This window comes from Mytilus californianus, unplaced genomic scaffold (genome assembly GCF_021869535.1).
Source record: "Mytilus californianus isolate M0D057914Y unplaced genomic scaffold, xbMytCali1.0.p SCAF_9, whole genome shotgun sequence".
In the NCBI taxonomy this organism is placed as follows: domain Eukaryota; kingdom Metazoa; phylum Mollusca; class Bivalvia; order Mytilida; family Mytilidae; genus Mytilus; species Mytilus californianus.
This window is the reverse complement of record NW_026262745.1, coordinates 86008507-86080595: the sequence shown is the minus strand read 5'-3', so window position 1 is coordinate 86080595 and position 72089 is coordinate 86008507. Positions and strand designations below refer to the sequence as shown.

Below are 72089 nucleotides of genomic sequence, written 5' to 3'. Positions count from 1 at the left end.
CGTGATAAAACTGGTTATATCTATATACACTGCATGAAATGGTACATATAATTTGATATTAAATCCATATTAAAGCTTATATAATTTTCAAATTTCAAAATTTTATATTAGTTTAAACAATTTGAAATATCTAATTTACACTACATGTACTTTAGATTTAATTACACCAATACATTCCTGAATTTAAACCCAATTTAAATTAGACTTTAGATTTGTTTGAAGTCACATGAAACGAGTGACTGGTGAAAAATAATGTTTATCCAATTATTGAACCAATGCATGTACATGTATATATCATAAACTTAGTGTTATGTGCACGATTTATCATTTTTTACGCATCCATATCGTATAATCGTCAACAAAAATTCTCTCGGTTTGTTATGATGTGCATATATTGCAGCAGCTAATTAATTGAAGCCGTAGTGTACCGATTGATGCCTTAGTAAACAATCAACAAAGAAGCATTGATATTTAGAACGTGTTTAACATGTACAATACGATTATACTAGTTTATTTCAATAACAGATCCATGCGTATTGCGATCACCGGATTTTTACGAGAAAGGTCACGCTGAGTTCACTGCATACGGAAAACATATAGGCGAATTGTTAACTGGAAGCAAGCAATTAAAAAAAGTAAACTTCTTCTAATTTTCTAAATTTGAACAAAGTATAGAATTTTCTCGAGAAAAAAGTATATGTACATAAGTTTTATAATTCAAAGTAGCCATTAAGTTATAAAAAGCATATGCATATTTTTTTTTAAATTTGATGTTTCACATGTTCTGTTTTGTCGGACATTTTATTGTGGAGTTTACTGAAATATCTAAATCTAGGAAAGGACAGTTATTACTGTTTATATTTGATTTATTTAAAGTAAGTTCCTTTGTGTAAATTTTAAAATTTTTAGATTATTGATTACTAGTATTAAATGAAAAAGTATCATCAAGATAACGATAAGTCATCTATGTGAGTCCATCATAAACCTTTCATAACAACCATGCTTGAAAATAGTATCCTTTTAACAGAAGTCATTTTTTACTCATTCAGCCGAATGTTTATTTAAAGAGGAACTTCTCACCTACTCGCATTTAAATTACCAGGTGATTTCACATAAATTGGATATAATAATCAGGAATATTTCATAATAAATTCATCTTGTATACCAGCTATTCGTCTTAAGAAAACTCGTCGCGCCTCTTGTTCAATTGTTGTCGTTTGTTGGTGTGGTTCATAGGTGTTTCTCGCTTTCGTTTTTTATATAGATTTGATTGTTGGTTTTCCTATTGGAATTGTTTTACACGAGTAATTTTTGGCTCATTATAGATTGCTGTTCGGTGTGAGCCAAGACTCCGTATTGAAAGCCGTACATTGACCTATGCTTGCTACCATGTTAACATTTTATACATTGTGTTTTGGATGGAGAGTTGTCTCATTGGCACTCATACCACGTCTTCCTATTTGTGTCATCAGTTACGCAAAAATACATAAGTTATAAAAGCCAACTTAAGTACGAAGTTGGACAGCATTGACCAGAAATTCCGAAAAAAATAAGCAAATACAGCTAAGGATTTTACATTTCAAAACAATTTAAAAGAGAAAAACCAGAAAATAAATTGTCCTATGAATTAAAATGAACGAAAAAAAAAATAAGGTAGACACAAAAGCGCAACCAATTGATAACAGGTTTTCAATAGTCACGTACGAAATGTGTCTTGGTTTATGAGTGTTCAATCCTTCCCTAACGACGATGAGTGTTGTAACGATACTCGTTAGGAAATGATAAAAACCAAGGACTTGACTCATCTGATATAAAGGTAGGAATAAAACTTTACTGTTTCTTTGATAGCCTTTCTAAGACCAAAAAAGTATTATGAATGTCGCAAGCTTTCTGTTTTGATTAAGCATTTTATTGACAAATCGCCCTTAAATTATTAATATAGAAAGATGAATAAAAGGGAAATATTTGCTTCCGTGGTTAAGAGGCAAACTTTCCGGAACGGACTCCTTTTGTATGTTTCCCTGTATCATCTACTTGATTTGTGTTTAAAAGAGTTGTTGAAGAGCTTTGTTTTGTCTAAACGTATTTGTCCTTCTCCGAAATTAATTTTTCATATCTGTGGTACTGACTTTTCTGCTACATCTGATGTCTTTTAGAGCCGGGTGTAAAACAGAGAGAAAGTTCTAGTAAATAAAAATGTGTTTATTTGTTGAAATCAGTAATCAAAGTGCATACAAATATTACACAATAAAATAGCAATCTCAATTGATACTATATTTTAAACTTCAAAAATGAACTAAATCAAGGGACATAACTCTATGCAAATTTTAACTCAGTAAATAAAACTTGCCCAAACTCTTTTGTATGAAGTGAAACAGCTTTACAAAACTTTACGTGCAGGTTAATGCGTAATATAATATGTAAAAAAAACTGAATCATTTAAACTAAAAGAAAACTTAATTTCAAATGTTTTACATAACAACGTATTGCTATGGAAACAATAAACTTTAGAAAGTAACAAAAGCTTTGCCATACTATCTCAATTTTTAATAACATAAAATGTGGTGCCAAATACAATTTATTTCTGAATAAATTAGTATGTAAATAACTTTGCATAACACTTAAACAGTATTTACTCTAAGCGGGAAAATAATAAAGAATATACCAATGTTGTTAAGTAACAAGCCTTTACTTCTGTCACTGGTTCTGTGTATGTGTGTAATACAACTAAATTAACAAAGTTCAATTTCAATATAAGTTCTAAAGTCAATTCAAAATGTTCAAACAATTTTGTAAACAAACTGAAATCCTGCGGAAAAGTGTTGCTTTCCAAAACCTAGATTATGAACTAAATATGCAATCTATATTCAAAAATAGAAACACAACTTACAGAAAAATAACGTAGAATATAATGTTTCATGTCTTTATTATGTAGCTTTCGATATAACTCTAAAATCATTGCCTTATCAACAAAAGACATCCCGGCAAATAAAAATGACAAATAGTCTCCCTTGGACATTATAACACCTAAAGTTACTTCGGATATAACATGAAATATTTCCAGACTTTCAATAAACTTTTGAAAATGACTATTTTAAAATCAACTAGTCTATATTTCTAAACATAGAATTTCTAAACATAGAACAGATTTATATAAAATAAAGTCTTCAAATGTTTATCAATTGCTTATAAAAATAAAAAGCGTCGCGTCCTAAGAGTAACAAACACAAAAATAATCAATTACAGTTTAAACCAAAGAAAATCTATAAAAAATATACATATTTATTTTAAGTGAATTTCATAAAATGAATTTTAACTTTATTTAGCTTTACCCAAAAATATAAATTCATTAAAACTCTTTAATTCAAATAAAACAAAATACAAAACATATACTTCAACTTACCTGGTGTAAAACAGTGAGAAAGTTCTGATAAATAAAAATGTTTATTCATTAAATCAGTAACCAAAGTGACCGTTCAAAACCTAAACTTTCCCAAAATGTTGTACCTCCGGGGCAAAAATCGTAATTGTTCATACTTTTAATAATATATAAAACAACAACAAATACAACACGCCTAATATGCCGATGATGCATATTATAGCTAGCTGAATTTGCACAGTATCCATAATACGTGTTATTTGATGACTTTTGTGTTCCCCTGCTGCACAGATACTTTCAAGGCATTCGCAAGTATTCTTTATTAGTTGTACGATTTATGTAGTAATCTAATCATATTTGATGATTGCCTTCCATCTCTGTATATACTTTGTGTTGGATCAACTTGAGCCTGCTGATTATATCTATTTGAATTTCCGCTCCCTCTTTCATTGACGACATGATCTTCAGATTCTGATTGCAATATTTCTTCAACTGATATTTTTGTGTCTTCGTCCTGTACATTAATTAAAGAAAGCAAAGATAAATAAGTTTTTTTTTTCTTTAACAACTTCTACTACTGCTAATAATAATGATAATACTTGTTTCTTTTACTACTACTTAAGCTGATTTTACTTCAACTACTACTATAACTGTTTTTAATACTTTCACTATACTATTACTAGTACTATAACGACTACTTAATTTGTACCAAAACCGCAACTACTACAACTATAACTACCACTTCTATTGCTACTTCTTCTCCAACATTTCCTTTTACCTATTTGTATAGTTATTTACATTATCCTTACTGCTTCTACTGTTACAATGACTACTAGAGATTTGAGGCGACTGTTATACAATTACGATTAGGATTACAGTAATACTTACAAATATCATCTAAACCATTGCTCCTCTCAAAATGTAAATATAAACCGTACGACTCCTCTTTAGTATTTTTATAGTTGAACTACGGGGTTTTCAAGCAATATATGTAAATATATTTTTACAATATCGAATGTTTATGTTAAGACATACATTTTCCTTTTTATTAAAGTGGGAGGGTCATTAAGAACAATTTGCCCCTCATGACATCTCACTTGCCGTTTGATATATTTTTCTAATCTTGTACTAATCTGGTTAAACACTTTTGTCTTCATTTTTGAGTATTAACAGTAAAATGACAAAAAAAATATACGAAAATTAAACACTGTTATCAATGAACATCTTGATGTCGAAAACATAATTTATAATGAAATGAAGAATGTGTGTAGTAAAATAGCTGGAGTTGTGGTATCTATCTTTTCACATCATAGAAAATGATAACCGTGTTCTAAGTTGTGTGTTCTTGGGAAAACTTTATAGACATCTTTGGAATTCTTTGAATATGGATTATTTTTTTAACAATGCCGATAAATCACTGGTTCGTCTGAATAGTTCGAAGCATGAATCATTCCCTTGATTAAAAGGGGGAAATGATGCAATTTAAAAAATCACACACTTTTTCCGTCGGTTATAACCGGTTGTAGATACTAAAGTGTAATCATGTGAAAGAAGCATAACACCCGACATTATATTTTAAAAGCACTGCACTGCGACGGGTTCATTGATTATGTTGTGTAATTTTGTGTAATTATCTAATTTTCATTTGAATTTCAAGCGATTTTGTAGAGTTTCTCTTTAACATCGTTTTTAACTTAATAATTTGCTAAGCAACCGTACCATAAAACTAAATACTCTATTCCCCGGGGAAAACGTATGGATATCTGCTGATTTTGTGGTAGGCGAAAATATTTATCAGAACAGACATCCAGTATTGACATTATTTATAAGACAACAGACTGTTTTAAAACCCTGAAATAAGTAGACGAAGTGTTGAACATCAAATAAACTTATTACACACTTTAAAGTGGAGGTTGAACACGCCATCTGACACTAAAAAATACAATGTTATAGTGGCTTTATTACGATCCAAAACATAAGTTAATTAGTGTGTCATCAGAAAAGATTTATGTTAATAATATAAATAGAATCAGTTGGTTGTGCTGCGTATCACATAACTTTTTATATTTTGAGATGACCCCCTGTTTTTCGTCAACTGCAAACGTAAGTCTTATAGTGCAATCCTAGAAACATGTATAAACCTATTTTTCGCTAATGTCTACTACTCGTACTCTACTTAATGTTATTATTATGACTACAACTGTATATATTAATTATTTCAGATATTATAATTATTTTCATTCCAATGATTATTCTGGTTTTAGGTGCAATATATGTTCTGCTTATTTCTTATTCTTATTCAATAAAAGTCTTATCCTCTACATATTGAATATCACAGACTAGAGTTATTAAGATAGTTCAATCTTTCACCTTATTAGACATATTGCAAAATCGAAGGTACTTTATTCATTTGATTTACACCACGTGACTTTGGCTCTTTTGATTAAATTACTTCCCTTAGTTTTAGATTGAAAATATAAATTATATCAAATTTTAGGATAATTCAGTCCTTTTCCGTTATGGATCTCAAACTATTGTATCTTTGAAAACAATCTTTGGTGGATATTAACAATGCTTTAAATTTGACATTTTACGGAATGGGAAGGTTGAAATCGTCATGTTTTTAAAGAATTTGGCAGAAACTTAAGAAAGCAGGTAAGTTAAAAGATATTTAACTTTAAAATTCAAGCTACAAGGTATTTCCCTAAATACGAACAAATCATGAACAATATCTTCTTGTATTTTTAATTCTATTTTGAATCTGGCTTATTTACGATTTTCCGTTATTTTATATAGCAATTATACTACGGTTACGCTTCCGATTTTCAAACTTAAAAGGCCGAAAGTTTTCAAAGTAGACAATAAAAGAGATGATTTTTCATTTCCTATCGTTAATTATCCATTTTTAGATGGTGACGTTCCCTTGTCACCATCTTACGGTGTTTATATATCTCAACTTGTACGATTCGCTCGTGTATGTAACAATGTTTTAGATTTTAACGAGAGAAATTTATGTATTACTGAAAAATTATTACACCAGGGTTTTCGATATCACAAACTAGTCAAAACATTTACTAAATTTTATCATCGGTATAAGGACATCATTCGTAAATATAGCTCAACATGCAGACTTCTTACACGTTCAGGTATTTCACATCCAACTTTTTATGGAAATATTCTTTATAAAGCACAAAAATGTCAGTATTCACCTCTGAAGCTAACAAAACCTTTCAATAGACTTATTAAGAAGGGATATAGTTACGATACTGTTGTCAGGTCATTAAAGATTGCATATTTTAGCGTTAATATTGATTCACTTATAGGGTCTTTGCATCGGCACTAAACACATTTATTCAAAAACCAGTTGTTGGCATGACACGGGTTATGTTCTTCTCATATATGTTATGATGGTATGATACTAAACCCCTAACGGGAAGGATTGTGCCTGATATTCATATGATGAAGACATAATCTTTCAATCAGTTTAATTGAAGTCTGGAGCTGGCATGTCAGTTAACAGCTAGTAGTCTGTTGTTATTTATGTATTATTGTCATTTTGTTTATTTTCTTTGGTTGCATCTTCTGACATCAGACTCGGACTTCTTTTGAACTGAATTTTAATGTGCGTATTGTTATGCGTTTACTTTTCTACATTGGCTAGAGGTATAGGTGGAGGGTTGAGATCTCATAAACATGTTTAACCCCGCCACATTTTTGCGCCTGTCCCAAGTCAGGAGCCTCTAGCCTTTGTTAGTCTTGTATTATTTTTAATTTTAGTTTCTTGTGTACAATTTGGAGTTTAGTATGGCGTTCATTATCACTGAACTAGTATATATATTTGTTAAGGGGCCCGCTGAAGGACGCCTCCGGGTGCGGGAATTTCTCGCTGCATTGAAGACCTGTTGGTGACCTTCTGCTGTTGTCTGTTCTATGGTCGGGTTGTTGTCTCTTTGACACATTCCCCATTTCGATTCTCAATTTTAATGTTCATTTAGAAACAGACAGAAGCCAAAAAACATGTACAGTGCTCCTGTATGTGGACAAATTGTTGATTCGACATAAGAATTGGCATGTTGGCATTTTTATCAAAGGGCATATATAATCCTATTGCAATGGCTGTAGTCATGATAAGGCGAAATGGCCGCTTTGCGAATCAACAAAGTACCCAAAATTTTGCTAAATTACATTTGCGGAAACTGTCATACACCTACGATTTGATTACAATTACACTTTAAGGTAGCATTTAAATCATGGGTCGTCTCACAGCGTAAATATACAACCCCGTTCGGAATAAATTCTAACTCTTATGAAGTTTTCCATAGTCAAACAACAGGTTTGTTTTAGAAAATATATGAAGTAATTTGTATATATTATATTGTACATGGTGTTATCCAGGCTCAACACGCTGATAATGTTTTAAGTATAATAGAATGGACGAACCTTATTAACTAAACTTTACATGAGACAAAAGTAAAAATCGGATTGTCGTTGGCTAGGTTGGGACAATTAGAAATTGATTTCAACAAGACCTATTGTAAACAAAGGACGATCAACTAAGGAGCATGTTGATAATATTTAAGGTTTCTGCTAAGACATATTGTTTCCATATTTTTTAAAGAAAATTTTGAAATAAAAATTATTCTTCATACTATAATTCTTGCCGCATTATTTTAACTATCTTTTATTTTTTTCTGAATTTGTCAAACACTTTTGATTACGTTTTTGTTAAAAAAAAAATCAAAAATATACGAAAGAAATTTTAACAATGCCGATAAATCTCTCCCATTGTCACTGGTTCGTCTGAATAGTTCGAAGCATGAATCATTCCCTTGATTAAAAGGGGGAAATGATGCAATTTGAAAAATCACACACTTTTTTCGTCGGTTATAACCGGTTGTAGATACTAAAGTGTAATCATGTGAAAGAAGCATAACACCCGACATTATATTTTAAAAGTACTGCACTGCGACGGGTTCATTGATTATGTTGTGTAATTTTGTGTAATCATCTAATTTTCATTTGAATTTCAAGCGATTTTGTAGAGTTTCTCTTTAACATCGTTTTTAACTTAATAATTCGCTTAGCCACCGTACCATAAAAATAAATACTCTATTCCCCGGGGAAAGCGTATGGATATCTGCTGATTTTGTGGTAGGCGAAAATATTTATCAGAACAGACATTCAGTATTGATATTATTTATAAGACAACAGACTGTTTTAAAACCCTGAAATAAGTAGAAGAAGTGTAGAACATCAAATAAACTTATTACACACTTTAAAGTGGAGGTTGAACACGTCATCTGACACTAAAAAATACAATGTTATAGTGGCTTTATTACGATCCAAAACATTAGTTCATTAGTGTGTCATCGGAAAAGATTTATGTTAATAATATAAATAGAATCAGTTTTGGTTGTGCTGCGTATCACATAACTTTTTATATTTTGAGATGACCCCCTGTTTTTCGTCAACTGCAAACGTAAGTCTTATAGTGCAATCCTAGAAACATGTATAAACCTATTTTTCGCTAATGTCTACTACTCGTACTCTACTTAATGTTATTATTATGACTACAACTGTATATATTAATTATTTCAGATATTATAATTATTTTCATTCCAATGATTATTCTGGTTTTAGGTGCAATATATGTTCTGCTTATTTCTTATTCTTATTCAATAAAAGTCTTATCATCTACATATTGAATATCACAGACTAGAGTTATTAAGATAGTTCAATCTTTCACCTTATTAGACATATTGCAAAATCGAAGGTACTTTATTCATTTGATTTACACCACGTGACTTTGGCTCTTTTGATTAAATTACTTCCCTTAGTTTTAGATTGAAAATATAAATTATATCAAATTTAAGAATAATTCAGTCCTTTTCCGTTATGGATCTCAAACTATTGTATCTTTGAAAACAATCTTTGGTGGATATTAACAATGCTTAAAATTTGACATTTTACGGAATGGGAAGGTTGAAATCGTCATGTTTTTAAAGAATTTGGCAGAAAACTTAAGAAAGCAGGTAAGTTAAAAAATATTTAACTTTAAAATTCAAGCTACAAGGTATTTCCCTAAATACGAACAAATCATGAACAATATCTTCTTGTATTTTAAATTCTATTTTGAATCTGGCTTATTTACGATTTTCCGTTATTTTATATAGCAATTATACTACGGTTACGCTTCCGATTTTAAAACTTAAAAGACCGAAAGTTTTCAAAGTAGACAATGTTCATTTAGAAACAGACAGAAGCCAAAAAACATGTACAGTGCTCCTGTATGTGGACAAATTGTTGATTCGACATAAGAATTGGCATGTTGGCATTTTTATCAAAGGGCATATATAATCCTATTGCAATGGCTGCAGTCATGATAAGGCGAAATGGCCGCTTTGCGAATCAACAAAGTACCCAAAATTTTGCTAAATTACATTTGCGGAAACTGTCATACACCTACGATTTGATTACAATTACACTTTAAGATAGCATTTAAATCATGGGTCGTCTCACAGCGTAAATATACACCCACGTTCGAAACAAATTCTAACTCTTATGAAGTTTTCCATAGTCAAACAACAGGTTTGTTTTTAGAAAATATATGAAGTAATGAGTATATATTATATTGTACATGGTGTTAACCAGGCTCAACACGATGATAATGTTTCAAGTATAATAGAATGGACGAACATTATTCACTAAACTTTACATGAGACAAAAGTAAAAATCGGATTGTCGTTGGCTAGGTTGGGACAATTAGAAATTGATTTCAACAAGACCTATTGTGAACAAATGACGATCAACTAAGGAGCATGTTGATAATATTTAAGGTTTCTGCTAAGACATATTGTTTCCATAATTTTTAAAGAAAATTTTGGAATAAAAATTATTCTTCATACTATAATTCTTGCCGCATTATTTTAACTATCTTTTATTTTTTTCTGAATTTGTCAAACACTTTTGATCACGTTTTTGTTAAAAAAAAAAAAAATATATACGAAAGAAACCAAGAACGTTCTCAATGAGCATCTGTATCGAATATATAATTTAAACTATTCGTCAGACTCAAAATAAGTTTACTCAAATAGCTTGAATATTACTATCTATTTTCTCAAAATAAACAAAACTAATACAGTCCCGGGGTCGTGACCTGCGTCGAACTTTGACGATATTTTTACTGTGAAATGAGATTTATAAAATTTTGAACTATCGACAACAGTAAGTGGTTGCATAGAAGATATACAAATAGCATACACGCTGCAACTCACTTATTATTAAACTGTAGACCAAATATAAAATCATCCCTTTCTGAAGTTGCAATGAAACCTTTGAGGAAAGTTTTTTACGCAAGGTCTTTCGAACGGAGGGACGGACTGACTGAGCCGAGCTATTACTAGACGTGCTTTCGCCTGCAGCGACGCAGTTAAAAATGACTATCAGGTTTTGATTTGGGTTTTTTTGTGCAATTTTTTATATAGATCTTTAAAATCATTTGAGTACAGGCAGGTTAATTCACGGTACGTGTCGGTAATTATTTCTATCCCATACACATGGATGGGTCTGGTATGGTCGAAGCAAGAACTATTGATCTAAGACCGGTACAATTGTACTTCAGAGTGCACTTATGACGATCACACAAAGTCTATCCGCAGAATTATTCCATTGATTCAAAGGGATAAAAGGTGCAAAGGTAAATAGTTACCAAAGGTACCAGGCTTATAATTTGATACACCAGACACGCGTTTCGTCTACAAAAGACTCATCAGTGACGCTCAGATCAAAATAGTTGGAAAGCCAAACAAATATAAAGTTGAAGAACATTGAGGACCCAAAATTCCCAAAAATTGTGCCAAAAACGGCTAAGGTAATCTTTGCCTTGGATAAGAAAATCCTTAGTATTTCAAATAATCTATACTTTTGCAAACAGTTAATTTATAAAAAGGACCATATAATTGATATTCATGTCAACACCGAAGTGCTGACTATTGGGCTGGTGATACCCTCGGGGACGAAACGTCCACCAGCAGTGGCATCGACCCAGTGGTGTAAATAATTATCAAAGGTACCAGGCTTATAATTTGATACGCCAGACACGCGTTTTGTCTACAAAAGACTCATCAGTGACGCTCAGATCAAAATAGTTACAAAGCCAAACAAATATAAAGTTGAAGAGCATTGAGGACCCAAAATTCAAAAAGTTGTGCCAAAAACGGCTAAGGTAATCTTTGCCTGGGATAAGAAAATCCTTAGTATTTCAAATAATTTTTACTTTTGCAAACAGTTAATTAATAAAAAGGACCATATAATTGATATTCATGTCAACACCGAAGTGCTGACTACTGGGCTGGTGATACCCTCGGGGACGAAAATCATGCGAGAAGAAATTGTTAAAAAAAATCGTAAACTATTTGTGTCGGTTAGAGCGCCGTTTTAAATACAAAATGTAATGGTGAAAACGAAGGACTTTGATATTTCAAAAGCATTGCACAACGGTTATACTTGCAAATCGCATATTCAAGTGCACCTTTTGTAGAGAAACCTCTGACTGAACTTTTGCTGATTTTTCTATACTAAAATAAACAATTTTTGAATTATAACAAAACTTATACAAGACAACCGATTGTTCGAAAACCCGATGATATCTAGAGGAAGTCTAGAAAAACTAATAGACGTATTACACATTATTCGATATTTTAAAAGCTTGAACATGTTGAATACGCCATCGGAGAATTAAAAAAAAACAAAGTAATGGGGATTGTTTGGTAACACATCTTATACCGCGGTTAAAATCTGTTGAAAAGTTTAATTTACATAACAATAACAAACAAAAAACCTTTGGCTTTACTCGATATCATTATTCTTGTTGTTTTTTTTTTTTTTATTTTGAGATGACCACTTGTTTTTCGTCAACTGTAATCGTTAGTCTAAGTGTAATCCTAAGTATAGGCGTAGTTTTCGCAAATGTCTATTCTCCTTGATTAATTTTGAGTAAAAAGTGTCTAATTTATTTTTTAAAGGTAAAACATTTGTCAATCAGTTGTATTCCAGTGTATAAGTAATATTTATACACTGAGGTATAGGTGTATCTGGATAAGAAACCCCGACGACCGGTGGCTGAAGGGGTCTCTTATCGTTGCGTTGTCAGTTTATTTTCGATCTATGAGTTTAACTGTTCCTCTCGTATCTTTCGCCCCTCTTTTATCCAGACACACCATGTCCGGAAGTGTATAACAAACGTACAGCCGATGCTTACCCCTAAGTGAGTAGATTTTACAAATATCAGAGTTACCATTTTGCTTATTCCATTTAAATTTATGTGCTAATATAGATCAGTATGTCAAGGTTGCCCGTATCGTGCATTCTTATTCTTAAAAAAAAACATTATGATCCTTGTATGCAGTTGTCAATATGGACGGGTTAAAGACGGACGTCAATTTGAGTCAGGCGTTGGAATTGGCAGAAATGACTGAAGATAACGCAATATGTATAAGCCCAAAGTACTAACATGTATCAGTAAAAGAACGTAATCATAAATGTATTTGACATATAAGTTTTAGAAAAAATAGCTTCCCCTTTCTTCTCGACATTAAATAAACATTCATATTCGAACAAACTGATGGAAAGGTGTGTCTGATTAGAAACCCGACGACCGGATACGCTTAACATAAAAAAAAACAGATGGCATATGTAGGAAACCCCCGTATTGGGGGTGGGGGATCTAGGCGGTTTCTGGGCATTGGAAATCCCTTTTTACAATCAATGCGTTTGAATGGGGACATATGGCTGCCCCCTTTTATACTGGGTAGGCAACTACTTTTTAAAATAGCTAGGGTGTAATGATTGTTCATTATTACTTCAATAAGGGGAAAACTGCTTGATCGCTTTGTATATGTATAACATGTAGCAACTACCGGTCGAAATAGGACGTGAAATCATTTGGTCTTAATAGAGTTTGTGATATAAATATTGATCTGTTAATTGTCATAAAACAGCTGGATTTATTTGAACGATTGGTTGTGGACTGCATTAGGTATACCCTTATGCATTATATTCCTACCCGTCCAACGGCACCAAGAAAACGTAATTCCTTGCAATGTGTAGGTAGTACTTTGATGATTGTATATCCGCCACACGTATCATACATGACGTCTTTGTAGAATGTTTCGAACCATTGCCAAGTAAAGAAACGAGAAAGCTTCTATTTTTCTGGTCTTTAAATGTACAGGATATAATAGAAGTATTAAATATAATGATGAAATGAAATAAAAATCTGATCGCATTGTTCTTTTTTTTTATATCGAACGGTAGAAGTCGAAATGAAATGTTACAAAAGGTTAACTTCATTTGGCATAAGAAGAAAATCTTGCCGACAATCTTAAACTTAAATCAGGACATGCCTTAAAAAATAAGAAACATATTTTAACTTACAATTTATCTACTGGATGTCTCTATATACTCACAATTTCCCGGTTTGCCAATTGTTCGCCAACTAGGAAACAAATAGAAAAAAAAGGAAAAATTTGAACCTTCCGTGTTTAATACAAAATCAATGATAATTAAGAAGTGTTATACTGATAATTTACTGTGACGAAAAATGCGTTCGTTCATCATGCAATTCACAACAAAAACGTATGAGAAAAGTTTGGTAGCTATCATAAAAATAGACAGATTAAAAGAAGAAACAGTGACCAATAAACTAAATAATTATATTTAATTTTTAGAAAATTGTTCTAAACAAATAGAATACAAGATAACAAATATTTAAAAAAAATTAGTTAATATTCTTTTATGACGATTTCTGTTTGATGTTTATCATAATTATAGAGTTTGAATAATAAAAAAATGCTCAAACGTATAATCATGATAATAGTATTGCATATTATCGTGAAACTGAGAAAATAATGTTTTTTAAACATGATGGTTTATTAATTAATTTATTTATTTATCTTATTTTTGTTTTCTAACTTTATTAATTTATTTAATCATTTATTCATTTGTTTATTCATCTATTCTTTTTAAAATAAATTTATTTATTTTATTGTGTATTTATTTATTTATTTATTTTCTTTATTTTTATCATTGATTAATTCTATTTTGTTTATCTAATTTTATTCATTTATTTATTTATTTATTCATTTTATTTATTTGTTTATTTGTTTATTTGTTATTTATTTATATGTTTATTTTTTTTTTATTATTTATTTATTTATTTATTTATTTATTTATTTATTTATTTATTTATTTACTTATTTATCAACATGCAAGTAATCAATATCATCCTTTCTTGAAGTTGTTGTGTTTAATACATTTTTCTATGAATATTGTTGTTCTTTGTATGATTTTTTTCATCAAGAGATTATAAGATAAAGAGACAAGAATAAGTAAAATAAATAATATCTTCAGGTTTTTAAGAGAACCCATATACAAGTTTATCATAACATAAAACTTACCATGAAAGTTGCTTTGTGTCTTCAATCTATTTTAACGTTTAAAACGCTTGTCCCCTAGACTTATAATTTTCTGATTGTCACATATCAAAGTTTCTGTTTGCTTGCATTATTTTGAGGTTAACAAAAATAAATAAACATTATAAGGGGTTTCTTGTTTTGCCATATTTAATCAGAATGTATTACTGAAAGAGCAAAGTAGTAATGCAATATAAGATATTAAATATGTAAAAATTATTAGTTGAATCATCGGTAAAAAATAAAAATGCTCTTTTGAAAATGAATAAAATACATTTTGTGTAGATACCTACAGTATAATAAACTTTATATAGCTGATTATGCGGTATGGGCTTTGCCCATTGTTGAAGGCAGTACGGTGATCTATAGTTGTTAATTTCTGTGGCATTTGGTCTCTTGTGGGGAGTTGTCTCATTGGCAATCATAACACATCTTCTTTTTTATAATTTAAAATAACATTGAGAATGCAAATGGGAACTGTGTCAAAGAGACAACAACCCGACCAAAGATCAGAGAACAGCAAAAGGTCACCAATGGGTCTTTTACACAATATAATTTGCCTGATTGTGTACTATGGTTAATTCAAATATTTGTTTGTGTTTATTTAGACTTAAAAACCCTATCTGTAATTTTCAAACAGCTGATAAATTTATACCACGGCTACCAAAATTCTACTATACAATGATCTACGGTAAAACTGGACCAAGGCAACTGAAGATGAAAATGCCTTCCACTTAATACGATAAATATGACAGAAAAACTCGTTTTTTGACATAAACAACACCTTCTTCTGCAACCACGACAAAAAAAACCCAATATATGTATACGGAATTTCTCGAGGGGATCAACAATAAAGTTTTAATAATACTCTAGACCGCATTTTTCAAGCGACATTTGATACATAAATGCGTTTAGAACTCTGCCAGGGCTTCCTTACCCGGAAACGTCAGACACAGAATAAGTATGGTTTCATGCATTTGAAGATCTTGTAAATTCCCACTATAAAATATATTACCACCTAAAATATAGCTCGGTCATAACGAAACAAAATGCTGATTAGTTAGACTTAAGGTTGATTGACGACTACCAAAAAAAAAACGAAATAGACTTGGTTATTTTGTTTTGAAACAAAAATTCTATGCATTGTATTAAATGTAAAATAAAACCCATACCTTTTGTAAAATCCGATTTGTCATGTGTACCCGAGACACATTTAATACCTGGATAAAACTCAGGTAATTACTAAATGTTACCTTTGCAAGGAATTACAATTTTGATTCTAAAACATGAATTTGATATACATATAATGGTAAAAATAACTCTTCCTTATAAATGGAACGTTCTTACACTCGAATAGTATAAGAATAAGGAGATGTGGTATGAATGCCAATGAGACAACTATCCACCAAAGTTCAAATGAAGTGACTGTACATGTAAGCATTTATATGCAACCGTACGGCCTTCAACAATGAAAACAACAAATACCGTATAGTCAGATACAGATGACCCGAAATAAAAAAATATGAACCAATTGAACAAATGTTGAATTGATTAAGCTTACGTCCAATTTATGACGAAACAATTTACGAAAAAAAATATGACAGCCATGCACTGAACTACATGTTCTTTACTTGGGACAGACACATACAGAATGTTGCGGGATTAAATATATTTTTAAGCGCCCAACCCTGCCCTTATTTGGGACAAACAGTATTGAATATGCACAACATAAGAACAAACCATAAATGTCGGTTGAAAAAGGCTTAACCTTTCAGATCTTTACAAAACAGGAAAACATCAAACAAAAACACAGACCGGACGTGGCATGCTATTTATCCATCCTTCATCCCTAACAACAAAAAGACAAAAAAGTACAGATCTGATAGTACTCGCAGCTACTGACAGCTAGCGCATGCCAAAATTTTGATATGTACAGGTCTTTACAAAAAGGAGCAATAAAACAAGTAACATCAGGCAATTTTTCACTTATCCACCGGGTTAAGTAAATTCAGTACAAAACGACTTCAAAATCTCAATCTATTGGTAACCGAAATGCTGCCTTGATGATATGAAATTATTAACAGGTTAAAGGGAAAGTTTTTGGGTGTGAGTTTAGCGTGTAGAAAATAGTCACGGACGAAAAGTATTTCAAAAGTTGAAACGATTTTTAATTTGTTTATGAACAATATGAAATCCGCACAATGCCGTATACGACGATAAAGCTCAACTAAAGTACGCATTCACAATTGCATTCATACGGTTATCAAAAACTAAATACTCAATTCTACTATGACTGACAAGGTGTATAAAATATTTTAAAACATTTGTTTAATTAATAGAAAATAAAATATGAGCATTATATTTAGCTACACTTATACGTTTGTGATTAAATTTGAAGAATACTCGTATACGATGCTGTTGGTATTTTCCATCGTTAATCACGTTTTATAAACGTTATTTTAACATTATAAACGTAACAACTTTGTAGATAAATGCTTACTAAATTAAAATCTTTAGACTGCTTGGCATCGCATGGGTACAAAATACCAAAAGGAATACTAGATAATTATTTACAAACTATGTATAACTTTTAAGATAAAATTTATCATATGTTAACGATAAAAAAATGTGAGCTAAAATTTATCAGTAAAAGCTTGAATTCTTACATAAGAAAACAACAAACAAGCGATTTATAATGCAGTTGAAATCGTGAGGTATGGATTATACCCCGTTTATCAGAAAGAAACCTTTATTGAGGAGTGGAATATCATTACAAATGTATCATACTGATTAATTGATATATTGTTGTTTTATGCTATTGCAGTACTATTGTGCTATTTCATGGCGGTGAGTTTTTTAATTGCCGAGAGGAAACTGGAGTGCCCGGAGAGATTAGTAGACCTTCGGTTTAAAACTGACAATCCTAGTCAATTAAGATTGAATTCGAGCGCACCTGTCACACAAGGGATTCGAACTCACAAACTCAGTGTTGACAGGATAGTGATACAAATGTTTCATATGATTTCGAGATATGTCCGATACCTAAGTAATGTAATGTTATGTCCCTTATGTTTTCCACTTAAAAAGATAAAGCAGACTTTGAAGTTGATTATTACAGAAGAGAAGAGAAGACAATTTTGCTTTGCATAATTCTGCTTTTTTGAAAATGGCTTAAAAACAATACTGAAAACGTGAAAAGTAAACTGTGTATAAGGAGTCTAGCTCATAGTCCGATGAACGATAATCTAATTCATGTGACAAGTACAGAGGTATCTCGTAAATATTTTTTTGTTTTGTTATTATTCGTATTGCTCAACTCATATTTTTGATCAGATGAAAGAATTCATATCATTTCTAAAAAGAAAAATGCAAAAAGAATGTTTCTAAAATATCCGAATACTTAATAAAATTTAACATGTTTTATCAAACTACATTATTACCTCTTACTGCTTGATCTATATCAGTGGTACTGTTTAGCAAATACATCGTCAACTGGTGATTTGCAAAGGTAGTAAGTCCAACAGCCCCATCGACACTTGCAAATTGTAGCAGTCTATTCCAATCTATTCTTTCCTTATTCCGATCCCAAAAGCTGTCAAGATATCCATATCGACTTGAACTCAAAATACTAATAAAAACATCAGCAGATAACCCTCCAACTATACCACCGCAAACGGATCCTACTGGACCTACTTTACCTGCGAGTATTCCTCCAACAACTCCAAATAATGCTACAACTGTATTGTGAGTTGCGCATTTGAATGATTCGGCAGCCAATTCTTTCTTCCCTTCACAATAATATATTAGTGATTTCAAGTGACCCACAAAAGGAATTCTATCTAGCCAAGTAACTTGAGCAGCTACAGGATTCATGTTGTAATCTGCAATATAATTGAATGTTATCGCTTTTTTTACACATTTGGTTGGTTGTCACATAATTACGCGTGAACCAGAAATATAAGACGATTACCAAACCTAAATTGACAAAAAATCATTGTTTTCGGTGGTTTTTATCTCTTTTGATCGATAGGTGTGAAAACTTGATTCAAATTCTTTAAAAAAATTGAAGGAGCGCGACTATTATGGTATATTATACATTGATAGTACAGGTGCATTGTTAATACTAATTTAATTTTTTTTAAAGTCTTTCGTATCTTAAGATATATAGAATCGAACGCATGTTAAAGTGAAGATGTAAATTTCCTCTGACCACTACAAGCATCGCCATACATCATTTCATCCGGTAGAGTGTATGAATTCCCGGTGTTTCACTTTCATCTATGTCTAATTCATTTTTCTCACAAACTACAAAAACGTTTAATATGAGTACCATTCACAAACCTTCATCGATACTTTGCAAAACCCAAATGCTATTTCCAATAATTTGGAGAACCTTAACATCAAAACGTTCCGCACTAAAACAGCTATTGCCGTTTATGGTCGACGAAACTTTGGAAAAATGTTCAAATAGATGAAAATAAATGTTAAAAGATGTAACATAATCGGAATGTTCGCCATCTTATTATTTTAACACGAGACCCAAATACATCAGTTTTTAGACAGCACTAAATAGTTATCTAACAGCAGGTTCAAAAAATTTACCACATGAAATAAAAATTTCAAAAGTTAAATCGTGCGTAAATTAAGCTCTCGAAAAAAACTTGTTTATTCAGCCGATACTGAGTCTATTTTTTTTATAGTAAGTTCCCTAAAAACATAATGGAAAATAACATGCTTGTTGAACTGAATGCAAAATCAAAAAGAAGAAATTTTTTTTATTTGCATTGCTTTATAAAACAAAACTTAGCGAAATGTTACAATTTCTGCAATAACATGTAGAGATCCAGATGGTACGTTAAAAAGAAATAAAGTTGTATGAAATATTCATACTATTCAGGCATTTCCTGAATCAGTCAGAATTGATGAATACAGCAATTGTTCTATGCTCCCAGACCATTTACCATATTTGTATGATAAAGTCACTCCTAAAATGGCTGAAAGTAAAACACTTAATCTCAGAAAACTTGAGATTAAATATCAAAATATTTATTGTTGTCTAGATGGGAAATTTGACTTACCGATTCACCACAAAATATCATTGATACTGGGAGTACAAAACTTGCTAAGATACCTCCTAGAAGGGTACCACTCAACCAAAGATAAAATATTTGAGCAACAGTTAGAAATAAATATTACGTTATGATGTAATTGAACTCAGTAGTATACAATTCTCTTTAAAAATAGACTTAACATGGCGTTTCTTGCGTTTCTTTGTTGATTTTAAAACTACATACTTTAAGGGATTCCTACCCTTTGCTAAGAATTATTTCTACCCTTGAAACCTAGGGGATGACAAGTGGTTTAGCACAATTGATTTTGCTTTGGGATATTGGCAAGACCTAGATGAAAAGGTTAGACATTAAACTAACGTTTCATGTTATAAAGTACAGGAGTGTAATAGTATATGTCAAATCATGCCCTTCTGATTGTGCTATTTGCTTAGTTGTTTGGAACGATTGAAGGATGTTTATAAAGAATTATCTAGTAAGAAATATGTATAAGTGTTACCGTGATGATTTTGTCATTAATGGACCATCTTTTGAAACGGCTTTAGAAAATTGATGCATAATAATCGATCGATTTAGAAAGGTATTGAACACAAATACAAGTAATGCTTTTTTATGCAGCATCGGGTGTTAAAATAAGGACATTTAGTAAGCGATAAAAGGAACGCTTGTGTCTCAGCGAAATATGAAACAGTTCGTGATTAGCATTACCCTAAAAATGTCAATGAAACCCGTTAGTTCAAAGACTAAGCTAAATAATATAAGAGGTGTTCTTCTCGATTTTTCGAAAGTAGCATCCCCGCTGACAAAATTGACTAAATGGGTTTGAAATTCAAATGGGATAGAGTATATCAGAATAAATTTGAAATATTGAGAGAAAAGCTCATTTCTGCACCCATTCTAAATTACCCGATATTTAAATGAAGGTCGATATATGATAGACAGTGGTCATGCAATTGGCGCAGTACTTTCTCAAGTTTAGGAGGGTGATAAAAATGTGATTGTTTATGCTATTCGGATGCAAAGTGAAACCGAATAGAATCATTCTACAACATGTAGATAACATTTGTCAGTTATTACTTTTGTCAAATATGTTCGCCATAATCTGTTCGGTCAGATATTCAAAATTCGCATATATCATTCTTTTCTTATTTGACTGAAGAGGTTGCAACACACGAGGGTAGGGTTTTTTGATGGGTTTCTGTATCGGACATTTATAATTACTAATTTGAATATAGGAAAGGTACCTAGTATAAAAATCCTTAATTATCTTGTATTTTGGTAATTTCTGTGCCAGTCTGCCTTGGAATCAGACAATGTTGAAAACATGACAAACACAGTTTACATTTATCAAAGTTCAAAATTAATAATGTGCACAAGTATAACAATGGTTTTCTTTGCCTGTTCTGGTATTTCAATATATATTTGGTTGAAATGCACTAGAAATAAACAATAAAGGAGAGTCATCTCCGTAAAATACTTCCAATCCAACATTCATCAGGAGATTTTTCGAAATTGCCAGACACGTACGAACAATCCTTTTAAAGATAGAATGAGATTTACGTTGAGATGTTTTTAAAATCTTCTAAATGTCATGATTCTAACAAAGACTGACACTTAATCACTTATATTTCCCAACTGAATAGTTAAATTGCATTTGGTAATATTTTGGTATATAGAGACTTTCGAGATGCACTTCTCTCGATTTTTCAATCTGGTTTCTTCAGAGATCCGACCAATTATAATTTCTAAATCGAGGAATTATTGCCTCCATGCAAGTTTTGTTTTGTTCAACTGGACATTTGACTTTTATAAGGTGAATCTTTGGATATTTCGTGATATTTGATGGATCAACACATTTAATTCTTCCTTACCTACATTTCACAATGTTACCTAATATATTTTATATTTATAATGTATCTTTTGTCCCTCTCTTATATTGTATATAAGTACTTAAATACTTTTCATTTTTTACAAATAAGAAGTAAAACATTTTCCTTAGGCATGAAATAAAATAGAACATATAGTTTTGCGTCATATTCATTATTTTGTGATTCTTAGTTTTCTTGCTATTTTATATGAAGAATCAAATTGTGTTTGATATGACCATTTGTTCATATTTAAATATTTAAAATTGCTTGACTTTTGTTGAATTTTTGTACCAACAAGAGTAAAATACTCAGAATCAAAACAACAAGAGCTAATCTACACCCTGTTTATATGGTTAAGTTTATGAATATGTTATCCTTTAGTCTTTTGTCAATCTTCTAGGTGTTGTCTGACAGTAATTTTTAGCTGCTTTTGTGATGATTTGATGTTCTACAATTTTAGGTCTTAAATAGCTAGATTCGCTGTCCTTTTAACAAACACTTTGAATTAGATGAGAATCTGACGGCCGCTGAAAAATGAAAAATAGTTTCTGATACCAACAAAATAAAACCGATCCAATTTTTATAATAAAAAGAAACAGGAAGCTAGCTCCGGTTAAACACACTTGCAATCGAAAGTAAAGACATATCCAATTAAAGAGCCATAGCAAGTTTAAGAATTGATTAATTATCATTACAGCGTCTATATGAAATGTATCTAATTCATATAAACATGGCATTGCTGAGAAGTAAATATAATTAATGATAATATTCTCAACCTTTGTTTTGTTATTATTCAATCCTGCCAAGGGGCAAATAACATAGAAGAAACAGACTGTCCTTCCTTATGTATATTTCGTCACAAATATAGTTAATACGACAATATTATATTGCACTAAATCAATCTTTGACAACTTTAGATACACATAAACCTGGAGTTACAAATGAATTTAATCAGAAATATTGGACTGGATATGTTGATTTAATTATGTTTTCCAAGAAATCAATATAAATAGGGTCAATATTAAAACCAAAACAAAAACTTTATTTTTGTATTTTCACGTGTGATGTTATCTAAAAAATATAACTTAATATACGCCCTTCAAGTCAGTATTTTACAGAAGTCTGTTCAATATCCATTATTTATCTAAATCTGTTAACAAGAAAAATGCAAATAAAGTAATAAATATTTTAAAAGATTTTTTTCTCATACATATATATAACTTCTATTCGTATATACCCTAAGTATGCCTGCTTAGATTGTGTATCTCGGCCCCTATAGTCCCATGAGCATTGAAATAAGCATTATACGTTGTCCATATAGAATGGTTGGGAGAACTAAGTACATGTACGGAGAAAATCGAGCGTTTTTTTTTATTTCAACTACATTCTCGGAGAGTTCGTATTAAAAACAAAGTTAACAATTGGGTTTTGTGTGAACACAAATCTGGCAGGGTTTCTCTCATCAAGTAGTAAGGCCAATAATAAGATACTAGTATACTGTTTTACTTTGAGTAAATGTGAATATGAAATCGTCTCCTAGTAAAAATATGGACTGGAAATCCAAAACCCGGGGTAAAGAAAGGAGTGGCAAGTGAAAATAACACTAATACATTTTCTGCGTCCGATGTGCTTTTTGTTTTTACATGATAAACGATATAAATATTTCATATTTACGTCAACCAAAAGCTACAGCTAGCATATAAAATAAAACAACGAGGCAATACATCATTTGTTCTTTCTAGATTCTCCATTACACATTGCCTGCAAATTAGGAAACCAAGAGGCTTTGTCCTTCCTTCTTCTTTACGGCTTCCTCGTTAATATTGTCAACCAGTCGAACCAGACGCCATTATGGGTAGCCCTATTAAAGGAACATCACTCTTTATCTGAAATATTTCTAGCAAATATTGAAATTGGTGTAAATACTTACGTGAAGAAATCAGTAAAGGGAACAAGGTAAGTTCATCATTGTATCATTTTCGAAACGCCAATTCTCTTGCAACAATATTGGGAGATTTTTAGTTTCAGTTGTCGTTTTGCTGCATTTCTGGTTCAAAACATCTTTTTGCATCATATTTCCATAAAGTTGGATGCAACTAACCATTTACCTCGCTACGAGGTTATTGCAGGTTTAGCGAGGATGGCCGAGTAGTCACGGTTACAATTCTAGGTACTGACATTGTTAATCATCTTAATAACGTGCTATAGTGTTCTTTTTATTAGCCTTTGGATATTTTTAAATTTTTGTGTTAAGTTCTTTTTTGGTAATATACTTTTGACGTGGCTCGGTAGTTATACATCACACCCTTGTGTTATTATGCTATGGACTTTTTTGTATTATTGTCTTTAAATTTTGCTTGTGTACTTTGTCTTTAGGGAGTCTTTGTGCCATTTTTTTTCTTAATTGTTGAAATAGTTATTTGTTTTTATAGTGATTTGGATTAAAACACAATGTTGACTGCTGTACCACAATTTTTGACATTTTTACCTATTATGTCTAATAGTATGCTCACACATTGTTGTCAATATAAAGGAATTCTATATAATGTCATACAAGTGAGAGGTTTAACTGTCATATCAACACAAAAAACGGACTTCAACAATAGACAAGACTTTAAACCATAAATTTTCCTAAACAAAATCGCCCCGAATCTTATAAAGAATAAAGATGACACATAACTTAACAAAGACTATCAAAGATTTTACATCAAATACCAAACCTTTCGAGGGACACATAACCATTTAGATGTAAAAGCTACATCTACTTGTAATGTTCTTGACTTTGTGAAAACATAGGAAAATGTGGATGAGGTTTTTTATTTTTTAGCATTCAACCTTCTCTTTGTTTTCACCGGTCGTAGCAAATGCGTTTTTTGTCACCTTTTAAATGACTAGGATTGCCAGTTATTTCTTTGGACAATCAATTAGTGCAAATCCTCGTGTTTCTTTCCCAATCTTTATGAGTTTGCAGATTTTTATTTTGTCACAACAAAACTTTTCTCAAACAACCAATCGGATGAGGAGAAACACTTGCTCTTAATATCATTATCGTTCTAAACATGCATAAAATATTTGCCACTGGAAGTTAAGCAATCAACAATCAATCAATATCAGAACTTGCATTAAAATTAATTTCACACCAGGTCATGTTAAAAATGTGAAAATGAGTATAACTTTATCACTCGAGAGTACCCGAAGAACATAACTTCATTATTTCTACAGGGAAACCCAGAATATAACTATTTTACTTCAGGCAGCCATACTTGACGACATGAAATCGGTTATTGCAATTTACCATCACAATCCAGATACAAATGTACGAACGTTGAAGATGCTATAGGGTATGTTGCAAAGTGTTAACGGTTAAAATGAATCATTATTTACACAGGCGACAATGGTAGCCTTTTGGGGTTCTGCATTTCCACTATAAACGATCCGTTGACAAAAACCGTCAAATTCTGAATTTTCAACCCCTTTGGGTGTGAACATTACTGCAAAACACATATGGTGCCGCAGCTTTTTTATAGAAAAATGGATTTTTAAGAGATCTCTATGGTACCGGAATTTTCGAAATATCATCACAGAGAGTTTCCTCCAAATTTCTCGTTATTTCTTCCCCAAAAGCCAACACTCATTTCTCAATATTTCATTTTTTTTTTCTTATTAACAGGGCAGCAGAATATTCATGTACTTCTACCTATTATCTTGGATACAAAAACTAGGTGGCATCAGTCATCTTTAATTAATTCCTTTAATGTAATAGAACTGAACATGCAGGTGGTCTACATCTTATTATTTGTTTATTATTATTTTTTATAATGTGTGCTTTTGAAGTTTTTGATTCGCTTTTTAAGAAATCGCGCGGTCTTACCATCTTCTTACCATCTTCTTACCTTTTGATATTAAAATGGTACTTATGTTTCCTTTCGTTTTGGAGTTGGTTTTATATTATGAACCATCAAAACAGAAACGACGGTATTATTTAGCTTAATTGCGTTTTACTTTGTTAAAGTTATTCACAGTTTTTAGCTCACCTGGCCTAAAAGTCCAAGTGAGCTTTTCTTATCACTTGGCGTCCGTCGTCGTCATTGTCTGTCGTCGTTAACTTTTACAAAAATCTTCTCCTCTGAAACTACTGGCCCAAATTGAACCAAACTTGACCACAATCATCATTGGGGTATCTATTTTAAAAATTTGCCCGATGACTCCGCCTGCCAACCAAGATGGCTGACATGGCTAAAAATAGAACATAGGGGTAAAATGCAAGTTTTGTCTATTATTTATAAAAAGAGAAAATCTGACAGGGGCAAAAATGTTCAGAATGATGAGCCCTTCTAATTGTCCATATACGTCAAAACTATCAGACGACTTCTTATAGGAGTTATTTCCCTTAAATGACAAATTTTACCATTTTTGTTCATGTTTGCCTATAATCTTGAAAACTATAATAGATAGAGTGAAACTTTAAATTGCAAAAATGAACAGCATGTCAAGTTCTTCAAATAATACAATTGAGAATGGAAATGGGGAATATGTCAAAGAGACAACAACCCGACCAAAGAGCAGATAACAGCCGAAGGCCACCAATGGGTCTTCAACGCAGCGAGAAAATCTCGCACCTGGAGTTGGTCCTGAGCTGGCCCCTAAATAAAATTGTGTACTTGTACAGTGAAAATGGACGTCACACTAAACTCCAAAACATATAAAGGAACTAAAATTAAAAAAACATACAAGACTAACAAAGGCCAGAGGCTCCTGACTTGGGATAGGCGCAAAAATGCGGCGGGGTTAAACATGTTTTGTATGATCTCAATCCTCCCCCTATACCTCTAGCCAATGTAGAATAAAGAAACACATAGCAATACGCACAGTAAAACTCAGTTTAAAAGAAGTCTGCACTGTTAAAATCGTCAGTTGACTTTTCATTAGATTTATAGCCCTTTGATGACGATTTTTACCAATTTTTTTACATTCTGCCTTATATTTAAAAAATTATTATAGATAGATAGAAACTTGAATAAACAAAAATAATCAGCAAGACAAGATCTATATTTAAGATTTTTATGGAGGAAATCGTTCAACGACTCCTTAATGAAATTATTGCCCTTTAAAAGATTAAAGATTTTTACAAATTTTTTTTGCGTTTTGCCTTATATGTTAAAAATTATAATAGATAAATAGGCACTTAAATCACAAAAATGATCAAAACAAGGCAAGTTCTACTAACAAGTTAAATTTTGCCGATATAGTTAGTAGACTGTCACCTTTTGTTGGAGTGATTGCCCTTAAATTCGGATTTTTTTTACTCTCTTTTGTGTTTTGTGCAAAAATTAAAGAAGAAAAAGGGACACTAAACAGACTAAATGACCATCAATACAAGATCAACAAAAGAGAGATTTTTGTCATGAATTATGTTCTCGTCTGCAATGTTGGAAAGTGTCCTTTGTTGAATATGCACAAAGACCAAGGTGAACGACACAGGCTCTTTAGAGCCTCTAGTTCTATTAAGAGTTGATTTGAGCTTAGCATATTGTCTATATTTAAAGTCCTGATGTTCACCTCTATAATTTTTTTGGTTTTGTTTAGTTATTTTTTTTTCTTTTTATATATATCGTTCTGCTTGCGATTGCAATTTCCTAACCTTCTTTATTTATTTATTTTTTTTTTCGATATTTTTTTTAATCCTCATTTTATGTTAAGCGTAGTTGGTTGGTTAAATTTCACAAAAGACAAAGATGAATCTTAGACGATTAGACTTTCTGTTTGAGGTCGCTCTCAACCACTTTAGATAACACCATTTGGGTTATGAGCATTAATGGTGAAGCTAATTACAAAAGCACGTGCACTGAAATAGGCAAATATTACACAACTTTATATGTACGTAGATAAATATCTTAGTTATCATTTAACGTTTGTTTTAAATACTATTCTTTTCTAAGGAGAACGGCTTTGCATTATACAAGTTGTAACGGAAGAACAGATGGCGTGCGCACCTTACTGCATTATGGAGCCGATATAAATAAACTCAGCAAAGATTTAGAATCTCCTTTGTACCTAGCATGCCAAACGGGCCATGCTGAGGTTGCAAAACTTTTACTTGAATCAGGTAAGAATATTTTATTTAGAGCTAATTTTCTAATACTTGTAGATTAAGACTTTGGTTGGCTTGCTTGCTTTGTTTGTATTAACGTTTGCTCAAGCATAAGGAAATTAGCTCTAAAGGAAAAAAAACCTTGGGGAAGAGTAATTAGATAATCGTCATTGGGACATGTTTAAATCATAACTACTACTATATGTAACTATAGGGTAGATGTCACATTAAAACCTGTCATTGATCAGCAGGAACCCTATGTACCAATTTCAAAATATCAATTGTCACTTTGTAAAAAGTTTAGCAAACAACCGTTTCAATTTTTATATTTTTATATTTATTCGAGCGTCACTGATGAGTCTTGTGTAGACAAAACGTCTGGGGTACAATTTTTTTTTATTTTTCATTGGAATAAATTATAAGCTGATATTAAAAAAATCGTCAACGGGTTATTAACTACATGTACATCAAACATTTGTGTTGATCAGCATATAATGTAAGAATTGAAATGAAAAAGTGTCTTAATAAAAGAGGGGCGAAAGATACCAGAGGGACAGTCAAACTCATAGATCGAAAATAAACTGACAACGCTATGGCTAAAAAATAAAAAGACAAACAGACAAATATTAGTACACAAGACACAACATAGAAAACTAATGTCTAAGCAACACGAACCCCACCAAAAACTGGGGGTGATTTAAGGTGCTTCGGAATGGTAAGCAGATCCTGCTCCACATGTGGCACCCGTCGTGTTGCTTATGTTATTACAAATCCGGTAAGTAGTCTAATTCGGTAGGTCACATTCGTGAAAAGGGGAGGGTATTGTAGTTACGACATAAGGAACATATCCGATATCATCTGTGAAACGGTTATTCCATAACGGTCAACCAACTCGTGATGGCGTCCGTAAAATTTACGAAGGGATGACCTCAACTTCACCTTTTGGAACTCTTGGTTTAATAGCTTCCTTGTGAGCAGCAATCTTCTATCAAGGAAATCATGATAGGAAATACAAGCCCGGTAATATCGTATCAATTGGGAGATATATAAATGGAAAGTTCACAATTGGGAAGCTGAAATCATCTCTTTTGTCGTAAAGTTTTGTTTTCAACCGACCCTCATTGTCAATTTCTAGATGTAAGTCAAGATATGAGGCAGACTTAACTGTATCTGTTGTATCCTTTATCTCAAGTTCGAGGAGATAGATGCGTTCAACATAGTCACCAAATTTTGAATTATTTAATGAGAGAACATCATCTATATAGCGGAAAGCAAAGTTAAAGGATATTGCTAACTTCTTATCTTTCTTCCTAAGAAGTTCCTGTATGAAGTCAGCCTCGTAATAATAAAGAAACAAGTCGGCAAGAAGAGGGGCACAATAGGTTCCCATTGGAATACCGACAGTCTGTTGAAAAACACGTCCTCCAAACGTAACAAATATATTGTCAATCAAGAAGTTAAGCATCTTGATAATGTCAGTTTCAGAGAATTTTTTGTTTGAATCAGAGTGATTCTTTACACAGTAGGATTTATCCCTCCTCAAGACAAGATACTTGTATCTACGTTCGCCATTTTTTTTTATGAAACAACGCAATACCAACTCTTTCAATTTGTCTTTTAGTTTGGAATGGGGAATACTTGTGTAAAGTGTAGAAAAGTCAAGTGTTTTAATACTATTGCAAGATGAGAGAGTCTTAAATGTATGTACTCTAAAAGATCTTTGGAATTTTTTTGTATCCACATCTGATTCACGCCATCTCTAGAATAGGCAGTTTCACAATAACTTTGAAGCCCGGCTTTGATTGCTGATAAAATAGATGTTAATAATTTAGAAAGAGGTTTCGTGGAGCACTTGGAAGACCCAGCAATATAACAATACAGTGATGGAAGATCCAGTTCTTCATCTTTGGTTGAAATTCCAATGGAACATAGAACAGATCTATGATTATCCAGGATTTCCTCTTTGGTAAGTGTCGTGAGGGCATATGTTGAGTTTCCAAGTGAATTGTCAATACCTAATTCATTTATCAAGCAGTTTATGTAATGAAATTTACACACAAAAATGATGTTGTTTGTGGCTTTATCTGCGGGGACAACAACATATTTGTCACGGAGGTAGGACAAGTGTTTTGCAACATTTGGGTCTTTAAAGATTGACGTAGCATGGGTATTGATAGACCCATTTAGTTTCTTAATTCTGATTTGTATCAACGACCTTACAGCCTTAATCCATTCGGAAAGAGTATCTACGTCTTCTTTCTCGTGTTTAGCCCATTGCCTGGCATAATCCTCGACCGAATCCATTGTCATTGTATCTGTATTGAAGGTCATTACAACATAAAAGAAAGTGGAAAGTTCACGACCTTGCAAACATTTTTTTAAACATAATTGTTTTCTAAAATATTTGTATTTTTCATGAGCGGTTGTCAATAAGACAGAAAAACGAAATAAAAACATTTTACAGCTAACGTGTCCGAAATGTTCACTGTTAAGTGCGATTGAAAGCCGTCACACGGACATCGTGTCATTTATAATTTCACACGGTGCCGACATAAACCTATCACTGCCAAATGACAGAAGACCCTTGCATATCGCCTGTAGTGCGGGGACATTAGAAACAGTGAAGGTCATTTTAAAGTCAGGTGGGGATATTAATATCAAAGATTCACTAGGACAGACTCCACTTTACTATTGTTTAAGAAATGGGATGTTTCAAATTGATGAATATTTAGAAGTTTTAAGAGAAGGAAACAAAATTTTTGGAACATCTTTTAAAGTGTGGTACAATCGTCAACGGTAAGGATGTTCATGGATTATCTCCCTTATATTATGGAATGAGGACACGTCGGCATATCGCAACTTTCATTTTGTTGAAATATGGTTGCAAAATAGACCGGAAATATTACGAGGAAACAGCATGGCTTATAAATGAAACATATAATTATGAATTCACAAATTTATTCTTCTTGTATATCTTAATTAAACATGAACTAAAATTTAGAAATGTACTACCGTTGAATATAAAAAGATCGGACATCATAACTGGAATCAACACAAATGGTTTCATATTTGAGGAGCTCAGGAAACCAGCATCATTGAAAGATCAGACCCGAATTACTATACGAAATACAATACACGCCATCACAGGAAAATAGTTTGAATCGAATATCAACGGCCTTCTTTTACCAACGACACTTAAAGCTTTCCTTATGTATTGTGAAATTGATCCAATGTTATATATCAAAAACGAAATTCCTGTGAACATGTGATGCTATAATCTAATCTATAATCAATCTATTGAATATAAGATTATTCTTTAATGTTGGATTTCGTTAAAGATCTTTCAAAGAAAAGTTGATAAGCATGCACGACGGTTTATGGCTTTAACTCTTTACTTTAATACATGTTGCATTAGCTGACAACATTGTAGGTCATACCTTTTTCAAACCAAACATACCTTAAATGTGGTTATCCTTTTTGTCTCCTTTTCATTATTATATTGAATGCAATAATATTTCGTGATATTTAAAAAAATATATAAAACGAAATAGAGTCAATCGATAAACAATCGTGTTTGCCGTTGATTGTCTTACCAATAACATATAATAATGAAATTGGACAACTGATTTTCGTGGGGTTTTTTTTCTTTTTTTTTGGGGGGGGGGGGGGGGGGGGGGTTACCTAAGTCCCGTACTTCGAAAAGTAGGGGAAATAAACAATATAGAAAAAGGGAGCAAACCCTATTACATGACCGATAAAGAGAATTAGGATGAACAGTCTAAAAAGAAATAACACGAGTAAAGATCAATTAAAGTTATGTTAAACTAAAATTGTAATACCTAACTTCTGCATTTGTTGTTATGTCATGGTCTATACGAGACGATTAGTTGATATGGAAACGTCGTCCAGTATCAGCTGACAGTTTTTGGTCAAGGTAGTTTACCAAGAAGTTATGGTCACATTACTTAACACCTAGTAAACATTTTCATTATGATGCAAATAAAGATTTGGCTCAGCTTTCGTGATTCACCGAACAGGGGAATACGATAGTGTGAGTGTGTAATTGTGTCCTATGGACATGTATTCATGTTTGCTTTGTGCAGTGGATATAAAAATAAGAAGATGTGGTATAATTGCTAATGAGACAACTCTCCACCAGAGACCAAATTGCATAGAAGTTAACAGCTATAGGTTACCAATTTTCTTTTCATACAAAAAGAAAACAAAAATAAATGTCGTAATATAAGACATTGAAATAATATCCTAAACCAAACTGACTAACAGTGAAATCATTTATAGTGAAGCCAGACATCCTCATTAGCGATGTGTTTCTTTACGCTAATATAATTGCATTTGTTTGAATATAAAAAAAGTTTGACCTTAGAACAAATGTCAAAATTCCAAAACATGAACCACAGATAAGTTTGGTGCGTCATCTTACATGTCTAATAATACAAAATTACATTTACATAACAATATTATACAAATTATAAAGTTAATTCATCATTATTATACAGAGCCGTCAGGAAAACCTTTCAACAAACATATCACAAGTAATCACATGCCTTTAGTCAGTATTATTTACAAGAAGAAACACAAACAAATTGAATGCATTTGATACACAAGTTGTAATAACGGATAAAGTCTTTCATTAGTTTCTTTGCAATTTTCGTCACTTGGCAACTTATCATATTACTTTTGTTGTTAGACTTCTATAATAATTTTAAAACTTGTTTAAAATTAAACGCCTTCCCTGCGGTCTAGACAATTGTCTAAATAGTTTTATTTTGATGGAAAACATCGCTTAATTATTGTAGATTTTTTTCTCAATTTTACCGTTTTTTATAAACGTTTAATTACTAAAAGAGAACAGAAAACACTATTTTCCCCCATTCAAACACGTATAATTTAACTAGGTCTTTTCATTTTCACTCTTAGACATTAACTTTTTATTTCATTGATAAATAACAAAACATCAACCCTGTAGAACGCCAACTAGTTATGCAAAGTGCATATCAAAAGTTCAATTAATTTCTTATATCCTGCTATCACTGATTCAAAATACTATTTTTTCTTCTTATCTTGAAATCACCAGCACCATATTAAAGTGTACATTTTTTTTTAAATACTATTCTTTTTCCTAGAATGATTATTTCATGCGGATTCGGGAATATCAATTTACATGAACCTCTTTTTGAATTTGGTACGTTCTAGGGTTATAACTAAAGAGAAAAGACAGGATATGGGGTGTCCATTCATGACAGAAATTCTTTGCACAGCAAAAAAACACAAAAAGCTGTTCTTCATCTCAAAATCACAGTGAGGCCTTCAACAGTCAGATTTGAATTAAATATTGTCAAATTGTCGGATGTCTAATGTATCTTGGGTATCAGGGACGGTTTGATTTTTGGTTAATAGTTTGACAATTGTGTATGTGTCTTTCTGCTCTATATTTTTTGGTCTAATTCATTATTCTAGCATTCACAAGCCTGATGCATTGTGATTACGCTTTTTCTGATTAATCTTTCTGATCAAACCTTTAGAGACTGTAACTATAATTTGTATACAACTTTTAAAAACGGAAAAGATAATTTTCATAAAGTACCAAATTGCATATAATTGGTAGTAATAAAATCTGAATATACCAAATATGTCACGGCTAATTCCTACTACAGTAGATTGTTGAATTTGATAGCTCTCCCGTTGCCCTGTTGCACAGAAATTTGCAAAGTGTTCGCAGTTATTAAAAAGCAAATTGTAGGTTTTCATAAAGTCTAGATGAGAGCCATGATGACAAATGAAATGCGCCATTTTCTGAACTTCATAATTCGACAAAGCTGTTTTTCCGTGATCTATCTTATACAATGATTTATTATCAAAACGCTTTTCAATTTCTTTGATCGATGCCTTCCCCGTTAATTTTAATTCATTCTTATTAGACGGTGCTGATTGTTCGTATACTGTGTATTTGCCCTCTTCAGGAAGTACTTCCCCGACTATAGCGTGATGATCATATAAATGTGACTTCTCACTGATCCTTCTTTCATACACGATATGATCTCCAGGTTTTAATTGCAAAATGTTGTCTACTTTAATTTTTTTAACTTCTTGCTATAAATGAAACAATATAATAGTTAAACGTGTATCTTCATTTTCATATACTGTTTATATTCTTGTTACTTTGTTTTTAATTTTCTATGTAGTATTTTTTATTGGTTGTTTGAACGGCATCGTTTTGAAGTCTTTTTTTTTCATAGCGTTGTCATTTTTACTTAGACTTATTATTTTTGAATTTCTCTTTGGTATCTATCGAATTTTGTATAGAATAATGTTAATAATTTTAATCATTTCATTCTTTATCATCATCTCTGTAATGGTTATTATCTTTGTAGCAATATCTCTTATTACATTTAAATTGTATTGTATCCTTGCAATATATTATGAGTGTTCCTCTTTACTGTCTGAATAGTTGTTTTGCAGAGGAAAATGATTAATTTTGCTAACCTTTTATTTGATTTTTGGCCATAAAACTCCTCATGTATTCAGATATCTATACATTATTGGCTTTCAAAAGTACGGTTTGCGCGTTCCTGATAAAGATTAATTCAGAAAAGCGATTCGGACGCAGGAACTTATAAAGTGTTTTTTTCGTATACTTAGATAAGTATGCAGTCAGCTTTAAGCAGTATTAAGTTGCTACGTTTCTTTAATTTTATGTACAAAAATTAAAATATACATCCTTTGATTTAGAATTAGTATTGCATTCTTAGCTTCATAAAGATCAAACTTCTGGTATTACTTGTTTCTTATTTGCTTCTAAATTTTGTTGTCAACTTCAGAATTTCGTTTTTAATACTAGATAAGTATAATAAGAGTAGAATAGTTTAATATACGTACCGTTTTTTCGAAAAGTAATGGCAGGACGACATTTCCTAAATCTCTGGAATAACCGCTTTCTTCAAATAAAAGAAAACAAACCTACCTCAATTTAATAAATTATTTTTATACATTTGATATGCAAGGTTATTATTTTTGTTACACATATGAAAAAATTAGGCCTACTAAGTAGTCGGTACTTAATTTGTCGACGCATCTGGTGTGGCTCCTTTTAGGGTTTTGAGTTTTTTTTGGGGATTTGTCCTTTACGTAATTTGTATATTCTGAATGAAATTATTGTCTCCTCTTATATACATGTTAGTAATTAAATATTAACAGACACGCTGTTCAACAACACATTATCATTTAGATAATCAACTGAATTTCAAAACATGCGAGACTGGTTGCGCAGACAGGTAAATAATCTTAGCGTCTCCTACTATGCATGCATCACCGGCCATATGAATCCACATTCAGCCATAGGAATAGGACAAAATCGGTTTATTTAATACAGTTCAGAAGACTATTCTGTTATCTTAACGAGTAATCAAAACACAAGAAATCGTTTGCATATTTAATGTGGAAGTCCAGAATATTCATCTATTCTAACATTTAATAAACAAATAAAAATTATATGTATAAAACGATGACAATTTGAAAGAATGGGTAACACCGCATCGTACAAACGGCGCAAGTTTATTAATAGTCCCAAATAAATTTGCAAACAGAATAAACTTTCAATTTTCCATAATGCCTACTCATTTTTAGCTCACCTGGCCCAAAGGGCCAAGTGATCTTCTCTCATCACTTGGCGTCCGTCGTCCGTCGTTAACTTTTACAAAAATCTTCTCTGAAACTACTGGGCCAAAGTAAATCAAAATGTATATTTTGGCTTATATCTCTGAAATCAAAGCATTTAGAGCAAATCAGATTGGATAAAATTGTTCATCAGGTCAAGATATGTCTGCCCTGAAATTTTCAGACAAATCAGACAAACCGTTGTTAGGTTGCTGCCCCTGAATTGGCTTTTTTAAGAAAATTTGCAGTTTTTGGTTATTATCTTGAATATTATTATTGATAGAGATAAACTGTAAACAGCAATAATATTCAGCAAAGTAGGATCTACAAATAAGTCCCTTACGGAGTTATAACCTTTTATAGTCAATTTTAAACAATTTTTTGAAATTTTTTGTAATCTTTTACAAAAATCTTCTCCTCTGAAACTACTGAGACAAATTTAACCAAATTTGTCCACAATCATCATTAGGGTATTTAGTTTAAAAAATATGTCTGATGACCCTGCCTACCAAAAATGTAAAATCACAAAAAAACTGAACTCCGAGGAAAATTAAAAAAAAAAGTCCCTAATCAAATGGCAAAATCAAAAGCTCAAACACATCGAACGAATGGATAACAACTGTCATATTCCTGACTTGGTACAGGCAATTTCTTAAGAAGGAAATGGTGGAATAAACCTGGTTTTACAGCTAGCTAAACCTCTCACTTGTATGACAGTCGCATCAAATTCCATTATATTGACAACGGTGCGTGAACAAAACAAACAGACACAATAGGTAAAAATGTCAAACATAGGGGTACAGCAGTCAACATTTTTTTATCATCTTGATCACATTAAAAACAAACAAATGTAACAAAGAAGCACAAAAAGGCATACATCAAATTTAACATCCTCATTTTGCTGTTTTATTATACGATTTTATTTATCTATGTAAAATCCACCCATAAAGGATGGAAGGTTTTAAGTACTGGCGTAGAATCGCGTGTTTGACGTCACACAGGGAGATATTAAATAATTTTGTCGTTCAAAGTACCAACCAACATGGCCGACGTGGCTAAAGATAGGACATAGGGGTAAAATGCAAGTTTTGTTTAATATTTGTTGAACCATTATAAATAGAGAAAATCTGAACGAGCAAAAATGTTCAGAATAATGAGCTTTTCCAATTGTCCATATTCTTCAAAACTGTTAGACAAATTCTTATAGGAGTTATTGCCCATAAATGACAAATTTTACCATTTTTTTTTTCATTTTTGTCTATTATCACGAAAACTATGATATTTAGAGAGAAACATTTTTTCCGTTATGCTTATATGATTTAAATTATAATAGATAAATTAACAATTTAAATCACAAAAATGATCAGCAAGTCAAATTTTGCCGATATAGTTAGTAGACTGCCACTCTTCATAGGAGTGATTGCCCTTAAATGAGGATTTTTTTTTACCCTCTTTTGTGTTTTGAGCACAAATTAAAGAAGATAGAGAGAAACTAAACAGACTAAAAGATCAATAATACAAGATTAACAAAATAGAGATTTTTGTCATGAAGTCTATTCTCGTCTACAATGTTGGAGAGTGGCCTTTGTTTGATATGCACATAGACCAAGGTGAGCGACACAGGCTCTTTAGAGCCTCTAGTTTAGACATCCGAACAGTCTAAATGTTCAACAGGGAACAGCAAAATGGGGTTGACAAATAGCTATCCGCATACAAACAAATGTAAGATGACCCTCTGAACCTTTTTATGCTTTTCGTATACGCAGATTTTTAATATTAAACAGGCCTTCTTTGTAAAACGTCATCGGTGTCTGCGCAAAGAAAAATGATTAGCCTGGTTTTTTTCAAAGAATGTCTCATTTGTTTTCTAAAACGTTCCTCGGAAAGTACCATAGATAAATATTCAGTGCCTACTTCAAAAATAATACTAGATTCAAGATGCTGAGGCTGAAGCTGTGTATCTTTTTATTTTACTTTATTTCCCTGTTATTTGTCTTCGTGCTGTTATATTTCTTTCGGTCGTGTGACTTTGTCTCGGGTTAACGCCTGTACTCATCAGTCACGAACATGGCAGTTCTTTTTCACTTGTTCCGTTTGATTGTGTTTGTTTTTGGGGACTTCCACTTTTTTTAATCTGTCCATGAGTTCAGTGTTTGTGTTATATTTGATTGTTATAGATTGAAGCACATATACAAGTTGGTGAAGTTAATAAAGAAATAACAGGAATATCAATATACGATTGCTTAGGCCACGCAAATTTAATCCTATGTTCGATGTACCTGCCCGCCCGTTCGTTAAGAAAAAAATATTTTTAAATATTCCCGCTTCCTGCATCCGGAAAAGTAATCGTGTCAATTTCCCGCGCCGTTTTTGTTTTATGTAAACATTAAAAAATAGGTAAAAAAGCGAACGGCAGAGCGTTTAGGCAACGTCAAATTGCGACTCTTTAAACTGTTTCGAGCATTAACACAAATTTCTCATCAATGTCAAGGACGATTATTCACCAAATCATGCCGATTATTTATTTGAATTAAGGACGTAGAAAGAGAAGAAGTGTTGCATTCAACTGCAATATTGTTTTACATTAGTCATTTTGGGGGCCTTATAGCTTGCTGTTCGGTGAGAGCCAAGGCTCTGTGTTGAATGCCGTATTTTGACCTATTATTGTTTACTTTAAACAGGTTGAGAACAAACTCTATATATGGGGTTTATACCTGTATAGAGAAGATGTATAGAGGGATAAGACTTCGATAGTGGTAAATACATTGTGACTTGGATGGAGAGCTATCTCATTCGACAACGAACAGCACGAACCCCTAAAAACTGGGGTGAACTCAGACGTTCGGAAAGGATGAGCAGTTCCTGCTACTAACAAGAAACCCGCCATGTTGCTAGTTATAAGTCATGTCCGAGGAAGGAGGAAAGACATCAATGTAGATTATTTAAGGCAGTTGAAGTAATTATTCAAATATTCAGTTCAAGATCTGATGTCCTCAGAAAGTAACAGTTATACAAGAAGTCATTAATATGTTGCAATTAAAAGTGGCATTTTGGTGAACAGGAAAAAACCAATTCAGCAGTTGATAAATTAAAGAAATGTGAAAGTACAAGTGGTAAATCAAGTTCCATACCATCTTGTTTTGATCAATATTGTCAGAACCTATGATTTTATCTTTACAAAAAAAAATATAATCGCTCGCCTTTACTTTTTAAGCTTCGCACCAAAAATTGGCAAATTAATTATTTTTTTATTAAAATTTTCAAACCGCTCGCTCGCCCTAATTTCTGCGGTGGAAAAATCTATAGAAAAAGAAATTAAATTGGTGTGGCCTAAAAGGTTTTGAAGGGAAAAAATCTAAAATTAAGAATTACCTTTTGTAATTACTTGTGTTTCACATACATTTGAGTAACATTTAATTTCGGTGCCGTGGCCTGTCCAACATAAATGGGGGAAAATATTTCATATAATATCATCGATTAGCTTATTAAATTATACATTGTATTTACACATGTTAAAATAATTGTTTCAGTTTATCTAAATTCATTATACCAATGAAAGGTAACATCTTTTTCGAAGTAACGTTTTTGATATGAATAATTGGTTCTCTTTGGTCATAATTTGTTTGTAAACGTTTAGGATATATGTTTTTTAACCTTCTGGTCCCAAACGTATTTCGAAAGGTTCTTTTTAGAAACCCGTTTCATAATCAATGACATCACATGTATATTTGTAGTAAAATATCAGCATTCAGTAAACTTTGTTCAAAAAGACTATTGTTCTGGATATATTCATTCGACTATTGTGTTGATTTTTAATGCACCAAGCAGTGTCTCAGAAAATCTAGTAAAAGATATGTAAATTAATATTTATTTGAAATAATAACACATGAGTTTCTTCCATGTTTTACAGTTTTAATGCATGCCTGATTTTGTTTTTCTTCTTCAATGTTTAATTTCTTGTACTGTGTACTGTGAAATGTTTAGCCCATTATATTGGTTTTCTTTTCAATTGTTTTATTCTTAACACACAAAATGGCTTATACAAATTTGATGTACGGTAAAATTTTCTGATGTTATACAAAATCAGTTTGTATCAGAAAAGAACAATTATCTTTTTCTTTAAAAACTAACACTTTTGATGTTTTCCTTACCCCTCATGTAGGATGCGATTGGACTAATGCGTAAATTAAATCTGTAAGCATTCGGTAATAATAACAAATTGTATCGGATAGAAATAGTAAGTGTTGTACAATTGTTAATTAAGATATCCTTAAATGTTACCATGTCAAAGTTTGTACAAACGATTAATCTTATACAACTGGAACTATGGCACAAAATATTTATATTATCTCACTTCTGCTTCATGCATTGCCTTACTTCTAGAAATTGAAAATGAAGGTCGGTTGAGATTAAAACTTTACAACAGAATGAATGATTTCAACTTTCTAATTGTGTGAACTTTCTATTTCCATTTTCCAAGATGCAAAGAAGGCTTAAATATGGAGTATATATTTCAAGTTGTTACGATATTTCAAAGCTTGTAATTGCTATTACGAAATTCTTAATATATATATGTAGAGTTGCTGTTTACAATGAAGTTTTTGACGAAGGATTTATGGGTGCTGAATTTGAAGTCATCCTTTCGAAAGTTTTACGAACGCCGTCTTGAGTTGGTCGACCGTTTTTGAATGTATGTGTCACAGATGGCCAAACATATGTTCAAATTGTCGTAAATGCAAACCCTTCCTCTTTTCCTCCTAAATTGTGACGTCACCAAATGAATATTTACAATTAAAAAAGCAACACAACGGATGCCACTAGTGGTGCAGCATATGCTTACGCTTCCGGAGCACCTAAGATCACCTTATTTTATGATTGAGTTCATGTTGTTCAGTCTTTAGTTTTCTATGTAGTGTTTTTGTCGTCTTCTTTTTTTTTTTTTGCATTTCGTTTTCCTAGACGCAACGAAAAGGTAGGAGGTTGTAAATTGTAGGAAAGCTTTCAAATTATAATATTTTTCATTAATACCTTTAGTTTCATCCGTTAAAATATGACCGTTTATTTCATTTTGTTTTTCGACGTGCGTAGCAATCATGTATACTAGAAAGGCTGATAGTCCAATCATTCCGTCTTTGAATGTCAATTTTCCTAAATCTAAAAGATCGTTTTCCTTAAAGTTCCGATTCATCAACTTTTTAGCATAACTGACATATCCGTAGCACATTAAATTGAATGCACTTATTAATGCATCAACACATATTCCTCCTATGATACCTCCTGCAACAGGTCCTGCAACAATGTCTGTAATTGATTCTGGAGGATCAGTTAGAGCTCTTCCCAAAACTCCAAAACATGTCACTCCTGTATTGTGGGTTGCACGCATAAATGCTTTGACAGCTTGTTTCCTCTGGCCTCGATAATAATATATCATAGATCTGACGTGACCAACAATTGGAACTCCATCTACAAATCTAAATCATACCACATCCCCTTATTTGTATTTATTTTTACATTGTTTTAGGAATTAGAAAGGCTCATGTATATGTAAAATGTATTTGGTATGATATAGTTTTCTTTTAATTGCGTCATGCGCGTTAAAGAAAATAAAACACGCTTACTGAATTAGAACGTGATTATAGTGCTTTTCGTATATTTCATAAGAAAGGTTAAACACCAATGTTAAGAGCTATAAAACATGCAGGATTGTTGGTTCATTCATTTAACTAAAGTTGTGCTGAACCCATTTGAAAAGAATGATTCTAGAAAGATATTAAAGATCTAACACATGCATTTAAAAACAGTTTATATCATATTTGAACCTTCAAAATTTATAAAAAGAGAGGCGAACGCTATCAAAGAGACGTTAAACCTCATTAGTCGACAACGAACCGCTAATGTCTTGGTAAACAATAAAATCTGAGCAACATGAACCCCATTGACATCTAGGGTGATTGCAAGTGCTCCGGAAGGGTCGACAGACCCTGTTTCACATGCAACACCCGTCGTGTTCCTCCAAAAAAACGTTAAAATCTTGGACTTTCGGTTTTGCCAGAATATATCATGTATATAGAGAGACTCAGAAGACCGAAATTATTCCAGTTTTATAAATTATTCTGTATTGTATTATTACGGATAAAAACTTAATTATTGGTTTGGTCCTTGTGGGTTGTACTTTGTAATTACAGCTATTTCACAAACCACGCCTATTTTGGGGGGATATATAGTATTCATAGATAAATTGTGTTGTTTACGTACTGGTTTCCAGATATGATCTTTATGTTTCATCTCATAGAGACATCACTTGGGAATGTTACCAGTATAAATAAAAAAAATATAGCGGCAACCTTGAATTCTTAGGGAGACCAAGAATGAAGGTAGGGGTAGTTCAGAATTTAAGTACAGGTTAAAACTCTTAGAAGTTCGGGGCATATAAATGTTGAAAATATGCCGCACAGCCCTATATTTTGACCTTTGAATAAAATTGTAGTGCATATGAGCTTTTCATTCTAGGATATAATTTGTTTTCGAAACTTCACAGTAAAAGTGGTACATTTTTAGCCGTAAAAGGAGTTCCTATGGGAAATTGCATTGTCTATATTTACAGAAATGCAAACTATACTTATCAATTGAGCTGTTACGTTATATAAGAATTATGAAATGATGCAGAACCTTATTACGACGTATGTAGTCAGAGTGAGACAAACTAAAGAGAGATTCTTTTAGAGATGTGTGCCCGTAAAATGTGTGCTATTCTTCAATTTTTTTTAATCGTTTTATACTTACATCATAAGATTCGTTGTTGTGGACATTTCAATTAACCGGAGTAATCACAATGTCGAATATGTTGTAAACGGATCATGTTGACAAAAGTAATGAAACAACTTTCGTTTTTGTCTAATATCCATAAAATAAAACAACTTTTAACTCTCAACCTTCATTGTGTAGATAATGAGTGAAAGACAATGTTATTAAGGTTACTAAGTGGCAGTTTCTTTATCAATTACTAAATACAATCTAAAATGTTGATTATCCAATGTACGTTATGTAAATATTCATGAGAACACTATATATGTGTACTACACATTTAAATGGAAAACATGAATAAAAAGGTAGCATTCATGTGCCAGTTTATGTATCGTTAATCGATGAAAAATCAAATATGAATTTATTGTACGTTTTAAAAGAGTGTTAACAACTAAAATATAAATTATCTTAAAGTAGTGGTTTATATTTTTTAAGTTTAATTTACACTGCATGACTAAAATTTAAAAAAACAATACAACAGTCTTACACTACTGTAACTCTTTTTGCCATATTTTCTTTCATTTACCAAGATATTTAAAGATATCATATTTACATGATTTATGCATGTATTAAAATCTTGCCAAAACGCAAAACTCAAAATTGAAATTCGATTTTAAAATACAATCTGTTAAATTATATTTCTTACCGTAATTTAAGTGTTGATTTGTTTCAAAACTTGATTTTCGTACATAGTATCTGTTAGTAAAAAAAATAAATAGCTAGCAATATACACATTTTGCGAATAAACTTTTGAATCAACATTCCAAAAATACAACACCTTTGCAGCTAATTATATTCAATAGCAACATATCACTGCTCAGACTACCCTTTTTTGTTTTATTCCTATACGTTATGTCAGAGGTTGTCTTTATTTTATTTTATTTATTTTCGCGGTTTATATAAAAAAAAAAGAAGATATGGTATGATTGCCAATGAGACAATTCTCCACAAGAGACCAAATGACACAGAAATTAAAAACTATAGATCACCGTACAGCCTTCAACAATGAGCAAAGCTCATACCGCACAGTCAGCTATAAAAGGCCCCGAAATGACAATGTAAAATAATTCGAACGAGAAAACTAACGGCCTAATTTATGTACAAAAAATGAACGAAAAACAAATATATGACACATAAACAAACCAATTTCACGAACTTTTTTTAATTGTTTGTCAATTATACAAAGTAGACGTTTCAATGATTTTTTGGGGGTTTTTCCAAGAATACAAAGTACAAATTTAACAGATATATTCGTTTTTAATGGCCATTCACATATTTAGATTTTAACTTGTTCATTCCAGCCTTTTAATCGAATTAGTTCAAAAATTAAAAAATTGAACGAATACACAATATCATTATTCTTTTAGATCTGCAATCTAATATTGACATTCTACAGTATGCAGTTTTTAAAAGAGATTAGTCTACCTTTAAGCTTGAAAAATGTATAATTAGTCATAAGCATATTGACCTCGGTTTTTTTTTTTTTTTTTTTTTTGTTGAAACTGTTTTAATTGTGGCAATGATAGTTTACTGATGTTCAAAGCTCACAAACCGATAAAAAAGACAGAGTAACAAAGAGTTACAAAAATACTGAACTCCAAGACAAATTCAAAAAGGGGAAGTCCATAAAAACTGACAAAATCAAACATAAGGCAACAAACAAAACATAACAAAGAGCGAAACCGCGAGCATCTCCTGCTATGCATGTATCATAGTATGACCTAATGACGACAAATCATACGTCAATCTCATTCAATTGAATATGGTGAATTCGAAATGAGAAATTGGATAGTTGTGATATGGATGAGAAGCGATGACACCAGGTACCCTACTTCATCATACTTTTTTTTTAGTATACTGTGGATTCATTTATTTTCGTGGGTACCAATTTTCGTGGATTAAGGAAAACTTGCATGTTCGTGGATATTTAATTTCGTGGTTTTGACAAAACCTGCATACATGCCTACAGAAAATTTGTCATTCGTTGAACATTTAATTTCGTGGTTCACCTGTACCCACGAAATCCACGAAAATTGGTATCCAACGAATAATAATGAATTCACAGTACCATATAACAGACATAGTGTCATTATTATTGTAATTTAATCGAACGAGTTAACAAATTACCTGTGTAAGATGACGTAATGGAAAATAAACCTGCATAGTCTAATATATATCACTCAATAAATCAAGTAGGGATTGGGTTTAAAAGTTAAATTAAATACATCGTCTACAAAAGTTAAGTGAACGCTTAAAGAAATGTTATTGCAATATTTTTCGACACTACTTCTACTTTCCCTGTAAGGTTTTGTAATACATAACTATTTCATTGTTCATTCCTTGACGTTCACGTGAGCTTTGTCGTCAAACAGCTATTTTTTATATGTGATAGGTCACATCTTTTACAATACGCCATTTTGGATTATGAAATTTTAACACTGCAACGTCGCCAATATTATGGAGATAGCTATCAGAAACGTCCGGACTTTTGATATCAACCACTAAGGTATACGACCATTCAGACATACTTATATAACATTCAGGTAATTTTTTATGCTAAACAGAAGATAATTGAATTGGAATCATGTTCAATCATCCTAACGAAAACATAAATATGTACATGTATGCTTAGTAGGTACGATAAGTAAGAAAAGAATGACTGATGTCGGAAGTAAAGTATGAATTATGTTGCGTATTTTTGTTTTTCTAAATTAAACGGTTCACTATCTTTTAAGTTAAGGTCAAAATTATTTAAAGAATTAAAGAGAAATGCAACCACATATCTATGAATGTGTATTTTCGTTTGATTAAAAGTTGACCTCTCAATTGCTCACTAAACAAGCAAGTTTAAAAGAACCGAAAGATTTGTAAGTCGGAGCATACATTACTGAACAAGCAAGTTTTCAATTAATCAAGATAAGTAAAGTTACTGCAACTGTATGTATGTGAAGTTAGTGTCCGGTTGGTTATTCGTTTTTTGATATTCAATATCAAACCATCTGCTAGCAGACATTTCGGTATTCAACTTTTCTTAGTTAAACTAATAAAAAATTTGAATATTCGATAACTTATTTAAAAAACGATAGTAGTACATGTAGTAATTTAAGGATGTTCGCTCCTCTGTTTCAAAATGACAAGCTTTTTTACAAGACTGTTGTAAATTGATAGTATATAAATAACGGAACCTAAAAAGCAGAAAATAATGAAAGGTCAGTGTCTTTGTTTTTGAGATATAAACAACTGCAAATTTGGCGGGAGTTTATTCTCTTGAGATTTTTCATACGTTTAGCTTTGGTACCTTTTTTCTTTCAAAAACTGTGAAAACATCACAAGGAGTTAATAAGATTTTCGAAAAATGGCTTTTTAAACTGTATGCAATAACATTATGTACAGAATAGTAGGGGATAGCCGGCAAAAATGGTTGTTGGTACCTAATGGATAAAACTAGAGGATTCCAAATATCTGACAAAAAGTATAAATCTAGAGTGGCGAAAATACTTAAAAGGAGTAAAAAGAGATGTACACAATCGTTTTGTGACCTCTACATGTTATCATTATTTCTCGTTGTCCTTGATGATAAAACCTTACGTACATTACAATTTTCTTTTTTTAATAATAAATATTTTTGTCATTAAAATGCAATCGTAGTTGTACTTTTAAAACCTAACATTTTAAAAAACAAAACCAAACGGACAATCTAGCAATATTTGAAAATATAAATAGATATAAAAAGTAAAAAAGGACATTTCCGTAATTGTTTTGTCTTCGATACAAAGTATGTATGCAGGACTCAAAGTTCAAGTTTGAAATGTAAAATATATCGAAAAAGACTAACGGAGACTTCCTGGTCTTTCATATGGGTAATAATAAGACTAGGTATGAATACAGATACCTCCGAGAAACATTTAATATTCGATATGTAAGTAACTGGAACCAAACTTCTAACTGTTATATTCAAGCCTGTTGCAATGTATTTTGAATATCAAACTGGCACGTAGAGCCCTGCATTCATATTGAAGACAAAATATTTTCCACAATATAATCTTTAATTATTATATCTGAATTTTCTCTATGCTAAATTTGATGATGATTGTTATTAAATGGAGGTCTATCTAACGCATCCAGTCCTTTTCCATTGATATTTGTTTTCTTTTGTATAGTAGTGACACTGAAAGTCCCTCGCACAGGTGCTTGAGGAACGGCACCCTCTTTTTTGATATATTTATATATATATATATTTAAGATTGAAAGATTGGAAATATCTAGTCATTGCGCTGCCCGGGGCCCTCTTGGTTTAATTTTCAATGAATATGTATTGCAAAGTGACACATTCAGCGCTACGTACATGTCGAAGATATTTTCTTGGTAATTTTTTTGATATGAAATGTATCTATACTTTATAATTCTCTGAAACTAACATTATCAAGATGCTTGATTTCTTGATTGACATGTTTCTTACGTTTGGAGGACGTGTTTTTCAACAGACTGTCGAAATTCCAATGGGAACAAATTGTGCAGCTCTTCTTGCCGACTTATTTCTTTATAATTATGAGGCTGACTTCATACAGGAACTTCTAAGGAAGAAAGTTAAGAAGTTAGCATTATCCTTTAACTTTACGTTCCGCTATATAGATGATGTTCTCTCACTAAATAATACAAAATTTGGTGACTATGTTGAACGAATCTATCCCATCGAACTAGAGATAAATGATACTACAGATACAGATAAGTCTGCCTCATATCTTGCCTTACATCTAGAAATTGACAATGAGGGTCGGTTAAAAACATAACTTTACGACAAAAGAGATAATTTCAGCTTCCCAATTGTGAACTTTCCATTTCTATGTAGCAATATTCCAGCAGCACCTGCATACGGAGTATATATCTCCCAATTGATACGATATTCCCGGGCTTGAATTTCCTATCTTGATTTCCCTGATAGAGGATTGCTGCTCACAAGGAAGCTCTTATACCAAGAGTTCCAAATGGTGAAGTTGAAATCATCCCTTCGTAAATTTTACGGACGCCATCACGAGTTGGTTGACCTTTATGGAATAACCGTTTCACAGATGATATCGGATATGTTCCTTATGTCGTAACTACAATACCCTTCACTTTTCACGAATGTGACGTACTGAATTAGACTATTTACCGGATTTGTAATAACATAAGCACAACGACGGGTGCCACATGTGGAGCAGGATCTGCTTACCCTTCCGGACCATCTGAGATCACCCCCAGTTTTTGGTGGGGTTCGTGTTGCTTAGTCTTTAGTTTTCTATGTTCTGTCATCTGTACTATTATTTGTCTGTTTTCTTTTTCATATTGGCCATGGCGTTGTCCGTTTGTTTTCGATCTATGAGTTTGACTGTCCCTCTGGTATCTTTCGTCCCTCTTTTGTCTTAGTGTTAGCAAGTTTTATTGACATTAAAAGACCAGGAAGGTCCCAACGTCCGTTTCAATATATTTTTAATATCAAACCGCTTCTCAGCCCTTTGTGTTTATCCAAGACTAAAAAGTTTCCATAAATTCCTCTTTATGTTACTTGTATTCATGTGTTTTGTTAGCTACCTCTATGCTAATGTTTTGAAGACTTAAATATCTGGAAGGTCTGGCCAATGTCATATGCTCTTTTACTTGAATATGATTTAAATATCAAGTCAATTGGAAAAGTTTTTTTTGTTGTGCATACCATTGTTATGTCTATTCATATTTTTACAAAATAACGAGCATCAATGATAACTCGTAAGGGGCCACAAAACGGTTATAATATTACAACCTCTCTGTTCTCGGCTTTTAACTATGAATATCATCTTTCATGTTATCGAATATTCAAATTTTATTACTTTTTAATTAGAAAATATGCATATCGAATCGACTGCTAGCACCCAGTTGAATATTGAATGTAGAAAAAAAACGAATAACTAACCAGCCGCTAATTTCACATTCTTTGCAACTTTTTAAATTTTTAGCATTAGTATTCAAATTATATGTGTACCGTAGAAAATGTAGAATGCATAGAAAACTTTTCATTTTCATAAGATGTAAGTCAATTTTAAACATTAGAAATATTCTGTTAAGATATCATTAGGTGTTTAACCTGGTTAGTTAAATTATAAAATTGATAATGGAAATGGGGAATATGTCAAAGAGACAACAACCCGACCAAAGAGCAGACAACAGCCGAAGGCCACCAATGGGTCTTCAACGCAGCGAGAAAATCACGCAACCGGAGGTGGTCATCAGCTGGCCCCTAAATAAAATTATGTACTGGTTCAGTGAATATGGACGTCACACTAAACTCCAAAACATATAAAGGAACTAAAATTAAAAAAACATACAAGACTAACAAAGGCCAGAGTCTCCTGACTTGGGACAGGCGCAAAAATGCGGCGGGGTTAAACATGTTTTGTGAGATCTCAACCCTCCCCTATACCTCTAGCTAATGTAGAATAAAGAAACACATAGCAATACGCACACTAAACTCAGTTTTAAAGAAGTCCGAGTCCGATGTCAGAAAAGGTAACAAAAGAAACTAAGCAAAATGACAATGATACATAAACTAACAAAGGACTACTAGCAGTTACTGACATGTAAGCTCCAGACCTCAATTAAACTGTTTGAAAGATTATGTCTTCATCATATGAAAATCAGGTACAATCCCTCCCGTTAGGGGTTTAGTATCATACCATCATAAAATATATGAGAAGAACATAACCCGTATCATGCCAACAACTGGTTTTAGAATAAATGTGTTTATTTCCGATGCAAAGACCCTATGAGTGAATCAATATTAATACCAAAATATCCAATCCTTAATGACCTGACAACAGTATCGTAACTATATCCCTTCCGAATAAATCTGTTTAAAGGTTTGGTTAGCTTTTGAGGTGAATGCCGACATTTGTGTGCTTTGTAAAGAATATTACCATAAAATATTGGATGTGAAATACTTTAACGTATAAGATATCTGCATGTTGATTTATATTTACGAATGATGTCCTTGTAGCGATATAAAATTTAGTAAATGTTTTGACTAGTTTGTGATATCGAAAGCCCTGGAGAAATCAAATACGTTGTTACATACACGAGCGAATCGAACAAGTTGAGATATATAAACACCATAAGATGGTGACAAGGGAACGTCACCATTTAAAAACGGATAATTAACAATAGGGAATGAAAAATCATCTCTTTTATCATAAATTTTGGTATTAAGCTTCCCGTTAAAGATATAGATATCAAGATCCAGGAAAGGCAGTGTTCATTGTTAGTATTAACTTTATTTAAAGTCAGTTATGCATGCCATCATATATTGTCGTATTGTTGAATATACATTTGATTTGAGGTATGTATCACGTATACTAAACCAAACAAAAAAATAGTTTCATAATTTCTTGTTTTGCCAAAATTAATAGTAAAAACTCTGGTATATATATATTAAGCTTAACTGTGAAAATAATCTAAGGGTTTATATAGAAATTATCGTTTTAGTGGAGGTAATGTGTATTTCATTCAAAAATGTCAAAAATTAAAAGTCTGAGATTATTCAAACTCAAACTGGTCATTACAAAAATATTCAAGAAAGAAACTTTTTTTTAAATTCAAATACACTTTATTTCCAATATCCTGTTTCAATTACCTTAGTAGCCCAGGAGAGCATACTTAGGGTCCCTGTGTTACATTCTTAAGAAACTTAACATAAAAGTCATGTTCTTTTTTCAGGTGAAAAAAATACATCTAACTTCATTTTTTTTTTCTCACAAATTTAGCTATTTTTTTCGTTTCTTGGTAGAAGATTTTGTTTTAACCTATTCATTGAATTTGATGTTGCATATTACAGAAGTTTAGTTTGACACAATGCAAACCTTTTAAAACATAATAGGCAATTGATTTATAAACTTCGATAAAATTAATGTATTTCTTTTGTTGCTGAGTGCATATAAAATCTGATAGAAAAAAATCTTGAATAGGAAACACATTTCATTAATGTCAATATAATTTTTTGTAATCTTTAAGTATTCTCAATGATATTAAGTTATAGATATAAGTTACTGAGAGGTGTTGCTAGATTTTTTCATTGTGATCAAATTATACCACTTCACTTATTAACATATTTTTGAAAAAGGAAATGAAAACATGAAAAATGAATAAAAAAAAAACCCCAACGAATTCCCAAGTGATGGTTCAAATTGACAATTACAACAATTAAAATCTTTAAGTAGCATTCATTTTTAAACTAACTCAGAGGTGCATGCTAGGTTGTATGTATAAAATACGTAATCCTGTCATACTGAAAATTAAAAAAAAGCATGCGTTCAAAACAGAAGTCAAAGAGAACAATATAGTAGCAAAACAAGACAAGTAACAGATTTTTGACACTTAATTAAATCGGAAAAAAAGTTGATTATGTTGGAAACCAAAGTTTTGTTTTGAAAGATATTCTCTTTCGTTGAACCTAAAGTACTCCAATTGCATTCGATTCACTGCTTGCTTTCCTTGTACAAAATGAATTTTACTTGAAAAGATAACATTGTTTGTCCATAAAATACTGCTCGCCGTAGCGTCATGGCCCTTATTCCTTCGAAACTGTAAACTAATTGCCGATTTCGAGCAATCGGCTTCGTTGGAAAACTATTCACTAGGTTGTAATGTGTAACGGAAGCTCTGCAAATAAAACCGCGTATCTCGGTCGTGGGTTGATAACTTCAAATATATGTTTTGAGAATTGTAAGGAAAAATGCAAAACGTGATTCTGAAAAATAACATTGTAAACCATTTACACCGAAAAACGTTCAATCCTAAGTGTTGTCCAGTAGAACTCATTGTTCTACTGATAATTTTTTTTATGTATTCCTGCTAAAATCCTTAGTATCAATTTGATTAATAAAAGATGATGGAATGAAAGAAATGTTTGCAATTTTGATAATAGTTTACATTTGCCTACGTATTCGTTTAGTTTCATGGACGAAATACTTGAAATTTACCAAAATACACAAATATAGAAGCAGTGAGCAAAATTCAGACATTGGTAGGTATGTAACATGCATTGGAGGTAAATTTAAATAGTTTTATAAACACAGAGAAACCCCAATGAAGGTGTCATTTTCTGAATAGTAGATCTCTTTATAAAGACAATTAGGGATACGGAAGACAGAAATCCTAAATTTTTAATATGAATTCAGTACCAGATGATAAAATACAAATTTTACTCTGTAGTATATCTAAAAAGAAGTAATTTTTGTTCATAATCTAACATGCTATGACATTTACGAATACTTATTGAGGAAATGAACTGTAATACATAATCCTGTATTTTCTTTCGTCACAGATGCTCTGTTAAGATATCATTAGGTGTGTAACATGGTTAGTTAAATTCTGCATACCATCATATATTGTCGTATTGTTGCATTTACATTTGATGACAACTACTGAAAAGGTAAATTTTAGGGTGACGTATATTTTTTGGGTCTTTATTTTAATTAAAGGGGATTTGTCATTCTGAAGATATAAAAATTAAAAAAATGAAGTCAGAAATGCAATATTTAGACTGGACATTTTTGATTCATAACTGTTTAGTTACAACAAAGATACAAAAAGGATCGGACACAAGTTTAACCAACTTATAAAGTCTTCTCCTACATAATACTACAATAACAAATATACAGAGCATGCACAGTTTAGAAGATATATATTAAAGGTAATACTAAAATGAGGCATTTGCACAGTCTGGGAAGAAAAAATAAAAAAGCCTAACACCATTAACAAGGAAAGGGATAGAGAATTGAGAAAAAGAAAGAAAAAAAGAAAAAAAAATAGAAAGAGAAGAAGAAAAGAAAAGAAATAATACAAATATGAAAAAAAAAATAATAAATAAATAAATAAATAAATGAAATTCTGTGGTGACGGTGTCTTTGTTTATTCATATCTTATTTAATTATACTACAAGGAATCGTTTTGATTTTTTTATATACTTAAAGACTTCTTTAAAGATTTTACTGTTTTTTCTCGTATGTTAAAGTTTGGCTACCCTCAGTGAGCAACTGTAGATTTATTGTCACTTGAAAACGATGAATGTTGGTTAATAGATCGTTCCTTATATCGCTGTATTTATTGCAATTAAAAAAATGAAATGAATCTCCAAGCGGAGCGCCACAAGCACAATATGGATTTTGTATTATATTTGATTCAAATAGGTCGTTATTTAGAAATGAGGCTGAACATCGCAGCTGTGTTAAAATTACACTCAATTTCCGCGGACCATACATAAAATGCTTAGGTACAGTATTTGCTTCGTATGTATTATTCAACAAAGAGCGTTTGAACTTAGATAGGGTATCAAGTGTACAGATAGAATTATCAAGTTTGTTCCATTCTCTGATGGACGAGGGAATAAATGCAGAATTTGTTATGGAGAGTCGACAAAAGGCGGCTATTAAGTCATTGCCATTACGCAGTGGATAAACAGTTGTACTTTATATAGTTGGGGGAATTAAATCACATAAATATTGTGCAGCGAGACCATTGTACATCTTATAAAATAATTGCAGTTTTCTTCTGTGCCTTCTACTGTGTAGGGGTTCCCAGCCAGTCTCTAAATATAAATATTCGGTTTTAGTAAAGATTGACAGTCCTGTTACAATCTGGGAGAGAGTTACACCTAAGTGTTTATGACTTGATGTGTTAGATATTGATCTTTCATTGAAAGAAAAACTTAAATTACTTGGAATCTTAGTATTTGAGCAAATCATTATTTCCGTTTTATCTGTGTTAAAGGACATTAACCAATTTTTGGACCAATCATTGAGTTTGTTTAAATCATGATTAACTACTACCTCTTAGTCTATAATGCTTGCGGTGGAATATCCCAGCGACGTATCATCAGCAAAAAGTCTGGTCAGTGAAATTAAATTTTCGCCAATATCATTTATATACAGCAAAAATAAAAGGACGCCGAGAACAGAGCCTTGGGGTACCCCCGCAGAAACAATTGACAATGACGAAGACGAATCTCTGATAACTACTTTTTGTTTTCTTTGAAAAAGATAATTTTTTGTCCATGCAAGTTAATTTCCCTTTATTCCATAAGAATACATTTTATGTATTAGTCCATTATGCCATACTTTATCAAATGCCTTTGAAAAATCACAGAATACGAAGCAACTGAATTCTTTTTTTTCAAGAGAATCTAATATAGTATTATTAATAAAGATGGTTATAAATATGTTTCCTACACAGCTAATCAGGGATATCGGTCGATAATTAGATGGTAGGGATACATCTGCTTTCTTAAATATGGCAATTACATTGGCTTTTTTCCATGAAGTAGGGTATTTCCCTTGGGACAGGGATTTATTAAATATAATTTTAAGGGGTTTTGCAATTTTTTTGGGGGGATATTTTGAGCATCCTGTGACTGATTCTGTCTGGCCCAGATGCTTTTTTAGGATCAAGAGTAAGAAGTATATCGATTGTTTCACTCTCTGTTATTTGAATATCACTAATAATACTTTCCGTTCTATTCTTAAATGGGGGCATCTCAACATTTTGTTCTTCAAGTTTTGATATTGACTCGAAGTATTTATTCATTAGTTCACATTTGTCAGTATCGTCATATACAATATGGTCAAAATTTGGCTCATTATTTATATTTTGAATTGGCGGAATTGCGTTATTCCCCATATTAGATTTTATTAACATCTTCATTATTTTCCAGTAATTTTAAGTACTGGAATTATCCAGTAAAAAATTATCCAAATTTTTTTCAAATTTTTCTCGGGCAGTTCTTTTCATATTATTTACCTTATTTCTTTGTTTTTTATATCTTATTTTATCACTTTCTTTATTATTTTTTAGAACTGTTTTTCGTGGTCATGCATACCGTCCTGGGAAATTACAACTACTGATTCTTAGTGACGGTTCAGTATTTTCATTAAACAGATGAAATGCTGCCACTCTAGATTGATCCAGAAAAAAAATGTAGTCATTGTGTACCAGTAGTGATGTCATATGTTTTAAAAAATCCATCCTGAAAAAAAATATTTATTGATTAATGTTACCACAGGGTACTTTTCCTTATACAATACAAATATGGTCAAATTTGGTTGATGCAGTCAAATCTTTTTGTTATACTTATCAATCCTGAGATATGAAATCTACTGATTATTTGCGATTGTTCAGCCTTATGAATAAAAAGATGAAATGCTGGCACTCTAAATTAACGAGGACATTATTTTGTTGTCATTGTATACCAATATTGCTGTCATTTGTAAATATACAATCCCTCTTGCTATATAAATTTCATAATAAAGTGCAAATTAACCCAAATAATTCAGATCCTCCCGTAATCGATCTTTTCTACTTACGAGGGCCTGAATTCCTAACACGCTAAAAACTCTTCACGAACCCTAGATTTTGATTGGTGCCCTGTAGGAGAGGTGACCAATCAGCAGTCAATTCAATTTATTCGAGATAGGTAAATCCCGAGTTTATTCCGAATGATTGATTGACTATTTTTCATTTTCTATGCATTCAGGCGTTAATGAAGTGATCGTGGAACAGCGGAATATAACGACTTAACTATTCGGGTTAAGTGCAAATATGGTCAGTTTTGGTTGATGCGATCAAATATTTTTGTTATAAAAACCATCCTGATATTTAAAAACTTCTGATTTTTAGTGGCGGTACATTTTTTCAAATAAAAAGGTGAAATGGGTCACACTGAATTAAAACCGATCATAAATTTTAGTACTTTACACCAATATAGAACTCCTTTGTCATGTATACAATATATCCATATTTAGAAGAAAAAAACATAGCATCGTATTTTAAGATCATATGGGCTACTTGAAGGGTAAAATGACAAGTAATCATTAATCATGTTTTAAAAGGTATTTGTTAACAAGCACATACAAACAGTCTCTGTTTACTCTATTCAGACTTTGATATCATTCATCATACATGAATATTATACTTATTTAATAGTTTATTCTAATAAAATATCGATTATCATTTCTATATTATTGATGAAACTTTATTTATCTAAATCGTAGATAATGCCCCTTCAAAACCTGCAATCAACGAACTAATTTTTGGTTACTTTTAAACAAAACTTTTCAACTCTGGGTGATTACTTTGAGGATATTGGTTGGCTTTAATTCACTGACGCTTGCTATTAAAAGTAGATATGATGTATGAAAACTACTGTTTTTTGGTGACGGTTTAGTATTTTGAATAAAATGAGTGAGCACATTAACTGATTTAGGATACCGCTGCATAGTCATTAATAATTTTAATAATCAAGTGCAAGTATGGTCAGTTTATGTTGATGCAGTAAATTATTTGTGTTAAACAAACCACCCTGAGTATAAAAACTGATGATGTTATTGATAGTACAGTATTTTGAATAAAAAAGGAAATGCTGGTACTCTAATATATTTACTTTGTTACTTATTTTTTGGTTTTCAAACTACAGTGGTAATAAAACTGATGACATTGTTTTTGTTATTATGCGACTAAGAAATATTCAAAATTTACAAGTCTACGATGTGTATATACAGTACATGTTACTATCTCAAGAATACTTTTGAGTTCATTTAATATACAATCATATTCAATATAAATTAGATAAATTCCATGATTCTAATTTTTTTGGGGGCACTATAATTGATGTGGAAAAACAATTATGGTCATTGCATACAACAATTGCCGTCATTTGTATTATACATTCCATCCTTGTTTAACCGCCGCCATCCCCAACCTCAAGCCTTCAATATATCAATGATCAGGGAATATTTTCAGCTGCTTGATATTAATGAAATTGTATTGTCTGGATTTTTTATAAATTTCATGTATTCATCCCCCAAGAATTCAGGTGTCTCATCACCACCGTCAGTTTAACTCGTTCGGCAGCCATGCTGCACTGTCTAAATCAATAGGAAGCCATGCTTTGCTCCCTCGGACCCATGCTGTGTTCCTTCGAATTGACGGGTGTGTCACTGCCTTTGAAGTCTGCTTGTCATGAACGCTAATAATTTTTTTAGGCAGGGACCGGTCAAACTTTATCCATAGTTTAGATTATTTCCAAGGGCCAATAAATATTTGTATAATCATAAATCTATGTATATATTTATTGAATAAAATTTGTTTTTTAACAAACTTCTTGTCAGTAGCTATGTCCATTATTTTAGAAATGCAGTCTGTTTATAGGTACTTAATTTTCCAACTAGGTGATTTTTGCAACAAGTCGTCAATGAGACATATTTATTAATTTCGCAGTCTTTATCAATGATCGAAATGTATAATTGATTTTACAGTTTAAAAACACACACACAGAAATATTTTTTGCTACAGATTTCTTTACATTTGTGTTAGTCGAAACTTTGATGTATCACTATTTGAATTAGTATTTCGATAGGCTCGTGCATAGTACGAAAGAAAGATTTCAGTTATCAAGCTGCTCTTTATCTAATTATAGAGTATCGAATGCACATGGAATCTTGGGTCATTCAAGGTCTTTCACCTCTAGGATTTCGGGATGATTGACATGAATAAAATCTAAGAAAAAGTAATTTCGTGTTCATAATCAATCACGCTATTTTGTTTATAAATAGCTATTGAGGACATGAACTGTAATACGTTAGATTTTGTCTGTGATCACCGATGCTCTTATAAGATATGTGTAGATGTTTTACATGGTCTATTTATGCATACTATCATATTGTTGTATTGTTTCATTAACATTTAATAAGAACTACTTACAAGGTAAACTTTTAGGGTGACGTATATTTTCTAGGTATGTATTTTTGTATACAATACGTTGTACAAAAAAGGGATTTGTTATTCTTAAGAGAAACAAATTATTTGATGAAGTTAGAAATGCAATATTTAAACAGGACATTCTAGATTCATAAGCGTTGCATCTCTTATATACTTTCTTGCAATGATTCTTCCTGAACGGAGAGTAGATCCACGAGGAATTTATGAGAAACCCTTCAAAGAAATGTATGATTACATTGTTGGTAAGTTTTGAACTAAAGATTAGAAACCATATAAGGTAACTTCCATCCTCAATCATTGGTTAACTCCGCTACTTTCTTGGAGGAATGGAATCGGCGGAGTTTTGATGAGTGCAGATAAATCATGTTTGTGATCATAATGAAGTTATACGTTAAAGATTTCGTTCTTGTATTTTTTCATGAATGATGGTCAGTGTTGTGCATGATGAAAATTTTAAAGCTTGAATATAATAGGATTCAATATTGAAAAAAGATTATTTCATGATACATGCACAGCCAGCTTACATACAAATACGTATTGTGTATTTATGTTTATGTGGCAATGTTAAACTTCTTCCAAACCTATGTAACTATAAGTAATCATTAACAAGTTTTTATCCACGTTTTCAAAAAAGTTCAAAAGAAACACCCTTTTTGAATCATACCAGAGCGAGGGTGAAGATCACATCTTTCTTTTGAAAAATCATTAAAAAAGACAAATTTTTTATACTGTGAAAGTACTTTTTTCATGTGGTAACAATTCTCGTGGTTTTTGTGGATGTCTTTATCCACGAATGTGAGTATCCAACGAAATGTAACAACTGTTGTCGAAATCAAGACATGCAAAGATCCCCTGTAGGTTTGACTTTATTGATACGGGCATATAATCTAGAGAAAACATTTAGTATCAGCCAACGCACTATGAACTATATGCAGTGACGTAGCACCAGTGTAGCATGTACAACTTCAGACAGAATTTTAATCTTTAAAAAACCTGTTGTACGACTTTTAACCTTTTATTTTTCATGAAAACTTGGTTTTGAAAGATGAAAGTCAGTCTTTCGGTGATGATAAATGATGATGAAGTGTTCATTTTATCTCCTCATCAATCTCTTACGACAAAAAATAATATTGGGCTTGCTTTTTTATTATTTCATGAGAATTGATTAAAAGTACATTTGTAACATTTTTCATGCAACATGTTTTCTTTAAATGACATGTTTATGGGCCAATTACACCTTTGGTGATCATGATTTTGTTGATCATTCGATTTCGGGTTATTTATAAATGTCACTACTTCTGATAACACGGGTGCAACAATTAAAATGTTTACTTTGCAATTTCCTTCAATCGAGACAATTTGTAACCAGAGAAGAATCAGCTTAATTCTGAAAGCACTTAGTTTATTAAAAATTTGATGAGTGTTGTTAGAAATGGAAGACGCACAAAAAGTAAAATGAAAATCATATGATTATTTTCAAGAATCTTTGTTTTTGATGGGTTAAAATTAATCATCCAATTATTTTTCAGAAAACTAAAATCCACGAATTTAAAAACCCATGAACATGTCACTTTTGCTTAATCCACTGAAATTGAAGCCCACAAATAAAAGTATTTTCACAGTACTTTACGTATTGTTATGATTAAAACGATATACAATAACCATAATGGAAAGCTTTAGCGGCAATCTCATTTCAGATATCTTATATTTGTGGTAATATATCCATATTTAAAAGAAAACACATAGCATTGTATTAAAAGATCAAATGGGTTACTGAAAGGGTAAATTGACAAGTTATTATCTTTCATGTTTTAAAAGGTATCTTTTAACAAGTAAATACGAAAAGACTCTGTTGACCCGATCCATCCTTTGATATCATTCATCATACATGAATACTATAATAGTTTATTCTAATAAATTATCTATCATCATTTGTATAATATTGATTTTACTTTTTTGTCTAAATCGTAGAAAATGCCCCTTTAAAACCTGCAATCAACGAACTCATTTTTGTTTACTTTAAAACAAAACTTTTCCACTCTGATGCATATTTCTTAAACTGTATGGTTATATGGTTTGAGAATATTGGGTGGCTTTAATTCACTGAAGCTAAGATATTAAACCTAAATATGAGATATCAAAACTACTGTTTTTGTGTGACGGTCTAGTCGAATAAAAAGAGAACATGCCTGCATTCAAACTGATGCGAAAACAAATTTGTAGTCATTGTGTACTAAAGTTGCTGTCATTTGTATTAAACAATCCATAGTTAACAAATCTACTGATTTATGACACCGCCGTATAATATATTTATAAAGTACATAACTGGTCAGTTTTGGTTGTTGTGGTCAAATACTTTTGTTATCATGGTAATCCAAACCACCCTGAAATATAAAAACTACTGACTTGTAATAACGATTCATTATTTTTGAATAAAACGATGAAATGCTGGAACTCTAAATTGATGCGGACAAATTTGTGTACTAATATTGCTGTCGTTTGTATTAGACGAGACATCCTGAATAAACAAATTTACCGATTTATGATACCGACGTATAATTTTCATAATAAAGTACAAATAAGGTCAGTTTAGGTTGATGCGGTCAAAATATTTAGCCAAACATTTAATAAAGACCAACCTGATATTTTGTAACAGTTCAGCATTTTGAATAAAAAGATGAAATTATGGCACTGTAAATTGATAAGCAAAAATCGTTGTAGCCATTGTGTACCAGTATTGCTGTCATATATATTATACAAGCCATCATGAATGAGAACTTTAACTGATTTAGGATACCACTGTATATTCGTTAATAATTTTAATAGTTAAGTGCAAATATGGTCAGTTTATGTTCATGCAGTAAAATATTTGTGTTATACAAACCATCCTGAGGGTGAAAACTGATGATTTTTGGTGACGGTACAGTTTTTTGAATACAAAAGGACATGCTGGCACTCTTATTGATGTGGAAAAAAATATGGTCTTTGCATACAACAATTGTCAGCATTAGTATTATTCATTCCATCTTGAGTAAATACATTTTCTGATTTATGATATCGTCATACTAAGTTTTTTTTTGTAAATAACAGACATGGTCAGTTTTGGTTGATGCGGTAAAATATTTTTGTTATCGTGGTCATACATACCGTCCTGAGAAATTTAAACTACTGATTTTTAGTGATGGTTCAGTATTTTCAATAAACAGAGGAAATGCTGCCACTCTAGATAGATCCAGAAAAAAAATTGGAGTCTTCGTGTACTAATAGTGATGTCATATGTTTTATAAAATCCATCCTGAAAAAAACAAATTTATTGATTCATGATACTACAGGATACTTTTCATTATACAATACAAATATGGTCAGTTTTGCTTGATGCAGTCAAATCTGTTTGTTATACTTATCAATCCTAAGATATGAAATCTACTGATTATTTGCGATTGTTCAGCCTTATGAATAAAAAGATGAAATGCTGGCACTCTTAATTAACGAAGACAAATTTTTGTAGTCATTGTATACCATTATCGCTGTCATTTGTAATATACAATACCTCTTGCTATATAATTTTCATAATAAAGTACAAATTAACTCAAATAATTCAGATCCTCCCGTAATCGATCTCTTCGATTTGGCATACATAAATAAAATACAAAAATAAGTAAGCAATGAACGAGGTTGTTAAAAATGTTCTATGCTTTTTTGTTCTTCTTTTAAATATTTGTTTGTTTTTGTTTTGATTAAGATTGTGACACGGTGTTGACTTCTGTACCCCTTTTTTGTCTGTTTGTTTTATTCATGCAGTAAATTATTTGTGTTATACAAACCATCCTGAGTATAAAAAATGATGATGTTATTGATGGTACAGTGTTTTGAATAAAAAAGGAAATGCTGGAACTCTAATATATTTATTTTGTTATTTATTTTTATTTGATCTTTTTGGTTTTCAAACTACAGTGCGAATAAAACTAATGACATTGTTTTTGTTATTATGCGACTAAGAAATATTCAAAATTTACAAGTCTACGAGTGTAGTGTATATACAGTATATGATACTATCTCAAGAATACTTTGGAGTTCATTAGATATACAATCATATTTAATATAAATTAGATAAATTCCATAATTCTAATTTTTTTTTGGGGCACTCCAATTGATGTGGAAAAACAATTATGGTCATTGCATACAACAATTGCCGTCATTTGTATTATACATTCCATCCTTGTTAAACAGCCGCCATCCCCAACCTCACGCCTTCAATATATCAATGATCAGGGAACATTTTCAGCTACTGGATATTAATGAAATTGTATTGTCTGGATTTATAAAAAAAAAAATTCATGTATTCCCCCTCCACCCCCCACCCCCCCAAGAATTCAGTGGTCTCATCACCACCGTCAGTTCAACTCGTTCGGCAGCCATGCTGCACTGTCTAAATCAATAGGAAGCCATGCTTTGCTCTCTCGGAACCATGGTGTGTTCCTTCGAAATGACGGGTGTGTCACTGCCTTTGAAGTCTGCTTCTCATGAACGCTAATAAATTTTTTAGGCAGGGACCGGTCAAAATTTATCCATAGTTTAGATCATTTCCAAGGACCAAAAAAATATTTGTATAATCATAAACATATGTATATATATATTGAATACATTTGTTTTCTAACAAACTTCTTGTCAGTAGCTATGTCCATTATTATAGAAAAGCAGTCTGTTTATAGGTACTTAATTTTCCAACTAGGTAACAAGTCGGCAATGAGACAAATTTATTACTTTCGCAGTCTTTATCAATGATCGAAATGTATAATTGCTTTTACAGTTTAAACAAATTTATAAAATTAGTTTTTTAACAAACTTCTTGTTCATAATCAATCACGCTATTTTGTTTATGAATAGCTATTGAGGACATGAACTGTAATACGTTAGATTTTTTCTGTGATCACCGATGCTCTTGTAAGATATATGTTGATGTTTTACGTGGTCTATTTATGCATACCATCATATTGTTGTATTGTTTCATTTACATTTAATAAGAATTACTGACAAGGTAAACTTTTAGGGTAACGTGTATTTTCTAGGTATGTAATTTTGTATTCAATACGTTGTACAAAAAGGGGATTTGTTATTCTGAAGATAAACAAATTAATTGATGAAGGTAGAAATGCAATATTTAAACAGGACATTTTAGAATCATAAACGTTTACAAAATGAATTTTCCATAAGATAGTCGCGTTTCGGAGTTCAATAAACAAATAATATTTTTAGAAAACTTTTATTTCTAAATAGTATACAAGTCATTATATTGGTAAAAACACATGGTTTTAATGTTTCTTATTGACATCAAGATCAAATTAATCATAGACATTTTTAATTGATAAATCATAATTGCAAATAAACTTGATACTTTTCAACTAATGAAAACTACTTCTCCTTGTTCAAAATGTTGAAACATCAAATGAGATTAATCTCTTAAACTCCTTTCGTCAGCTCCCTTTCAGTTCCACATATATATATAAATATATCATATATTCGTTTCCGGGCTTACATTAAATCAAAGATAGTTACATATAACTTGAATTTTTGGAGGTATTTACTTATTCAGCTTTTACATGGTCAATACAAAATGTTTTTCGCAGAAGTGATAGTCCGTAATTCGGCGATTGCATCTCTTATATACTTTCTTGCAATGATTCTCCCTGAACGGAGAGTAGATCCACCAGGAATTTATGAGAAACCCTTCAAAGAAATGTATGATTACATTGTTGGTAAGTTTTGAACTCAAGATTAATAAGGTTATTCCAATCGGCAATCCTTGGTTGACTCCGCTACTTTCTTGGAGGAACGGAATCGGCGGAGTTTTGACGAGTGCAGATAAATCATGTTTGTGATCATAATGAAGGTATACTTTAACAATTTCTTTCTTGGTTTTTTTCATGAATTGTGGTCAGTGTTGTGCATGATGAAAATTTTAAAGCTTCAATACGATAGGATTCCATATTAAAAAAAGATTTTTTTTTTTAAATAAATGGACAGACAGCCTACAAAAAAATACGTATTGTATATTTATGTTTATGTGGCAATGTTAAAGTTCTTCCAAACCAATGTATCTATAAGTAATTATAAACCAGTTTTTATCCACGATTTTAAAAAAGTTAAAAAAAAGAACACCCTTTTGGAATCTTACCAGAGCGAGGGTAAAGATCACATCTTTCTTTTGAAAACTCATTAAAAAAGATAAACATGTAATACTGTGAAAGTACTCTTCTTCGTGTGGTACCGATTCTCGTGGTTTTTGTGATTAGCTTTATCCTCGATTTTGACTTTATTGATACGGACATATAATCTAGAGAAAACATTTAGTATCAGCAAACACACTATGAACTATATCCAGTGACGTGACACCAGTGTAGCATGTACAACTTCAGACAGAATTTTAATCTTTAAAAAACCTGTTGTACGACTTTTAACCTTTTAATTCTCATAAAAACTTGGTTTTGAAAGATGAAAGTCAGTCTTTCGGTGTTGATAAATGATGATGAAGTGTCCATTCTATCTCCTCATAATTCTCTTACGAAAAAAAATCATATTGGGCTTGCTTTTTTATTATTTCATAAGAATTAATTATAAGTACATTTGTAGCATTTTTCATGCAACATGTTTTCTTCAAATGACATGTTTATAGGCCAATTAACACCTTTGGTGATCATGAATTTGTTGATCATTCGATTTCGGGTTATTTATAAGTGTCACTATTTCTGATAACACGGGTTCAACAATTAAAATGTTTACTTTGCAATTTCCTTCAGTCGAGACAATTTGTATTCAGAGAAGAATCAGCTTAATTCTGAAAGCACTTAGTTTATTAAAATTATGATGAGTGTTGTTAGAAATGAAAGACGCACAAGTAAGTAAAATGAACACCATATGATTATTTTTAAGATTCTTTGTGTATCTCATGGGTTAAAATTCTTCACCCAATTATTTTTCAGAAAACTAAAATCCACGAATTAAAAACCCACGAACATGTCACTTTTGCTGAATCCACTAAAATTGAAGCCCACGAATGAAAGTATTTTCACAGTACTTTATGCATTGTTATGATTAAAACGATATACAATAACCATAATGGAAAGCTTTAGCGGCAATCTCATTTCAGATATCTTACATTTGTTGTAATATATCCATATTTAGAAGAAAACACATAGCATTGTATTGAAAGATCATACAAAAACTCTAAATTGATGCGAATACATTTTTGTAACAATATTGCTGTCGTTTGTATTAGACGAGACATCCTGAATAAAGAAATTTACCGATTTGTGATACTGACGTATAATTTTCATAATAAAGTATAAATAGGGTCAGTTTAGGTTGATGCGGTCAAAATATTTTGCCATACATGTAATAGAGACCAACCTAAGTTATGAAAACTACTGATATTTTGTAACAGTTCAGCATTTTGAATAAAAAGATGAAATTATGGCACTGTAAATTGATAAGCAATAATTGTTGTAGCCATTGAGTACCAGTATTGCTGTCATATATATTATACAAGCCATCATGAATGAGAACATTAACTGATTTAGGATACAGCTGTATATTCGTTAATAGTTTTCATAGTCAAGTGCAAATATGGTCAGTTTATGTTCATGCAGTAAAATATTTGTGTTATACAAACCATCCTGAGGGTGAAAACTGATGATTTTTGGTGACGGTACAGTATTTTGAATAAAAAAGGACATGATAGTACTCTTATTGATGTGGAAAAAAATATGGTCTTTGCATACAACAATTGTCGGCATTAGTATTATACATTCCATCCTGAGTTAATACATTTACTGATTTATGATATCGTCGTACATAGTTTTTTTTTATAAATAACAGATATGGTCAGTTTTGGTTGATGCGGTCAAATATTTTTGTTATCGTGGTCATGCATACCGTCCTGAGAAAAAACAACTACTGATTTTTAGTGCCGGTTCAGTATTTTCAATAAACAGAAGAAATGCTGCCACTCTAGATTGGTGCAGAAAAAAATTTTTAGTTATCGTGTACCAATAGTGTTGTCATATGTTTTGTACAATCCATCCTAAAAAATACCCGAATTGATTGATTAATGATACCATAGTATAATTTTCTTTTTACAATAGAAATATGGTCAGTTTTGGTTGATGCAGTCAAATAATTTTTTTATACTTATCAATTCTAAGATATGAAATCTACTGATTATTTGCGATTGTTCAGCATTATGAATACAAACATGAAATGCTGGCACTCTAAATTGACGAGAAAATTTTTTTGTAGTCATTGTATACCATTATTGCTGTCATTTGTAATACACAATCCTGCTTGATATATTTTTTTCATAATTAAGTGAAAATATGGTCAATTTTGATGCGATCAAATATTTTTGTTATAAAAACCATCCTAAGATTTAAAAACTTCTGATTTTTAGTGGTGGTTCAGTTTTTCAAATGAACGGAGAAATGGGACACTTTGAATTAAAACCGATCATAAATTTTAGTAACTTTGCACCAATATAGATTTCTTTTTTCATGTTTACTTAAAATACTAAACATACCTTGAAAATATACAATGTACGTTAGTTGTTATCAATATCGTTTTTGACTTGTTAGCAGGCAGATCAGGGAGATATTTGTATTTCAATCAAAGTTTTATGCGCACTGTATTTGTGTGAACTGCATTGTTTGTATCAAGAAACAGAGACATGTTTTAATATTTTTTCAATTTTATCAATGTGAACAAAATAAAAGTTAACTTATTGCAGGATTGGTTTCGAAGTTAACTTCAGAAGCGGAACTGTCTAAAGTTAACTTTTCAGCCGTCATAAATGAAACAGTACTAAGACCAAGCTTGCTTTAAAATTACCTTGATTTTCGTCCTAGGACCGGTTGAAGCAGTCTTAAAACATGACTGGTTATCAAATAACTTGCTTTACAGGTTGGGACTGCACACATCAGTACGAATAAGTAAAATATAGATTTTGTTAATTATATTTTGTAGTAGGAGCTGGTTCTGCAGGTAGTGTTGTTGCCACTCGACTATCTGAGGATTATGCAACTTCAGTTCTTTTGTTGGAAGCTGGAATATCTGATTTGGAACCTGATGACGTTACCCAAATACCATCTTTGTGGTCTTCTCTTATAGGTTCTGAGAAAGATTGGGGATATCTTTCTGTACAACAAAAGTACTCCCATTTTGCTTTTAAAAATGAGGTAATAATAATTTTTTTATATGAATATTTTTTAATTGAAGTTGCATTATGGTGTATTTTAACGGGTCAGCGTTTAAAAGGTTTAACAAAATATGGTCACGAACAATAATCAATATAAAAACACATAACATTTTAGTCGGATTAAAACGGTAAAGTATGTGAAACGACATTTGTTCAATAGAATAAGACGCACATATTTCAAAACAGTGCAATAGACTAAATTAAACAAGTAATGCTAAGTACTTTAAATCAAACATATGGTTTAGACGGAAAAAAATGATAATATTTTGCTTTGTAAATAATATTTCCATTCAAAACTGAAAACACGACTGTCAATTAGTTGTCAGCAAATTGCATACGATTAATTCACGTATGTATGTTCAATTTGTTATAGTCACAATCCGGTCCTCTTTCCACCTATTGTAACATTATAAAATGCCACCAAGTATGGATTTGTAGTTGCAATTATTAACGCCACGAATGCATATAGTGAAATACACCCATAACGGAGCACCTGTGTTTATCTGCGGGTGTTGATGTTTCTCGTACTACATGTACACAAGCTTTACGTTTATTTGCAGTGTTTTATCAACTGTTGTTATGTTTGGACATGTTGTCGTCTCTTTTCATAAGTTTTTGATTATCTCGTTTGTATCTTACCCTTGAGATAAAACATGAAATAGAAGTAAATATTTTCACTGATCGACGATTTTTCTACTTTCTACTTTTCTTTTTCTTTTTCGTTTTTTTTTTTTTTTTGTTTTATATTCCTCGGTTTCCTATTTTGTGTTTCTCATCTCGTCCGTATGCCATTGTACAGGGACGATTTGGCACAAACAGTTTCTCCGAAAAGAAATTCTATTTCTGCTCGATTTTAGATTCCCTTCCTGTAAAATAAATTGAGATCAACTGGTAATCAATCGTTTTCGGAGATATGTGGCCATACAATAGTAGAAGAGTACATGAGATGCAACTAATCCTGATAACAAGTCATTTTAATCATGTTAATGATAGGCACATATGAAAAAGGTTTATTGAGTATAAACCAAAAATAAAAAATAAAATGTTCTTTAAAAAGATCTGAATTAACATAGACAGCAAAGGTTGTTTCATAAAAAAAAAAGATCCAATGGAAAATATCATTTCGAAAATTGCTAAAGGCATTGGCTTCCTGAACTATTCGTATCATTGCTAAACATACTTATCCAATAGGAGTATATTACAGACTGTCGAATTATTGCCATATGTAAAAATACTTAACGTCTTTAACAGGAAAGATGCACATCCTAGTTTTACTATTTTTTTTATATTTTAGAGGGCTTACATAGCACAAGGCAAAGTGCTTGGAGGTTCATCGTCGATAAATGCACAAGTCATTGTTAGAGGCAGTCGTGACAACTATGATCAATGGGAACACGAAGGGGCAGTCGGATGGGGATACGACGATGTTCTGTCCTTTTTCAGAAAACTCGAAAATGCTACAGATACATCCTACAGAGACTCGAGTAGGATATACCTCTATAGTTATAAGAATAGTATTGTAGTATTAAATTTACCGAACCCCAAACATACTCAAAGCCACTTAATAGAAGACATTCAACTAACGGAAACTGCACTACCTAGTTTTACGAATAAAAGGACATTACACACTAAGAATTTAATCTGACTGAATTCTTTATAACTACCTGAATTGTAATTCGATCTGCTATTTCAATGTTTGGCTGTTTTAAACTTAAGGATATAAATCAAACTCAAAGAGGAATATCATGATGTCATATAAGTTGTAATGCCGTTAAAATAAATTTACAAGCCGTTTTGTTAGATTTTGAGAATTGCGGTCATTTGTCTCATTGGCAATCATTGCACATCTCCTTATTTTTTATCAATAAAGTAAAATTCCTTGACAGACTAAGGTTGATATACACAAAGCATAGAGGCCTTAGCCAAATTGGAAATAACCTTTTTAAACTTTTATTTAGGATTCAATGTTTTTCAAATTATTAATAGTTTTCCTACTCAAGCTGTTTTGATTCAATGTTAAATGAACATCTGGAGTAAGAAGCTATAACCTGCTATCTTTGTTGAGTTTTAAGTGTCGCAAATAAATTGCAGCAATCTGATATCATTATTGGCAAAATGAGTCTTTTTATAAATACCCCTTCTTCGTAGGAACATACTGCTTGCATGGTTTAATCAATCAGAACATATTTGAAATTATCAAACATCGTGAACAGTAGGATTGTTTTATTATTATTTGCAGACAGTTCAGTTTCAATCATATATGTGAGTTCAAATGTTTTATAGCTTTGCGAGGACTTCATGGACCTATAGTAATAAAAGAGACTACTGGAAGTATTTTACAGTCATTTTACCATACAGCGGCAATGGAAATTGGGTTTTCTACAGTAGATTGTAATAGTGATGATCCGATAGGTAGATTATTAGTTAGTATTAATGATGCGGGTGGTTTTTAACTACCTTGACTACCCATGAGGGTCTTGCGTGGTCGGTAGTTAGTATTAAGGGCGATCAAAGAAAAACTGAGAATTAGAGTTTACAGTAAGTTGTCTATTTTTAAATCTAGTTAATCTATTTTAAGTTAAACATGTCAAAATAAAAACAAAATAAGTAAATACATGAGCTTAAGGATGTACTTAGGTGAAAATAAAAAAATCTAGAATTTGAAATTGATACTATAAGTCACGAGAGCATTAGTTAAGGAACACAATGAGCTAAAAATTGTCTTGGTTTAACCCGGCCGTGGTTCGACCCAACGACCTTCTTTTTGACTAATTATATATAGACGATGTTAATGCTACTCGAACTTTGTAAAACGTCATCGATGTTTTTACAAATGTTTTCGACCCATAGTTTTGTCAGTATACGACTAATCCTATTTCTTCATTGAAAGCTAACAAGATATATAGACAATTATTAATTGTCAACATCACAAATAAAACAGGATGGTCGTGAGATATAGATAACATGTGCTGAGGTTTTGAATCATTTAATAAATTTGCTTGTTTCCATTAATCTGTTTTTAAATTCATGTTTCTTTAGGTCTTATGACTTTTGACCTGCTTCGGTATATGTGAATCTAACTTTCGGGTTTTTAAATTTCAATTTTCAGAATGGGTTTAGAGTTGCGATTCGGACGCATGAGATTTTTATAGTTTTATATTTTGTATCTCATGGTATTTCAATTTGTACTTTATCGGGAACGATTGTATACGTCCTTATGTATTACTTACTGTACTGCTAACTACAAAACATTTTTGTTGGCGCCTCTATTAGAATCATTTGTACTAGTTTATTTGTACGGATTTTTTTATGTTTTTTTTTTACACAAATTTGTCTGCTGGATTCCAAATAATTTCTCGTTAACCAATTATGTCTGTTTGGGTTGCTTACACAATTTAATATGTTTAACGGAACTATAAAAAAAACTGTCAGACAAGTGTGATTATCAACTAGTTATAAAACCATGTTTAACCCGCCATTTTGTTTTTGAACAATGCATTAACAAGTCAGTTTTCCAAATCGTGTCAAAGTTTGATGTAGTCGAACGTTTGGTTGTGTCAGATTTATGGTTTTGAATTTACCTTGGTTTTTTTTTGGTAAAATATTTCTTTCAAGACAATTTGAGAACTAAATAATCAAAAATAATCTTATTGGAACTGCGACATTTGTCAGTGATCAACATTGGTTGAATAAACTGCAGGGCATAGGTGGCCTCAAACTTAATTGACGAAGTTTTCGGTAATTTTCTTCGATATCGTGTTTTATTTTCACCTTTCAACTTTTTGATAACAACGGCATTGCTGAATCTAATGCTGACGTTACGCGCTTTGGCGTAACAAATTATTTACCTGGTATCTTTGATGATGTTTTGCATCGTATCACCAGTCCAATCGTCGGTGATTTGGTCATTGATTTTATACATTTTATGTAACTTTATAAAATTTTTGAATACTTGATTCCGATTGTAAATGTTTATTATTTTACGTTGGAATAGCACTATCTTTATGAGAGGTCAAAAATGGCTCCAAGTCTATAGAGACTACGAATTTTGAAACAGAGATGCCTTAAGACAGGATATTAACAATACAATATCAAAGTGACATAAATGTGGACACTAGCATACATTTGTTATCCTGAAATACTTTTAAGTTTTACCTCTCATTCACTATCAAAGCAGTAAATTTTGTGGCAGGTTCTTAATAACAAGGCAAATTTTAAAGTGCTACGTTTAATATCTGCCCTTTTAATCTGATTAACACAAAAATTGACACATAATGACTTTTTCCAAAGGATTAAAATTCGAAAACATATATCATATTTTTAGATTTAAGTTTTGTTTGGCTTCTGGCTTCTGGCTTTTCAACTTTTCCTACATATTTGTATCTATGGTTTTTTACTCAGCCCTAAGAGCAGGAAACAGCCCTTTTGTTTTACATCAAATATTTTAGGTTTCTGTAAAAGTCAGATGAATGTTAAAGACGGCAAACGTTGCAGTACATCGACCTGTTACCTTCGGCCAGCCTTAGAAAGACGGAACTTGCAAGTCAAGTTTACGATCTCGTGTAACAAAGGTAATGAGTTTTAATATGTTTTACTTTAAAAACGTCAATGACCATGCTCAATTCTTAGTTGTCTAATATCATAGTCGGAAAAATGAAAAGTTGGCGAATAATAAAGAAGAGATACAACTCATCATTGTTCTTAGTAAATATTGTGTATTAGAATTTCGGTACAATCGGTTGAATACTGGAGTTATCTCTTGCTACCTTTTCATAGGAAAACAATAGGTTTTTAAAGAAAACATACCAGTCGCATTGAAACGATCTCAGGTAGAAAATTAAGAAAAATTCATTGTTTTTGATACATTTTTCTCGACCATTTAAGCTATGTTTAAACAAGTTACCTTGTACTTACAAAACTTGCGATCTGCTAAATGTTTATAATTAATGCATAATAATTTTTTAACAGCAACGGCAGAGCATTACCCGGTTATACATACGTATACTTTATAATTTGACTTTGAATATTACTCTATATTTAATTTTATAAGTAATTCATAGCACTTGAATATATCGCCAAGAATCAATGACATAACGGAGTTCCCGTCAACTGCAACAAAAAGTTCTTGAATTTGTTTATTTTAAGGCGAAAATTTGTCTAATGTGAACATGACTACTTTACAATAAAAATGACTATGAATCTAATATTAAATTGAAAGGTTAAAGTGCAACCTTAAACTTAAGCATGAATTCACATTCAAATCTATGTTTCCATTAACAATAATTGAACTAAATTTAGTTTTAGACTCCATTATGTAACTTTCCTGCTTATAAATAAATGTTAAACACCAATCTATTATCTATAATATACAGGTTTTAATAAGGAATAACAAAGCTGTTGGTGTTGACTTTGCAAAAGATGGAAAGAGACGACGGGTATTTGCAAAACATGAAGTTATTCTTTCAGCTGGATTTATAGGCTCTGCTCAGATTTTAATGCTCTCAGGAGTCGGCCCTCGCAAACATCTTCAACAATTGAAGGTAACATAGACAACCATTTTCACGTTTTTACGAATAAGTCTAATTTTTATGATAATTTAACACGTTTGTTAGTTTTTTTGCTTTCACAAAAATTCTTAGTTGAAAACGATTAACTAAGTAAATATATGTTTTTCAATATCGTTGAAAGAGTTAGGTTCAAAGAAGAAA

At 31.6% G+C, this 72089-nt stretch overlaps 1 protein-coding gene across 2 annotated transcripts; it reads right to left on the bottom strand.

Annotated features, from left to right (window-relative positions):
• Positions 1–30819: 30819 nt before the first annotated feature.
• On the bottom strand, positions 30820–42608 carry LOC127714125 (uncharacterized). 2 transcript variants are annotated; one of them, XM_052220097.1, is made up of 5 exons: positions 42336–42608; positions 40581–41023; positions 38925–38984; positions 34776–34834; positions 30820–33989 (listed from the first exon to the last, which is right to left on the bottom strand). In XM_052220097.1, exons 1-5 carry the CDS (start codon positions 42359–42361, stop codon positions 33360–33362), a joined length of 1218 nt encoding a protein of 405 aa, XP_052076057.1. In that variant the 5' UTR covers positions 42362–42608; the 3' UTR covers positions 30820–33359. The 2 variants fall into 2 exon arrangements, 1 of the variants encoding a protein (XP_052076057.1); XR_007987568.1 differs by lacking the exon at positions 40581–41023.
• Positions 42609–72089: the final 29481 nt, after the last annotated feature.

Coding starts and splice junctions, on each gene's coding strand:
- LOC127714125 (XM_052220097.1), bottom strand. CDS start 42,361: ATGTCCACAACAACGAATCTTATGAT. Junction 41,024..42,335: donor ACAACAACGAATCTTATGAT/GTAAGTATAAAA, acceptor GGTATGATTTAG/ATTTGTAGATGGAGTTCCAA. Junction 34,835..38,924: donor AACACAAGTAATTACAAAAG/GTAATTCTTAAT, acceptor TTTTATTTGAAG/AAAGCGGTTATTCCAGAGAT.